At 43.5% G+C, this 72089-nt stretch overlaps 1 protein-coding gene across 4 annotated transcripts; it reads right to left on the bottom strand.

Moving 5' to 3' along the window:
* Window positions 1–23475: 23475 nt before the first annotated feature.
* On the bottom strand, window positions 23476–54117 carry LOC307133022 (fibroblast growth factor receptor 1-A-like). Of its 4 annotated transcripts, XR_013817354.1 has the most exons (8): window positions 53924–54105; window positions 50570–50686; window positions 47677–47849; window positions 46048–46171; window positions 41752–41942; window positions 41345–41489; window positions 24000–24644; window positions 23476–23833 (listed from the first exon to the last, which is right to left on the bottom strand). XR_013817354.1 is itself a non-coding variant. In XM_079827751.1 (7 exons), the coding sequence occupies exons 2-7, from the start codon at window positions 50673–50675 to the stop codon at window positions 24529–24531; spliced, it is 855 nt and encodes a 284-aa protein (XP_079683877.1). In that variant the 5' UTR covers window positions 50676–50686; window positions 53924–54108; the 3' UTR covers window positions 23477–24528. The 4 variants fall into 4 exon arrangements, 2 of the variants coding, with proteins under 2 accessions (XP_079683877.1, XP_079683878.1); XR_013817353.1 differs by lacking the exon at window positions 50570–50686 and having other exon boundaries at window positions 53924–54117; XM_079827751.1 differs by having other exon boundaries at window positions 23477–24644; window positions 53924–54108.
* Between the last annotated feature and the right edge of the window lie 17972 nt (window positions 54118–72089).

Raw genomic sequence — 72089 nt, forward strand, 5'->3', positions numbered from 1 at the left:
GTCAGCATGGGCACCCTGACTGGTCTGCAGCTATGCAGCCCCATATGCACCAAACTGCGATGCATTGTGTATTCTGACACCTTTCTATCAGAACCAGCATTAACTTCTTGAGCAATCTGAGCTACAGTAGCTCGTCTGTTTGATCAGACCACTCGGTCCAGCCTTCGCTTCCCAAAACAAAAACTAATTTTATCCACTGTTTGACCAAGCAGTTTAAATAATCTATGGAAAGAACAGGATATTTGCAGGGCAAATATACCAAAGCTTGGGTCATTCATTCATGAGTTTGAGAGAATGATTTTTTTTCTTTGCAGTGTATATTCTGAGTGGCAACAGAACTGAGGAAGTGGATTTTCGGGAACTTTCATTACTTTTCCAAATAAATCTCACTCAACCCAAACGAATCCAGATTTCCCCTTTGTGGTGTCTTTCTATATTTGCTTCTGGCTTCCTGAAGAAAAAAAAGAAGATAAAAACGGAAGGAATATGGTTTAGCTTTAACCAATGCTGTTATGTAATATACAGATGTCTCTTCATGTTGCTATACATTTAACATATTGCCAAAAGTATTGGGACACCCCTCCAAATCATTGAATTTAGGTGTTCCAAACGCTTCCATGGCCAAAATCAAGCACCTAGGCATGCAGACGCTTCTACAAACATTTGTGAAAGAATGGGTGGCTCTCAGGAGCTCAGTGAATTCAATCGTGGTACCATAATAGGTTGCCTCCTGTGCAATAAGTCCATTTGTGAAATTTCCTCACTACTAAATGTTCCACGTCAACTATTAGGGGTATTATAACAAAGTGGAAGCAATTGGGAACAACAATACACTATGTATAAATCACACAGCGGGGTCAGCGCATGCTGAGGCGCACAGTGTCAATAGCAAACTTCATGTAGCCTTCAGATTAGCTCAAGAACAGTGCATATAGAGTTTCATGAAATGGGTTTTCATGGCCGAGCAGCTGCATCCAAGCCTTACATCACCAAGTGCAATGTAAAGCGCCAGATGCAGTGGTGTAAAGCACGCCACCACTGGACTCTAGAGCAGTTCCAGTGAAAGGTATTCTTAATGCTTCAGCATACCAAGACATTTTGGACAATTTCATGCTCCCAATTTTGTTGCTCCAAACATGACTGCACACCAGTGCACAAAGCAAGGTCCATAAAGATATGGATGAGCGAGTTTGGTGTGGAGGAACTTGACTGGCCTGCACAGAGTCCTGACCTCAACCCGACAGAACACTTTTGGGATGAATTAGAGCGGAGACTGCGAGCCAGGCCTTCTCGTCCAACATCAGTGCCTGACCTCACAAATGCGCTTCTAGAAGAATGGTCAAAAACTCCCATAAACACACTCCTAAACCTTGTGGAAAACCTTCCCAAAAGAGTTGAAGCTGTTATAGCTGCAAAGGATGGGCCAACTCCATTTTAAACCCTAAGGATTAAGGGGGATGTCATTAAAGTTCATGTGCATGTAAAGACATCCCAAAACTTTTGGCAATATAGTGTATCTAGGTAATGTTTCTCTCTGAAATCGTCATAATACATTTTGATTAAGCTTGACATGTAATTATCCATCACAGTGTTTCCCAACCTTTTTTACTCCAAAGTACCCTCCCCCCTTTTTATTTAACATATTAATAATACAATTAATGGTTACACTTTATTTTGATAGTCCACTTTAAACATTCTACTAACTATAAGTAACTTCATGTCAACTAACTGTCATTAGAGTATTAGTTGACTGTCAGTAGACTGGTAGGTTATGGTTAGGTGTTAGGGTTCGGGTTAGTAGAATAAGTTGAATTGTAGTTGCCATGTTACTTATAGTCAGTAGAATGTCTGTTGGGGGACCAACAAAATAAAGGTTTGGTAAATATTAATCAGACAGTCTACAAATACTCTAATGACAGTTAGTTGACATGTAGTTGCAAAGTTACTTATAGTTAGTAGAATGTCTAAAGTGGACTATCAAAATAAAGTGTTACCCAATTAATTAATTAATTATATTAGTATATTTAAATTCATTTTATGATATCTCGCGGCCCCCCTGGAGGATCACTGAGGCTCCTATCTATCTGCCGTTCTATCTATCTGTTGTTAGATTTCAAGCTATCTTGCGGCCCCCCTGGAGGATCACTGAGGCCCCTAGTGGATCTATCTATCTATCTATCTATCTATCTATCTATCTATCTATCTATCTATCTATCTATCTATCTATCTATCTATCTATCTATCTATCTATCTATCTATCTATCTATCTATCTATCTATCTATCTATCTATCTATCTATCTATCTATCTATCTATCTATCTATCTATCTATCTATCTATCTATCTATCTATCTATCTATCTATCTATCTATCTATCTATCTATCTATCTATCTATCTATCTATCTATCTATCTATCTATCTATCTATCTATCTATCTATCTATCTATCTATCTATCTATCTATCTATCTATCTATCTATCTATCTATCTATCTATCTATCTATCTATCTATCTATCCATCCATCCATCCATCCATCCATCCATCCATCCATCCATCCATCCATCCATCCATCCATCCATCCATCCATCCATCCATCCATCCATCCATCCATCCATCCATCCATCCATCCATCCATCCATCCATCCATCCATCCATCCATCCATCCATCCATCCATCCATCCATCCATGCATCCGTTGTTCTATCTTTCCATACTTCCATCCATCCATCCATCGAGTACAAAGATGAAATTACAAATAAAATATGCTTTAAACAAAATCAATGAAAAACCCCTCCAGGGACTCCTAGACTTCATATGGATGATATCAGTTCCAGGCTTTGCTAGAGACTATCAACCACATCAAAGTATGAGATATTCCTTTATTCGTACACCACACACACACCACTTCACACATCAAAACATTGTGCAAAACTTCTAGTTCTTGTCTTATTGCACCTAAAGGTCATGCTTTCACTCACTCTCTTTCTCTCTCTCTTATTTTACGAGAAGCCTTTGGCAAACGCAGGCCAGTGGAAAGCTTCTTAGAGTGATTGTTTAAATTCTCCCAGAATCATGCATTGACTTGAATCCGGCATTTGGCCGCACTTCTGCTCAAGTGCTGCCCTTGCCATCTGCAATGAATCAGTCAAACTGCTGTAGTGCATTAGGCTGCATTTTCCATGGCAGTGTTTGCAGCCATATGCATAGGCACAGAGGTTTTTTTTTTCTAATGAATGAGGTCTGGATTCTGTCTTTTCCCATGACCCAGCTGGAATGGCATTAGTTAAAGGTGCGTTCGTTGGAGATGTATTATCAGCCGGTTAAGGGTGTTTTAATCACAGTTGTTAGGAGAAGAGGTAGCTAACTTACCTTGGTGAACGGTTAGGCTGCAATACACACATGCACAGTGAACACACAAAATAATATTCACATCGATAAATGCACTTTCCTGCTGTGAACTGTGGCGTCTGCTGCAATAAGCTCCAGATGGAAGCTGGCCCTTCTCCAGACAAGACTTTGAATGTGGTGAAGAAACAAACACACACACACACACACACACACACACACACACACACACACACACACACACACGAGAATGAGATATAAAGCAATGAAGTCAAATTATTAAAATGAATAAAACCTATAGCCTATAATCAATACGCCAGGCAGAAAACTATGCGAGAGAAGGGGGAATGTACTCTTCAGTCCAATGATTTCCAAAGAGATTCCTGCTGCTGTGTCAATATACGGGTCCAGTGTTCAAATATCATTAATCTAACTCAACAAATGAAGTAGAAGGAGGAAATGTGCTGGAAAACAGCAGTGAATTTGTGCCTTCATCCTCTTCTTTCTCATTGGACAAGAATAGAAGAATAAAAAAGAATGGGAAATTGCATTTGTCAATCAATCGCATGAGGTCCTTAAAGATATAAACCTCATATGACCTAAAATTATTATATGTACACCTCAGCCAACGCGCTAAGAAAATTCTAGGTCTTCATTTTGACTCAACACACAACATTTAATTTTAAAGTGCAATTTATGGCCAGTGTAGTGGGTTGTCTTGGAATTTTTAGAATTTATGTGTTAAAATAAACATTGTCTTGGGTGGAACCGTTTAGATGAGATGTAGCAATACATTCTTATTTTGCAAAGCCAGTGCAGTAATTGACCAATAACAAACCTAATATGTGTAGTGATGACGTCTGCTTTGGGTTTGTGGTACAACCACTTCTGAATGTTGTAAGTGTGGTCTGCACTGAAATGCTTTGCTCTTTTAACTATATGCTATTTTAAAACATTTTTATTTGGCCTTTATGAGCCCATATATATGTGATTCATATGGTTTCACCAATAACATGTCTGAACCTGACAAAGAGCATCCATAAGACAGAAATTCAAACACACATAGCAAAAGACAATGAAAACCATAACATTTTAAGTTAAATAAATAACACTAAGTGAATAATCATCTATAAAAGTAATCACATAACATGTTAAAAGATATATTGGTGTATTGCACCTTAAAAAATATTGCATGTTAAGAATAAAATAGACAATATTAATTTTTGTCCTCGTTCAGAGTCCTTATGGCCCATGGATAGTAACTGTGTTTTAGTCTATTTGTCCTACTTTTTAGACTCCTGTATCTCCTCCCAGAAGGCAGGAGGCTAAACAGTCCATGTCCAGGGTGGGTGTCATCCTTTATTATATTGCGGGCTCCGTGGAGACACCTGCTATTTGCAATTTCCTCCAAAGAAGGCAAGGGGCAACCAATGACTTTTTCTGCAGTCCTAATAACTCTTTGCAGTGCCTTCCTATTTGCGGCTGAACAGCCAGAGTACCACACTGTGAGGCAGTATGCAAGGACACTCTCAATGGTGGAGCGATAAAAAGTCACCAGCAGATTTCTCCGCAGATTGGTTTTCCGGAGTAGCCTGAGGAAGTGCAACCTCTGCTGGGACTTCTTCACAATGGCCGTTGTATTATCGATCCAGGAGAGGTCGTCGGAGATGGTTGTCCCTAGGAATTTAGCTCTAGCTATAGCTCTAGCTATGTTTTACACTTTGATATGGCTTGTCAAAAGTGAAATAGAAGATTGTGAAATAGAAGATTAGTGCAATTTGAAGGATACACACATCAGTTTACAGACTAAGATGTTTGTATTTATATTAACCTGTTACCTGTTGCTTATTACAAAATGTGTTTGCCAGAATCTTTGCTTTCCAACTTCTGCAAAAACGATCAGGAGATCAGCCAACAGCATGTTCATTCAGCCGGGAGGCGGGAGCTATGGAATTACCAGACTAAAGGCCCTCTGGAGTCTGACATTTACTTTTAAATGGGGACATTTCATAGAAATCTATTGATTATACACCGTTAGCTAGATACACTATATTGCCAAAAGTATTGGGACCCCCATCCAAATCATTGAATTCAGGTGTTCCAATCACTTCCATACAAACATTTGTGAAAGAATGGGTCACTCTCAGGAGCTCAATGAATTCAAGTGTGGTACCGTGATAGGTTGCCACCTGTGCAATAAGTCCATTTGTGAAATTTCCTCACTTTTTATTGAAAGTAAATGCCTTTCCGATGTGATTTATGATGAGAAAAGGGATAAGAGCGAGCTCTGCAAAAGGTGGATTCGAACCTGGGTTGATCGTGTCAAAACCAAAATACTTAAGTCTTACGCTTTACTGATTGCACCACAGAAGACATTGACATATGAGAGTTTTATTTTAATCTTGTTTGGCTCAACCAGGCATTGTTAGGCGGAGCTAGTGCGAATAGCACTTGCCAACAAGGCCCGCTATTTGCACTTGGTGTGAATAGACACTCCGTTTCTGGCAAAGGTAATTGCGACTTTTTATCTCACAATTCAGATTTTTTTTCACAGAAAGTGTTTTTAGGCAGGGCAGTGGATTAAAAAAAAACACTTGGGGTTACTTGACTGTAACCCTGTTCCCTGATAAAGCGGAACGAGATGCTGCATAAGCTTATGCAAATGGGAATGTCTTTGACATAACCAGCTGTGAAAATAGTGTGAAAACACGTCAATGAAATTGACCCGGAGGTATTTATAGCCTCGGCCGGTGACGTCATAGGCGCACCTGCTGCACGAGGCTATAAATAGATGAGCTTCCGCTGGAGCAAACCAGATCTTCTTTGTTTGAAGACCAGTCCTGAAGCATCATCAGCACGGCCTAGCAATGCAGCATCTCGTTCCGCTTTATCAGGGAACAGGGTTACAGTCAAGTAACCCCAAGTGTTCCCTTTCAAAAGCTACACTCAATGCTGCATAAGCTTATGCAAATGGGAACGAGAATACCCACGCCGCCGTGCTTGATGGTGCCTGGACCCCTTACGGTTGTGTAGGTGTGCACAAGAACGCAAGAAGCCTCAGGCATTAGCCTGTGATGTCGACTCAAGGACATGAGAGCCCAGAGTGGCATGAGCATCCAAGCTATAAAGTCTTAAGAATGTGTGCGGAGAGGACCAACCTGCCGCATCACAAACACTTTGTAAGGGAGCACCCCTTGCTAACGCAGTAGAAGAAGCGACTCCCCTGGTGGAGTGAGCCCTTAATCCTATAGGCGAAGCTTGACCGCGCACCTCATAGGCAAGAGCAGTAGCATCCCTGACCCAATGTGACATTGTTTGATGGTGGCAGAACCTCTGTTACGGCCCCCATGGCAAACAAACAGTTGCTCTGACTTACGCCACTGGCTAGTGCGGTGGACGTAGGCCTGAAGAGCATGGACTGGACACAGTCTATGAAGTTTCTCCTGATCCGGCGTTGTGAACGGCAGAGGGCAGAAGGTTTCAAGAGTGACAGGATGTACAGTCGACAAAGGAACCTTAGGCAGGTAGTCAGGGCGGGGATGCAAAATCACTTTCACCAAACCTGGGGCAAAGTCTAAGCAGGATGGCGATATTGACAGAGCCTGCATGTCCCCAATTCTTCAGAGAAGTTATAGCCATAAGAAAAACCATCTTTAGAGTCAGAAGTTCGTCATACGCTGATTCTAGAGGTTCAAAGGGGGTCTCAACCAGACCCTCGAGGGCTAAAACTAAGTCCCATGAAGGGATCTTGGCTCTTAATGGAGGCCACAACTGCCTGGCACAACAAAGTGAGCAGGCAGAAGATGCCTCCCAAGCGGCACCCCATCCACCAGGGCGTGGCAAGCCAAAAGAGCGGCCACATAAACCCTGAGAGTGGAGGGGCAAGCTAATGTTTCAAAGGGGGTCTCAACCAGACCCTCGATGACTAAAGCTAAGTCCCATGAAGGGATCTTGGTTCTAACAGGTGGCCTCAACCGCCTACCCCACGAATGAAGCGAGCGAGTAGAGGACACCCGAGCGGCACCCCATCCACCAAGGCGTGGCAAACCGAAAGAGCGGCCACATGAACCCTGAGAGTGGAGGGGCAGGTGCCTGATGACAACTTTTCTTGCAGAAAATCCAGAACTGAAGTTACCTGGCAGTTGACTGAATCTACATTGTGTCGTACACCACCTTTCAAAGACACCCCATTTATTAGCATAAACTTCCGAGTGGAGGAAGCTCTAGCACTTAGAATGGTCTCAATAACTGCAGGCGAAAGCCCCGTGTCCCTCAGTTGGTGCCCTTCAGGGGCCAAACATGAAGGTTCCACAGGTCGGGCCTGGAATGGAATATCGTGCCCTCTGCCTGAGACAGAAGGTCCCTCCTCGCCGGAATCGCCCAAGGCGAGCCGTTGAGGAGAGACACTATCTCCGAGAACCAAACCCTGTTCGACCAACGCAGCGCTATTGATAAGAAGCAAGACCCTTGTTGGCGAACCCCGGCTAAAACTCCCAGGAGCAGAGCGACTGGAAGGAGGGCATACAGACACATTTTGGGCCATGTATGAACCATCACATCCAGACCCAGCGGGGCTGGGTGACAGAGAGAAGCAGGGACATTGCGCTGTCTGAGAAGAGGCGAAGAGGTCCACTCCCTGTGGTCAGCTCTGTACTGGTGATTATATACAAGATATTTAGCTGTACTGTCCACCCGCACTAGGACATGACAGCCCCTCAATTGGGGGAGAAAGTATTTCAGGGCCAGAAATACAGCCGTCAACTCGAGGCAGTTGATGTGCCAACTGAGTTGATGACCCTCCCATTCCCGTTGGGCTGGACGACCACTTAAGGCCGCACCCCAGCCCGTCAGGGAAGCGTCCGTCGTTAGCAACTTGCGACGACAAGGTACGCCTAGAGTGGGACCCAAGGCAAAAACCGGGGTCTGAACCACATAGTTAGTGTACGAAGCCACATGGCGCGCCACTTTATTTGCCTGAGGATTGGCCCTAAGTCCTCTGGCTTTGAGCCACAACTGAAACGGTCTTATGTGCAACAACCCCAAAGGGAAACCCGTGGATGCTGATGCCATTAGACCTAACACTCTGGTGCTGATGATCAGTAAGATCTTGGTCTAGCCTGACTTTGCTCAGGGAATACTGAATGGTCTTGATTCAAGCGGGAAACCATTGTGCCCACCTTGTGACCAAAAACCGAACAAACCCTAGATAAGTCGTTCTCTGGGCAGGAGAAAGAACACTTTTCTTGGTGTTGAGTCTCAACCCTAGAGAAACTAGATGAGCCAACACACTGTGTTGAAGCACCATCTCATGTGATTGTGCTAATTTTAGCAATCGCCTTTGTAATTCAAAATTTGAATGCCCCGGAATCCCAATGGAGCCGGTAATACATCCATACATTTTGTTTATGTGCGGTTACAAGGCTAGCCAAATGGAAGACCCGAAATTGGTAAGCTTTTGCCCCCAAGAGCGAACCTCAGGAACTTCCTGTGTTGTGGCAGACGGTTTAAGACTCGAAGATCTGAGATTAGACACCCCCCCCCCCCACCCTACTGGGGACCAGGAAGTAACTGCTGTCACTTGTGACAGTACAAACGCCAACTCCGCCTTCACGGAAGTGGAGACCACGCCGTTCAAACAAGGAGGATGACAAATAAATTAGTTTACTAATTTTTACTGTGCTTAACACCCATGCAGAAACGCCTGGCAGAAGTTCACACGCTGCCTGAGACTCTGAGAGTGACAATTTTAACACTTCCTGTTGAGGGGATGTTAGACGTTCTATGTCCTGGATGATAGCAGGATTTAAACACTGAACGTCTAACATTTCACTGGAAACCACTGCCCCCCCGAATCACCAGAGGCGGCGGGGATGGAGTAGTTTTGAGGATAACGGGGTGGGGCGAGCAAATGTTTGACACGCCCTGTCCCGTGGGGGCAGACTGGGCACCAGACCACCGGACTTCTTATATTGACGAAGTCTGCCCTGGGAGGTTGTTGAGGATGACGAGCCGGTCTCCAGTCTTTACGAGGGAGAGCGCGACTCGCCACAATCTGCTTATTACCCCCTTAAATCTTGAAGGACTGAAGAGAGGTTTTGTGGCTGATAGCCCCTCCCCTTGAGTGCATTGAGGAAGAAACTGAGTGAACACTTCATGTTTTTTCCACTCCTTTAAATCTGGCCACTACAGAGTTAACTGAGTCACCAAATGAACCACTCAAATCCTTCAGAAGGTCAGCCTGATATGCTTGCAAGACAGCCATAGTGTGCAGCGCAGCACCAGCCTGTCCCTTTATATTTATTATTCTTATATAAATCATATACAATATATATTCCATATAAAATAATATATTATATATATATATATTCCATATAAAATAATATACAATATATAATTCATATATATAAGCTTTGCCCATGACAGCCGACGTTTATTTTCTACATGGCTTTATGGGGAGGTTTGTCTCTTTAATGAAAATGCAGACCCAGGCGAGAGATAGCTCGTGAGCGTTTCCCACCTGGGGTATTCTCACATATCCACGCGATTTCGCACCCATGATAGTCGAAAATGTCGACGTCAAGGGTACAAAAACACGTGAAGTAAATGTTTTTTTTTTTTTTTCTAGACAGAAACCTCAAGCTCACTGCGTTCGGGGATCTCTCATTCACGGTACCAGACTGCCCTGGCCACCGCGCGAACAACCACCTCGATAAATTCCTCGTATGGATTCACTATCATGTGAGGAACGATCGCAGGCGGCTGCTCGAGGTCCGCGGACCCAGAGATTCATCATCATTCCCCGCGCGAGCCGAAGAAACGCCGGAGCGCGCTTCGGGATCACGCGGGGAAACATGCATTTGTTGAGCGAGCAAGCGAAAGGGACGGACCCGTCTCTTGCTCGTCAACAAACCCATTCGAGAGCTCCGAAAACTGGTGCGGACTGAAAGTAGCCCAGACGAGCATAAAGCATTCTAACTGTAAAGGCTTGCAATGCTCGCACTCGTCTGACTCAATGCAGCGACCGCATACTCTTCCCCAAACACACACAGCAATAAACGTGTGCATCCAGTACTGTTATTTGAAAGAGAACATGGATATACAGCGTTTTACTCTGCTGACTCGTTTCCAACTGATTAGATTTAACTAGAACTCTTTCCACATATGTTTCTTTGTAACAGAGATGAGAAAGAGAGAGAAATCTGCACACTGCCATGTTGAAAACTAACTCCTAACAAAGATCTCGAGTTGAGTCTTGAAAGAGAGAGAGAATTTTTTTTTTTTTTTCAGAGACTTTGTAACACACCATAACACAGAGTTGGTCTGAAAACAAAAAGACCTGGTTTGCTCCAGCGGAAGCTCATCTATTTATAGCCTCGTGCAGCAGGTGCGCCTATGACGTCACCGGCCGAGGCTATAAATACCTCCGGGTCAATTTCATTGACGTGTTTTCACACTATTTTCACAGCTGGTTATGTCAAAGACATTCCCATTTGCATAAGCTTATGCAGCATTGAGTGTAGCTTTTGAAAGGGAACAAGAAATTCTTCACGAAGGACTGTTGGGACAATATGAAATAAACAAGAAATGTAATCTGTTCCTGTCCCCAGGCGTTAATAGTGCCTTCTAAACACTTTATAGTAGCTTAAATGGTGTATACTAGTTGTGGTACATTATTTGCTATGTATTACGAACAAACACACATTAAGGGCCTGTGAGGTCCCGGGGCACCAGCCTCTTTGGATAGTGTCCAAAGCTCTATCACAAATAAGAGAAATATCAACACATGTATAAGACACTGGACTCATCTGCTAGCCTGGATGCCAGCCGAACTTAGCCCCGCCCACAACATTTGAGGTCGGAAAGTTCGGTCTGGACTTGATCCGTTGTGGAGCAACTATGCTCGAACCAGAGCTGTTTGGACCAATCAAATTGTCAGGGTGGGCTTTATACGATGATGGACAGATGATCAACAGTAACGTAATCATTCACGTCACCGAAGAGCCCTTGGGTTGAATTTGCTCTTGTTCGTATCACCTTTACTATTTCTCTCAAAAATGATGATCGTGTTGGTAAGTACTCCATGTATCCTTAAATTATTTTTTACAACACCGGCAAAGATCGTTTACACTCATCTTCTTCTTCTACTTCTTCCAGCGTGCGTGCAGTTGAGTTCTGTTGACAACTATGCGTTGCTCCGTTGCTCTGATTGGTTGTAGGTCTATCCAATTGAGTGCAGACGCATTTTCTTTCCTGGTCCGGTTGAAACACGCCTCATAATCACAGCCCAACGGAGCAGAATCAGACTCATTTACTGACTAGAATTGAGTATGACAATGTCAGGCTACTCATTCGTACTGAAGTGCCTTGAAATACGCAGCATTATTCAATGCGTTAACGTAATTTCTACTGAAACAGGAAGACAGGGAATGCGAATTTTGTCAGTTTTGGAGCACACTAGCTTATAGATAACAGTAATGCTAACAAATTCACACTTAAAGCCAAAAAAAAAATTACATTTTGATTTCATGGGGGCTTTACAACAAGAGCTGCCTCTAGAGGCAAAAACACACGTGCAAAGTCCAACCCAAATGTTTAATGTTACAATTGTTACCATCTATTTGGATTAGTTTATATTCAGATGGTCATTTTTATGAATAGTTTTGCAAGCAAAGTTGCATATTTAAAGCAAGTGACGTGAGAGCAAATTGATATGTTCATACAGCCGAGATAAACAAATCAGAAATGCATCTGATTTCAGTTCTTTTTTTATCATCACTGTAATACATATTTTGTTATTTTGATTAGATGGGTAATCATTAAGTTTTCTAAAATAAAATAAAATAACGTGATGTACGTGTTTGCGTGCCTCAAAATAAATCCCATTGAATATTGTGTATTCACTAGCTGAAATTTTAAGTGAATATTCAGTGATAAAGTGATGATTTAAATTTCTTAGAGGACATTGCAAGGCAGCGAACATTAGCAGCAGAAGCTGGTGAACCAGGTGGTAATGGGAGATAATGACATCATTACTGGCACTTACATTTTGCACGTCACATAGTCAATGTCAAGTCATCGGGATATTTAAAACATTAATCTTAAAATTCCCAGTGTTTTACTCCATGACTGTCAGCCCATCTGGGAACATTAACAGCTGAACAGCTGGAGGGAGAGACGGGATACCGATAAAGACTCATATAAAGAAAAAGTCATGCTATGAGTACAACAACACATGAAAATACGTTCTCACAGGGAAGCCCGCTCTCTAAGAATTATTTATTTAACATTTAAAAATTATATAAAATTTGTTCAAATTAAAATACACAATATAAGAAGTCTATATGCAAACCATATCAATGCATGCTGTATTCTTTCATTGTTAAAATATAGTCCAGCCAAAAATGTAAACTGTTATTATCTACTCACTTGTCGTTCCAAACCTGTATGAACTTCTTTCTTCTGCAGAAAACTAAAGATATTTTGAAGAATGTTGAACAAAATAAATAAATAAAAATACATACCATTCTAAAATTTGATGTCAGTAAAAAAAAATTTTTTATGAAATGAATACTTTTATTCAGCAAGGAAACAATTGAGGAATTGAGCGGTTTAGTCCAAATTTTCTGAAGAGACACGACCGCTTTATATGATGAAACGATTTAATTTAGGCTTCACATATTATTCGCATACAAACATCCATCAACTCACACATCAGTTGTGGTAGACAGAAGCTTAAACAATGTTCGCGAGAAACAGTGAGGTTCATTCTCATGTTACACAACACGTTTGAGCTTCAGCAAGAACCAATGAGGTTCATTCTCATGTTACACAACACGTTTGAGCTTCAGCAAGAACCAATGAGGTTCATTCTCGAGTTACGCAGCACGTTTGAGCTTCAGCAAGAACCAATGAGGTTCATTCTCGTGTTACGCAGCACGTTTGATCTTCAGCAAGAACCAATGAGGTTCATTCTCGTGTTACGCAGCACGTTTGAGCTTCTGCAAAAACCAATGAGGTTCATTCTCGTGTTACGCAGCACGTTTGACCTTCAGCAAGAACCAATGAGGTTCATTCTCGTGTTACGCAGCACGTTTGAGCTTCTGCAAGGACCAATGAGGTTCATTCTCGTGTTACGCAGCATGTTTGAGCTTCTGCAAGAACCAATGAGGTTCATTCTCGTGTTGCGCAGCACGTTTGAGCTTCAGCAAGAACCAATGAGGTTCATTCTTGTGTTACGCAGCACGTTTGAGCTTCTGCAAGAACCAATGAGGTTCATTCTCGTGTTACGCAGCACGTTTGAGCTTCAGCAAGAACCAATGAGGTTCATGCTCGTGTTACGCAGCACGTTTGAGCTTCTGCAAGAACCAATGAGGTTCATTCTCGTGTTACGTAGCACGTTTGATCTTCAGCAAGAACCAATGAGGTTCATGCTCGTGTTACGCAGCACGTTTGAGCTTCTGCAAGAACCAATGAGGTTCATTCTCGTGTTACACAGCACGTTTGAGCTTCTGCAAGAACCAATGAGGTTCTTTCTGGTGTTACGCAGCACGTTTGAGCTTCTGCAAGAACCAATGAGGTTCATGCTCGTGTTACGCAGCACGTTTGAGCTTCTGCAAGAACCAATGAGGTTCATTCTCGTGTTACGCAGCACGTTTGAGCTTCTGCAAGAACCAATGAGGTTCATTCTTGTGTTACGCAGCACGTTTGAGCTTCTGCAAGAACCAATGAGGTTCATTCTTGTGTTACGCAGCACGTTTGAGCTTCTGCAAGAACCAATGAGATTCATTCTCGTGTTACGCAGCACGTTTGAGCTTCTGCAAGAACCAATGAGGTTCATTCTTGTGTTACGCAGCACGTTTGAGCTTCTGCAAGAACCAATGAGGTTCATTCTTGTGTTACGCAGCACGTTTGAGCTTCTGCAAGAACCAATGAGATTCATTCTCGTGTTACGCAGCACGTTTGAGCTTCTGCAAGAACCAATGAGGTTCATTCTTGTGTTACGCAGCACGTTTGAGCTTCTGCAAGAACCAATGAGATTCATTCTCGTGTTACGCAGCACGTTTGAGCTTCAGCAAGAACCAATGAGATTCATTCTCATGTTACGCAGCACGTTTGAGCTTCTGCAAGAACCAATGAGGTTCATTCTCGTGTTACGTAGCACGTTTGATCTTCAGCAAGAACCAATGAGGTTCATTCTCGTGTTACGCAGCACGTTTGAGCTTCTGCAAGAACCAATGAGGTTCATTCTTGTGTTACGCAGCACGTTTGAGCTTCTGCAAGAACCAATTAGGTTAATTCTCGTGTTACACAACACGTTTGAGCTTCAGCAAGAACCAATGAGGTTCATTCATGTGTTACGCAGCACGTTTGGGCTTCTGCAAGAACCAATGAGGTTCATTCTCGTGTTACGCAGCACGTTTGATCTTCAGCAAGAACCAATGAGGTTCATTCTTGTGTTACGCAGAATGATTGAGCTTCTGCAAGAACCAATGAGGTTCATTCTCGTGTTACGCAGCACGTTTGATCTTCAGCAAGAACCAATGAGGTTCATTCTGGTGTTACACAGAATGATTGAGCTTCTGCAAGAACCAATGGGGTTCATTCTGGTGTTATGCAGCACGTTTGAGCTTTTGCAAGAACCAATGAGGTTCATTCTCGTGTTACGCAGCACATTTGAGCTTCAGCAAGAACCAATGAGGTTCATTCTCATGTTACGCAGCACGTTTGAGCTTCTGCAAGAACCAATGAGGTTCATTCTCGTGTTACGTAGCACGTTTGATCTTCAGCAAGAACCAATGAGGTTCATGCTCGTGTTACGCAGCACGTTTGAGCTTCTGCAAGAACCAATGAGGTTCATTCTCGTGTTACACAGCACGTTTGAGCTTCTGCAAGAACCAATGAGGGTCATTCTTGTGTTACGCAGCACGTTTGAGCTTCTGCAAGAACCAATGAGGTTCATGCTCGTGTTACGCAGCACGTTTGAGCTTCTGCAAGAACCAATGAGGTTCATTCTGGTGTTACGCAGCACGTTTGAGCTTCTGCAAGAACCAATGAGGTTCATTCTTGTGTTACGCAGCACGTTTGAGCTTCTGCAAGAACCAATGAGATTCATTCTCGTGTTACGCAGCACGTTTGAGCTTCAGCAAGAACCAATGAGATTCATTCTCATGTTACGCAGCACGTTTGAGCTTCTGCAAGAACCAATGAGGTTCATTCTCGTGTTACGTAGCACGTTTGATCTACAGCAAGAACCAATGAGGTTCATTCTCGTGTTACGCAGCACATTTGAGCTTCTGCAAGAACCAATGAGGTTCATTCTTGTGTTACGCAGCACGTTTGAGCTTCTGCAAGAACCAATTAGGTTAATTCTCGTGTTACACAACACGTTTGAGCTTCAGCAAGAACCAATGAGGTTCATTCTTGTGTTACGCAGCACGTTTGGGCTTCTGCAAGAACCAATGAGGTTCATTCTCGTGTTACGCAGCACGTTTGATCTTCAGCAAGAACCAATGAGGTTCATTCTTGTGTTACGCAGAATGATTGAGCTTCTGCAAGAACCAATGAGGTTCATTCTCGTGTTACGCAGCACGTTTGATCTTCAGCAAGAACCAATGAGGTTCATTCTGGTGTTACACAGAATGATTGAGCTTCTGCAAGAACCAATGGGGTTCATTCTGGTGTTATGCAGCACGTTTGAGCTTTCTGTGGAACACAGTTACATCAGATCAGAAGAGAAGTCCAAACAGTTGTTTGAGTTGGTTTCAGGAAGTACTGTAATTTTCCAGATGTGTTGGCTACAATGTGTATCACTAGAGAACATCCTGAGTATACAGTAGTGCAAAATGTGCTGGTCAAGTACAAGCCACAATCACAAACCTCAGCCCAAACCACCACCATAGCACTGACTGAAGCAAAACACTGTACATTCTGTCTGTACAATCATTGGAACACAACATAATTCTTAACCATATTTTAAGACCCATGTTGTCAGTTGATGCAACAGAACCACATAAAACATGCACTAGATAGCCCCTTTGCTATGCAACGATATATCATCTCTAATCTGTACTGTAACTGTGTGCAAAGAAAACATTTTAAAGCAGTTTATCGTCTCCATATAGAATTTCTGGTGCTGGAAACAGCTCTTCAGAAGCATCAATCCTGGATTTCCTTATTCAGTGAACATTAACAGGACTCTATCACCATCTACTGGAGGAAACATAAAGCACAGGCTCACTGTGGAGAAGACTATTGCTGTATTCTGAACCACACACTAGCATTCTACTCTTACTAATTTTACAATATCTTTCTATGGCAGAAGTAGTAAGAATAATATGCTAGTATGCAGTTTACAAATTATGCAGTGCTATCATCTTCACCAAGTATGAAGGGCATGTTCTCAGTATCATTGAAGGAATCAATGTTTCAAATCTGGGCAAAAATGTTTAGCTTAATCAAGTCAGGTCACCTTCATTTATATAGCACTTTTTACAATATTGTTTCAAAGCAGCTTTACAGTGATGATAGGACATTATTGGAAGAGAGATTGTTTTGGCTGTACAACAGCTCTAAAAAAAGTTATTTGTTCAGCTAAACTAAGTTTGTTATTGATTAATTTCTGTTGTAGGAAATCATTAGTTATTTGCCTTGGGGCAACTCACACAACACCATTTTAAACAGAATCTCAACTGAACCTGCTCAAATGTGCTGCGTAACACCAGAATGAACATCATTGGTTCTGGTTAAAGCTCAAATGTGCTGCCTAACATGAGAATGAACCTCAATGGTTCGTGCAGAAGCTTAAAAAAAATGAGGTTCAACATCTGATCTGCATACGGCCTGGATCCGGCAGACTCGGGATAAACAGAGAGACTAATTCTTCTTTTGATGTAAGCGAGTACATTAGGTGCTATAGGAAGTGTTCCCGGTTCCGTAATCCGTTCCAAATAAAACTTGATAATGTTCTATGTGTATGCTAGGTTAAAGAGAGGTGTTTTTAGTCTAGATTTAAACTGAAAAATAACGCCATGCTTCCTAATGATATCTCCCAAGGGTAGCATGTACAGGGTGAAAAGCAACGGTCCTAGCACTGAGCCTTGCGGTACTCCATACTGAACTTGTGATCGGTGTGACATCTCTTCATTTACTGCTACAAACTAATAACTGTCAGATAAGTATGATTTAAACCATGACAAAGCAATTCCAATAATGCCAACATAATTTTCGAGTCTATTCAAAAGAATGTTGTGGTCGATAGTATCAAATGCAGCGCTAAGATCGAGTAACACTAATAGAGAGATACAGCCACAATCGGATGATAAGAGTAAATCATTTGTAACTCTAATGAGAGCAGTCTCAGTACTATGATATGGTCTAAATCCTGACGGGAAATCCTCACAGATACCATTTCTTTCTAAAGAGGAACATAGTTGTGAGGATACTGCCTTTTCTAGTATTTTTGCCAGAAAGGGTATATTTGAGATTGGCCTGTAATTGACTAATTCTGTAGGATCAAGTTGCGTTTTTTTAATAAGAGGTTTAATAATAGCCATCATAAAGGTTTTTGGTACATATCCCAATGACAAAGATGAATTAATGATATTAAAAAGAGGATCTATGACCTCTGGAAGTATCTCTTTCAGTAGCTTAGTCAGTTCATAAAGTTCATAAAGTCCTTACTTCTGTGCTGTTTGGAAACATCAGGGGCTTTATTCACAAAACATCTTAAGGCTAAAAGTAGCTCCTAACTTGCCGATTTAGGAGAAACTCATGAAATAATGGGCGTGTCAGTCTTAATTTTAGGACTCCTACATTTTTGCTCTAAGAGTATTTCACAAAGCATTTTAGCACTAAAACTAGCTCCTAAATCTGTGAAATGTATGAGTAGTCAAGAGGACTCCTAAATCACTAAGACCAAATCGACACTGTACACCATTGAGAAGATTATGGTGCTGAACCTTTTCTTCATAAATGCAATACATATTTAGATTGATAGATTTTAATCTATGATAAAATGCCAAAAATAAATCTTTAATAAAAAAAAAAACAATGTCTGATTACCTGTGGCAGTTGTTTACACAAGTTCACACTTACAAATGATTTACTAGAGTAGAAGAATATAATAAACGTATTTATCATGCTGTCCTAGGGGATTAAGGGCTCCGAGCTCGGAATTTAGCCCAAACCCAGAGTTCTCTCCCGTATCGGCGACCGAGAGTGAGGTGTCGGGGTGGCGGAGGGATGCAGAAAACTCGAGGTAACTAGGTGAATCAGCTCTCAGCTGTGTATACCTCCTCTCGCGCTGATTAGATAGACAGTTTGAATGTGCTCCTCACAAACTTTGTTTATAAAACATAATTTTCATTTGAATTCTACAATCTCTCGAGATGCAGACATGTAAGAGGTTGACAATTAGCTAAACATACTAGTTTAATTAGTGACACTAGGCCTACTTTTTAAAATCTTTATTTGAATATGGCAACATTATCATTTTAAAAACTTTATTTGAATATGGCAACATTCTTATTTTAAAAAGCTTGGCAACATGAAACCTCATTCTACAATATTTCTACAATTAAATTACTAAATTACCCCTATCAGCCAATCACTGTGTGTATAGTTAGTAAGTGTGATGACCTCATCCATAGCAATGAAGTCAACCCGCCCTTACTCTTAGCTTAAGACTTCTCTCTAGTCCTTAGTAAAAGTTGGTCTCAGCAGCTTTTTGTATAGGTTTTAAGAGAAAACTCTTAGCTAAGAACTTTTACTGCTATTTAGGAGAACTCTTAGTGGTAAGATAAAATGTTTTGTGAATACGGCCCCAGAAGCTTTATTTCTTGTTAATTTAGCCACTGTATCAAATAAATACCTAGGGTTGTTTTTGTTTTCTTCTAAGAGAGTAAAAAAATAAGCAGATCTAGCCGTTTTAAGGCCTTTATGCAATCATGCTCTCTTTTTGTTTTCTTCCAGTGCTCCATTTATTTGGCTGCTCTCTTAAGGGCCTGAGTGTGCTCTTTGTACCCCGGCGTTGGACTGTTTTCTTGAATCTTCTTTAAGCGCAGAGCGGCAACTGTGTCTAAAGAGAGAGTCAATATAGTTTCTGTTGCAACATCGAGTTCTTCCAAGCTATCTGGGATGCTGAGGAGATTGATCAGGAAGATTATTTACAATAGTTCTACCATATTTGTAACAAGGAGTCTGCTTTGCAGCCTTGGCTAAATGGAGTGTACATGGGACTAGATAATGATCTGAGATGTAATCTCTCTGTTTCAGAATTTCAATGGCATCAACATTGATTTCATGTGACAATATTAGATCTAAAGTATGATTACGACAATGAGTGGGCCCTGACACGTGTTGCCTAACTCCAGTAGAGTTTAGAATGTTTCTAAACGCCAATCCCAATGCGTCTTTTTCATTATCTACATGGATATTAAAATCACCAACAATTAGGACTTTATCTGCAGCCAGTACTAACTCTGATAGAAAATCAGCAAATTCTTTGATAAAGTGTGTATGGTGCCCTGGTGGCCTGTATACTACAGTAGCCAGCACAAAAATCATACAGCATTTATTATTAACACTAGATAATGTTACATTAAGCACCAGCACTTCAAAGGAATTATATTTTAAACTAGTCTTCTGTGTAATACTGAAGATATTACTATAACTTACAACAAAACCTCCCCCTTTTCCTTTCAGACGTGGCTTGTGTTTATAACAATAATCTTGGGGGGTGGATTAATTTAAAGTAATTTAATTGTCTGGTTTTAGTCACATTTCTGTCAAACACAGCACATCTAAGTTATGATCCGTAATCATATTGTTAACAATATGTGTTTTTGAGGAAAGTGATTGAATATTCAGCAACCCAAGCTTTATCATTTGTTCATTTGTATTATACGTGTTTTTTTAACTTGTTGAACATCAATTAAATTTTTACCCTTAAATGGGTTTGAGAGTTTTTTGTATTTACTAATTAAGGGAACAGACACAGTCTCTATATGATAATATATAGGTGAAAGAGTCTCTATGTTTTGGGATTAATCTGACTTCTGAGATGTGAGACAGCTACCAGCTACCATGACCTGGGCCCCAGTTAGTCAAAATTCAGCTCTAAGACCATGTTACATATAACTAGAGAGAAGAGCGGCACTATCCCAGGAGGGATGAATTGAATACCATCTCTTTTTAACAGGTCAGGCCTGCCCCAAAAGCTTTTCCAATTGTCCATGAACCCTATGTTATTCTGCGGACACCACTTAGACAACCAGTCATTGAGTGATTATAGTCTTGCAAGCATCTCATCACTCTGGCGAACTGGAAGGGGGCCAGAGCAAAATATAGCAGCTGACATTGTACTTGCGAGTTCAACCACACCTCTTTAATGTTAATTTTTGTGATCTCTGACTGGCGAAGTCAAACATCATTAGTGCCGACGTGAATAATAATCTTAGAGAATTTACGATGTAGCAATAATGCTCTGATTCAATCAGCCATCTGGCCGGATGGATTAAAGCTTGAACTCATCACAGCTCTCGTGACTTTCCTAATCAGATCATACATAAACAAAGGGCTTTGTGTGTTGATATGGCTATCTAAGTTAATTAACAATCCAAGGCGCCGTCGTGTCTTCGCAAGAGAATGGAGCGTTGAATTTTGTAGCCCCGAGACATTCACGTGACTTCACGTCCACACACACACATAGCAGAGCACACTGAACTGTCCAACACACACCCATTCAGCGTTATTTGAACCATGTGGACCAAAGCGGCCTCAATAACTTTTAAATATATATATTTGGTTGATTTAATGTCTTTATACGATGTATTAGAATAACTAGGGTGTTTACTGTATGTAAATCAAACTCTGTACGCCAGTAACTGTGGAAATCCTGTAACTCTGTATCCTCAAATCGCAGAATGACAGTGTGTGGTATCTCTGTTATCGCAGAGACCCGACTGTACCGAATCTCGTTCACAAATTACAACAAGATGCATTATTACAGAAGTACCAGCTTTCTAAGAATAGAGGCTTAAAATGATGACCCAATTGATTAAACAAGAGGAGGGGTATCCAAAAACAATGGAACACTCTCGCCTTCTGTCTCCCCAGACGTGATTGGATCCCTCCAACTCTCTGGGCGTCGGCCATCCCCTCTATAAGAACGGAACCGACCGTTACCCTCTGCATTCTGCCACTGAGAGAAGGGCCCCTGGCATTCCGCCACAACGAGGAAGACCACCCCGGCCTTCGCCACCCTGAGAGAAGGACCCCTTTGGCATCCCCGCCACAGAGAGAGAAACCGGCAGACTTCTTGAGCGACTTTCCTAAACTTCAAAGAAATTCTCCAGGGACCCACAAATCCTTGGCGAACTTCCCCGACGATTCAAACTCAGACACTTACACGAGAAGCCATAGTAATGCAAGCATTCTATTTCACAATCAAACTGCTTGTAAAAGGTTGTCTGAATTATTCCTGTTCACGACACAATTAATTTATTGAGGTCTCCGAAAGGGCTGTGGAGCTGTTTTTTCTCTCTCTCTCTCTCTCTCTCTCTCTCTCTCTCTCTCTCTCTCTCTCTCTCTCTCTCTCTCTCTCTCTCTCTCTCTCTCTCCCTCGTTAATTCTCTCTTTCCATCATTCTTTTTCCTTTTATATTATTCGTTAAGTTTGACTTTTCCTTGTTTGTACCATATTGTTTGTTTTCTCCTACATATATATACATATTTACCCCGTGTGACTCGTAGCTTTGTATTCTGTAGTTGTTTTATTAAAACCCAATAATTACTACTTCAGTAATACAAATTGTACAAAAATAAGAGATATTATTTGTCCTGATCAAGCAGATTAATGTTTCTTAAGGTTTGTAAGATTGATAATTGATGAAGAAATCAATTTGGATAAAGGTTACTTTTAAATGATTAAAGGTTCCGTTATAAGTTAATATTGTCAGTACAACAAGCAAATCATATTCATAGACTCATGAATATTTATACCATTTGAATTAATTATTCCCCGAAACTCATTGTTGTTACAACGATTAGCATCAGCCAGCACTTTTAAATTTGCTTTTATGTCAGGTGCTCGCCAAAATGAATTTTGGCGTGCATAAGGTACGCTGTTTTTCGCGTGCATATGATATGCACTTTATGGCGTATTATACGTACGTATCATATGCACGCGAAAAACTGCGTAGCATATGCACGCCAAAACTCATTTTGGCGTATACATTCCACGAGTTTGCACACTCATTGCATTGTCATGAAATCGTGTTGGGCTCCCGGTAAACATGTGACTATGGTGGCTGGCATCTCTATTTTCATGCTCCATGTAATAGAATCGCCCCTTTCGCTGACAGAGAAGTATATACTAAACATGTGACTGGCTGTGCAAGTGACAATAACAGGAGAAGATGACATGACTCGCCGTGTTTATTGAATTATCCAACTCACCACAATTGTTTGATGGGCTCGTAGAAGATGAACCTCGTAAGATGCGAAAAAACATTGTGATAAAACCATTGTGATTACATTGTGATATTTAGTACAGATGAGTAGAAAGTGTTTCTCATCCTCTATTTGCTGTAGACTCACTCACACACTGACTCACTCACTCACTCACTGAACTAGATTTGAACTAAATCCAGAACTTTAAAGCCCTTTTTTTAAACATACAATTTTACATTTAATTTAAAATCAAATTTTAATCACACTCACTGACTCACTCACTTACTAACTCACTCACTGACTCACACACACACACACAATCTCTCTCACCCATGCACTCACTGACTGACTCATGCATTCATTCATTGGCTGAATCCGAAATCGCCCCCTAAACCCTCATTCCCTACTTTAGTCCACTAATACAGTTCACTTGAAGGAGTGATTGAAAACAAGTGAGCGAATTCGGACAGCCACTGTGCGTACATCGGCTGTACACCTGTTATTGCGCTGCAATGTGAGATTGAATGAGTGCACTTAATAACGTCCACTATGGGTTCGGACACCACTACAAATCGCTGTCCCCTCAAATAATACCCTATTTGAGGGTATAGGGGGCGATTTCGGATTCAGCCACTGACTCACTCACGCACTGACTGAATCACTCACTCACGACTCACTCACCTCCAATTCAATTCAAATTACTTTATTGGCATGACATACTTAGGTACATATTGCCAAATAATTATACAAAGCAAAAACAAACACTCACTCACTGAAACAAAGTGACTTCTCAAACAGAAAAACACAAACACACACATTTACACTCTGAAGAATGTATGTAAAAGTAACCTGTTAAATGAGCTAAATGTTTCTATTCATTTGAATTACCATAGTTAAACTCCTCTAGGCAAATAATTCCCCATCATTAACTTCTTGCCCATAAGTCCCATTCACACCAAGAACAATAACTAAAGATAGCTATAACGTTAACTAAATCAGCGTCCACATCAGTGAAGGATAACCTTCTATTTATTATGAGCACTGCAGTTACAAGCATGGGCGTGGTAGTTGGGGGAAAAGTGGACCTGACTACCCAGGGCCCCGTCTAGGGAGAGGGCCCTTTGAAAAGTCTGGAATATATTTTAACATGGAACATGGGGGCCCATCAGGACTGCCTATGCATAGGGCCCAGGATTTTGTGCTACACCCCTGGTTACAAGTACAAGTCATCTGCCGCTTTAAATGCTCAAGTGCTGAAAGTGACTGCAACAATATATAGTTTCTCTGTGCCGTTATTTGTTATAGTTGTGGTGAGGACTGCAATTTTGTTATATTTAGAATGATTTTTAGAACTAGCCTATATCTTTACCATTATCGTTATAGTTATTGTCCTTGGCGTAAACGGGACTTTACTTATAATACAGATTTGTTCCATTTCCTTGGCTGTTCATTGGACTGCTTATGTTTAACATATGCCTTTAAAATCACAAAGTAGTAATAAAAATAATACAAATAAATATTTCCATCTTCCTCAAATGAACATTAACGACAGGCTTACAAAAAAAAAAAACATTAAACACTATATTAAAATAATTTCCATCACATCCTACATTAATGTTTTGAAAATAAAAAAATAACAGCATATTGTATTATAAACTTCATGTTTTCAGGAAGGAGAGAACACAAATAATGAGAAGAAGAGAAGAAAGCAGAGAAAACGGTGGGTTTTATTTGACTCAATATAAAAACCAACAAACAAAAACCACCACAAGGGGGAACAACACACAGTCCAGGGCAGGTGGCAGTACAGAAGACAGGCATAGGACCGCTCGGGCTGGACTGGAGGATGATGCTGATGTAATGGGTAATACACAGTAGCAGACATTAATAGTGGGTTATTACAGTCATAGTTATTTCATATTATTTTAATAAATAACTTTAGTTTAACATTGTTTATGGTCAAAGTAGATGGAAATGGGAAATAATTAATTAATGTGTTTCCTTGTTTTTATTTGGTCATGTTTATAGTAAGGGTTAAAATGTTATAGTGTAGTAGATCCGTTAGACTTGGCTCCATTATTCATGTCTCGCTGTATCGCGAGAATTGCGCTATACGGGTGAATGTTCTCAGGTGAGATCGCGTCATCGCGAGAGGCGCCTCAAACGAGTAAATGCCATCACTGAGAAAACATCACTCAATCAAACTTTTTGAGGGAAACAGGGCTTTTTCACAGGATATAGTAATTTGGGTAGGTAATAATGAAGTTTTTGTGGTGTTTTTTTTTTTTTTTTTTTTTTTTGTGGAAGTTGGAACTGGAATCTGATTCACACTCCGGAGTAGAAGGTGGCGGTAATGCACCTAAAGCTGGATGCCAACCGCCGTTAAAAAAGAAGAAGAAGAAGAAGAAGAAGAAGAAGAAGAAGAAGAAGAAGAAGAAGAAGAAGAAGAAGAAGAAGAAGAAGAAGAAGAAGAAGAAAAAGAAAAAGAAAAAGAAAAAGAAAAAGAAAAAGAAAAAGAAAAAGAAAAAGAAGAAGAAGAAGAAGAAGAAGAAGAATCTCTTGTGATTATTCTCCCTGTTTTTTCTCAGGTAACGGATCACTAAAGTGATCATAGTGCATTTAGAAAATGAGTTTAAATGTTGAAGACATGTATAGATATTAGTTGATAGAGAGTGAAAGTTTTATTTTATGATGTAGTTAGTACATATATACGTGGAGCACATGGCAGCCAGGGCTAACGACGAGTAATGTTAATATGGGTTTTACCACCTGGAAAAGTTCAAGGGCATTTATACATTTTGTAGTATGTTTCATACTGTTTCATACATATCTTGGTAACTGTTACCAGCTTTTGTAAGAAGATACACAACTGTATTCATGTGTTAGTCACTAATGGTGACAAATGAGATGTTGTTTGAGAACTCTTTGCGTATGGTAATACGTTTATATTCACAACAAAAAGGAGACGTATATATGTATCTATATATTACTGTCTGTGACCAACCTGTTTGTGAATATGAGATGTGTGTGTTCAATATGAAATATATACGAGTAAATGCCATCACTGAGAAAACATCACTCAATCTCTTGAGATTATTCTCCCTGTTTATTCTCAGACGTAACACTGACATGTCAACTGGACACAGGCAAAACCCTGGAACCTTAAACTTGGGCTCTTCTAAAAAGATAAAGACAATACCAGAAAACGCTTCAGTTACTAACGTAACCTCGGTTCCCTAAGATGAGGGAACGAGTATTGCGTTTTGCTAAAACGCTTGTGGGGGAATTCCTTTCCTCGAGATATTGAAGCAAATTTTTGTCCAAAAATACCTTTTACACGCAGTGCAGCTGCACAACTCTCAGCAGGAAGCAGCTGCGTGCTGATTGGCTGTGCCGCTGCAACTGCAGCAACCTATAGCGAGACCGCGGGGCGGGACGGACCAATCAGGTCCTTCTAAATTCCCGCCACAAAGGGCAACAGAATTTGCATAGCCAAGGGTATATAAGACCCCGTCTCGCAAGGTTAGTCAGGTTAATCGACTGAAGCGACTCCTGAGCAAGTAAGCAAGCACGGCAAGCAAAATGCAATACTCGTTCCCTCATCTTAGGGAACCGAGGTTACGTTAGTAACCGAAGCGTTCCCTTACGAGAGTACTCTCGTATTGCGTTTTGCTAAAACGCTTATGGGGGACCAATGCAAAACGCTGTGCTTGCTTAACGGCTCTAAAGCCGACGACACCAAACCCAGGCCAACCTAGGTGGGCCCGTAATATGATATCAATAAGTCCCAAATGAGCCAGACCTGAGTCGGGCCCTAAATGAGAATGAACACGATATACATGTAATAATATAAAGTATAGACCAGACATAGTTGGGCCAGGAATAATGAGTGGCCAGATAATTCGAGCCGTATAAGGAATGTGCTTATGACTTATACAATATTTAACCCAGACCGGACTTTGAGCCATAAGGGGTTAAATCTGTTTACACAGCAAGAAGCCCAGCTTGTAAGGCCGGAACATCTAAATTATAGAATCTGATAAAAGTGGACGGGGAGGCCCAGCCTGCCGCCGCATAGATATCATTCAGAGAAATGCCAGTAGACCAAGCCCACGAAGAGGCCATGCCTCTTGTAGAATGGGCTTTAATGCCTAAAGGGCAGCTGAGATCTTTAGACTCATAGGCCAGTGAGATAGCATCCACTATCCAACGTGACAAGGTCTGCTTTGTAACCGCGCACCCTCGGGTGCGGCCACCAAAGCATACAAAGAGCTGTTCAGTTTGCCTGTAAGCAGCGAAACGCTCTATGTATATCCTCAGCGCTCTGACAGGACAGAGCAAATTAGCATCTTCTTCATCTAACGGTGATGAAAGTGCTGAGAGTGAAATGACCTGTGCTCTGAACGGAGTTGAAAGCACTTTAGGTACATATCCATGTCTTGGTTTGAGGACGACTTGGAGTCGTTTGGCCCAAATTCCAGACACGAGGCGCTCACAGAGAGCGCGTGCAGATCACCCACTCGCTTAACTGACGCGATCGCCAACAGAAAAGCGGTCTTTAGTGACAGGAGCTTTAAGCTCACCGAATGCAGAGGCTCAAATGCAGAGCTCTTCATGGCATCCAGGACCGTGGACAGGTCCCATATAGGGACTGAAGGGGGGCGAGGTGGGTGAAGCCTTCTAGCCCCTTTAAGGAAGCGAACAATAAGATCGTTCTTTCCCAGTTACAGTTAGTGCTGGGCGGTATGACCAAAAATGTATATCACGGTATTTTTCTAAATTATATCGGTTTCACGGTATATGACGGTATTTTTTCCCCTATGCATGACCGGATGTTAATCACATTTTCTACTGATTAAGAGAGGAAATACTGCAGGAGATTGACTAGAATGGCCTGTTTTACTGTCTTGATGAGTGAATATTATAGAAAAATTCCTCACTTAATAGGCCTACAGGTTTACAAAGCCCCACAAAATGATGCTGTGGAGAGACAACAACAATAAAACACAGACCTGCAACATGCTCAGAGTCATACTTACAGACACCTGAATATTAAAAGTTGAGTTGAGGGCACCTTAAAATTTTTAAAAATCTAACCCTTTATAACAACAAACTGCCAAAAGGAGGAGAAACGCAGATATTTGCAATACATTTAAGAGCACTCTCTGAACGAATGACACACATCAGTTTTAAACAGAAAGAATAAAGCAGTTACTCTTTGCCCATATTTCTTTGAATTGTCAGTTTATTTATTCATTAATTTACATCATTGTCTTTTGTGTAGCAGAATAACCCATCGTGTCAGCGTGTTCGTGATCAGACGGTTGTATCATACATTTAATTTTAATAAGACGTGATGAAATATGCACGCATACACGTGTCTGGTTCATGTCTAGAGCACTAGAGTTTATGAAATATGTCCATAAAAAACTCAAATGCGCTCGCTCCGGTCTATATCAGTGCTATATGATCCATGTGGTGAGCGTTGTTAAACCCATCGCGGCATTCCGCGCAGAAACCGCTCTCTCTCTCTCGCGCGCCGCATGTAGTTTGAATTCATCACTGTAATCAAGGGCTGAATCCGAAATCGCCCCCATAACCTCAAATAGGGCATTATTTGGAGGGGACAGCACTTTGTAGTGGTGTCCTAAACCCTAGTGGACGTTATTGAGTGCACTCATTCTATCCCATTGCACCGCAATAACGAGTGTACAGCCGATGTACACACATTGCCTGTCCGACTTCACGCACGTTTTCATTCACTCCTTCAAATAAAGTGATAACGTAGGGAATAGTGAATAAGAGAATAGAATTCAGGCATAGGCTGTGCTGTAATGCGATCTCAACTGTGCTCTGACTGCTCTTACTACAGCGCATCAATGAAATGGGTCCCCTCTCAAACAATGACGCGCTGCGCCACGTTCCGTTGTTTAAGCGACATATACCGGTATTCCGGTATCATCAAAATTCATAGCATAACAAAAATAAATACCGGTATTCGGTATGAACCGGTATACCGCCCAGCACTAGTTACAGTCTGTTCACTTGAATGTGATACGCTGCTATAGCAGCCACATAAACTCAAAAAAGGATAGACTTCGCGCTTTACACCAGTCCGAAAAGACTGACCATTTGCCTGAATAGAGCCGCCTGGTCGCGGGGGCTCTAGCTTCAGTAATAGTATTCAATACATTTTCAGAGAGGTTCTCATGTACCCGTTGATGGGCCAGACATGAAGCGCCCATAGATCGGGACGGGGATGCCAGATCTGCCGTTCCGCCTGCATGAGGAGGTCTCTCCTCAGCGGGAACGGCCATGGAGCTGCATCTGTCATCTGACTCAGTGGTGAGAACCAAGGTTGATTTCTCCAAAGCGGGGCTATTAAAAGCACAGCGCATTTGCTCTCCCTGATCCTCTCTATGACCTGAGGTAACATTGAGATTGGGGGAAAAGCATAAAGAGGAAGGTTGGGCCATTCGTGGGCCAACGCATCCTTGTGCTTGGAGAAATATATTCGGCATTGAGCATTGTCTTGTGAGGCGAAAATATCCACTTTTGCCTCTCCAAACCTGCCCCAAATTGTCTGAATTGTATGTGGGTGAAGAGACCACTCTGCAGGGGACACTTTGCCCCTGGACAGCATGTCCTGACCCAAATTCAGAATGCTTGGCACGTGAGTCGCTCTCAGCGAGCTCAGATTGTGCTCTGCCCATATAAGGACTTCTTCCGCCATTGTGTGCAGATCGATAGATTTCAGACCGCCTTGGAGATTTATATAGGCTACCACCGACCTGCTGTCCATTTGGACCAGGACATGGTGGTGCTTTATGTACGGAAGGAAAGCTCTTAGCGATAGCGCGACCGCTTTCATCTCTAGACAGTTTATGTGAAGGCTCTTCTCCGAGTCTGACCAGAGACCGGAGACTGGCCTGCCCTCGTGAAGGGCTCCCCAACCTAGGTTGGATGCATCTGTCGAGATAACTTTCCACTTCGTAACAGTGCCCAAACTCACGCCCGTCTTGTACCAGACGGGATTTTTCCAAGGAGCCAGAGCCAACACACAGCTGTGGTCTACCTTGATTTGCAATCGGCCCGAGAGCCATGCGTGAGCTGGAACGCGGCAACTCAGCCAGTGCTGTAGGGGGCGCATGTGTAACAGACCTAGTCTGAGAACTGGCGCCGCCGAGGCCATGAGACCCAGCATCCTCTGAAAGTGTTTGAGAGGAATGCGTGCACCGGACCTGAGGGAAACCGCTCGGTTCTGAACAGAGAGCACGCGCTGTGACGTCAGCCGCGCGCTCATCTGCAGTGAGTCCAATACTGTTCCCAGAAACGAAACTTTCTGTGTGGGAGACAATGAACTCTTTGCCACGTTGATTCTGAGTCCCAAGCATTGTAAATGGTTGAGAAGCCAAGATCTGTGGTTTAATAACTGTATCTCTGACTGAGCTATTATGAGCCAGTCGTCGAGATAGTTGAGAATTCTCATTCCTCGAAGACTCAGCGGGGTTAGCGAAAGCGCGGTGGTCTGCGAGCAAACTGTAGCGAGTAACCTTGTTCTATTATGTTCAACACCCATCTCGAAATGCCGGGAATGGCCTGCCAGGCCTCGGCCTTCGAAGCCAGGGGCTGAATTAATCTGTGGGGCGAGTCGCTGAGTAACAGGGATTTTGCGCCAAGTTGGCGCTTATGAGGGGCATGTTTCCCGCCGCCTGAGTGCAGGGGGCTGGGGAACATGGGGGAGTGCTTGAGCCTACTGTGCTTGGCACTGCCTACAGAGAAAAAGCTCTTTTTGTGACTCATATGGGTCGCCGTGAAAACGGCGTTTGTGCACAGGCGAGCGCGCTTGCTTGCGGGCTCGTTGGCTGTAAATGTGGTGTTCCCAGCCACCTTGAAGGGAGCTGGGGAACGTTTTAGAAGAGAGCGATGTGGTACACCGGCCGAAGCGGGCGCTATCCACCTTCTCTTTACACCTCTGGCTAGGACGGCTTCGGAGGCTCAGGTTTCGGCACATTGCTGGGTCGGGGACCTCGATGCTCCGGCGGTCTGCTGCGGCTCGTAGAGCGGGAACGCTGTCCGGGCTTAGAAGCCGCGCGAGGCTGGTGAGCTGATGGCGCCGCCATGGTGGGCTGGGCTGGTCCAGCTTTAGCGTGACGGCTAGCGGAGGAGCTGGAACGCTTAGGCAGGAAATGTCCCATTGCCTGCGAAGCCTTCTGTGCCTCAGTGAAGCGCTCTGTGAACCCAACCACGGCGGGACCAAATAATCCTGAAGGCGACATGGGCGTGTCCAGGAAAGCGGTCTTGTCCGCGTCCTTCATTTCGGTCAGGTTGAACCACAAATGGCGTTCCAACACCGTCAAGCTGGCAATACATCTGCCGATCGCCTGAGCGTTGGCCTTGGTGGCGCGCAGGGCCAAGTCAGTGGCGTCGCGCAGATCCTTCAGAGCCTCGTTGTCAGGAACAGACTCATCCAGGGAACGGAGGAGTTTGGCCTGGAAGACCTGAAGCACCGCCATCAAGTGTAGCGCTGACGCCGCCTGGCCGGCGGAGGCGAATGCTCGACCGGCGAGGCTGGACGTAGTGCGGCAGGCCTTGGAAGGGTGCACAGCCTTTGACTGCCATCCTCTGGCGGAGGGCGGGCAAAGGTGTGCAGCGACGGCTTCCTCGAGGGGAGGAAGGGCTTGGTATCCTTTTTTCTGAGCGCCATCGACCACCGAGAGTGCTGAAGAAAAAGAGGATTTGGCGCGAGAAGAAAATGGTGCCTTCCACGACTTTGTTAGTTCCTCGTGGACTTCTGGGAAGAAGGGAGCGGGTCTTTGAGCGGTCGGTTGACGGCGGTTCTCGAAAAACCACTCATCCAGTCAGCTTCTCGTGAGCTCCTCGGGTTGAGACCAGTCAATGCCGAGGTCGTCCACGGCCTTCGTGAGCAGACGCATAAGCTCAGCGTCGACTGAGGTTATGGCGCCGCTGGCCGTCCGCGTCAAAGTGGCGTGCTCCGAGGCGGTCTCCGACCACCCGCTTTCGGATGCAGCAAGGGAAAGGCTGTCATCCTCTTCCTCCTCCGGTCCGCCGAAGGAAACCGTAGCAGCCGCCATGCGAGGGTAGCTGTGCTGTTCCTCGACGAACAATACGGGCGATGGCGAGGCACGCAGGGACATGCCCGGCGTGTGCTCGTCAGAGCGCTCCAGGGGGCCTCAGGTCGCGACGTTTCTTCTTCCGTGGCTCGAGAGGCTGAGAGCAAGGGACGGGATTCGAGTTGAAACTGGCGAGCCAAGCCCGAAGGGTCTGCAGCATCAGTTCGTCGCACTCCGGGCAGCCGCCCTGGTTGAGTACAGCCTGCGTGTGGTCTCGTCCGTGACATGACACGCAGATGATGTGCCGATCCTCGTCCGCGATAAAATCTCTGCACGAGGCGCAGGAACGAGACATTTGGAACAACATCTCGGCTCTTTTTGAATGTGTAAAACACAGAAGGTATATATAAAAGGATATGTGCCGGATGGCGCAGCTGGAAGGCAGGCTGAAGGCGGAGAATCCGACGTCCTCAGGCTGCAGAGTTCCGCTGGGTGCGTGTCGACGGCAGGCTTCGATCCGGAGCTCAGCGATAGCAGTCGCTGAAGAAGAATTAATCTGACTAACCTTGCGAGACGGGGTCTTATATACCCTTGGCTATGCAAATTCTGTTGCCCCTTGTGGCGGGAATTTGGAAGGACCTGATTGGTCCGTCCCGCCCCGAGGTCTCGCTATAGGTTGCTGCAGTTGCAGCGGCACAGCCAATCAGCACGCAGCTGCTTCCTGCTGAGAGTTGTGCAGCTGCACTGCGTGTAAAAGGTATTTTTGGATAAAAATTTGCTTCAATATCTCGAGGAAAGGAATTCCCCCATAAGCGTTTTAGCAAAACGCAATACGAGAGGGAAGGGACCCAAGGGAACATGAGTGGCATGATCCTGTCACAAAAAAAAAAAAAAGTGGATTTGTGCTACTCGCCTGTTCAGAAATAATTTATGACTGAGATGGTTAGTTTTCGTTTTGATTTAAACATGGAGAAAATAATGCAGGTTTACAGAGGTTAAAGAATAGTATTGTTTATGCATTTTTTTTTCATAAACACCCCCCCCCCCCCCGCCCCGCCATTATTCCTTGTAAGCTAATATTTGAGGTAACACTTTATTGTAATAGGCCCTGTTAGACATTTATTTTACTACGTAATGTTCAGAAATCATTTATGACTGAGATGGTTAGTTTTCGTTTTGATTTAAACATGGAGAAAATAATCCAGGTTAACTGATATCATAATGCAGGTTTACAGAGGTTAAAGAGGTGATTTTGTTTCATAAACACCCCCCCTCCCACTGTATTCCATTTATAAAAGCTAATATTTAAGGTAACACTTCATTTTGATAGGCCCTGTTAGTAGTTATTAGTAGACTGTCTGCTTAATATCTGCTAACACTTTATTTTTATGCCCCCCAAAAGACGTTCTATTGACTACAAGTAACTTTGCTAGTAGGGCTGATCGGGGCATAACCTAATGCGGGGTTAGTTGTAACACACATGGTTTAAAACTTTTCACACATGCCAGCATGACGAAACTTAGTAAATTTACTAGTTGCCATATCAACACTAGTCTGCCCTTTCATCGTTGCTTGCAGCTTTAATTTTAATCTTAAATCTGTTATTTAAAGCTGCTGTCTAACGTTTTTTGAGTTCAAGATTTACAAAAATGATATAATGAGAATGTACAACATGAATCCATTTTCCAAACCGTGTTTTTGTCTTACCCTGAATCATTATGGTACACTTATAATAAGTGTTTATTTTGGGACTATTTCAGACCGGTCTGGTAGGAACCGCTTCGGAGGAGCACAGTCCCTGCGTGACTCGCCATAGATATAAACAGAGAGAAGTAGCTCCGGCTGCAATGTTCTTCCGCAAGACGCATGCAGTTCTGTTTATTAACCGCTAGAGAGCAAAAAGTTACGGACTGCAGCTTTAACAGTTGATATAGTTCTTTAATGAACCCCAGTTGCGCAGGTGGGGCATGTTGTCAACTCTATTATATTATTTTATGAATTATATAGACCCTTTTCACAGACTGTGATGACGCGTTCTAACGGTCATTAATATCGTAATTCCTGAAAAGATTTTTGTATTTACTTTTTTTATTTTTTATTTATGTACAGTACATTTATAACACTAATACTTTGTATTATATTACTTTTTCAACAAATTACAAAAAACAAGTTACCGCTGGTGTTTCTAATACAGCTTCTATAAGAGTGATGGAAAAAAATTACATCTTTCTCTCTTTTTACTGCCATTATCAATCTCACTCTTTTTTCCCCTCTTTTTAAAAGTTGTGAAATCACTATTGTGGAGTTTTTCTTGTGCCATTTGAGCAAATGGGAACACAAAAAATATATTTAATGTATACTCTCATTCACAGCTATAAATGTTAACCCAACTATGACGACTTCCGCTCTGAGAAACCCGGAAATGTGAAAAGGGTCTATTGAGAAACCCTGAGAAAGAGGTGAATAAAGACAATGTTTAATGTTCAGAAGTTATTATTATTATGTTTTGAACTATGTGTTTTGCGATGTGTCAAACTCAAAAATTTGTTTATTTTTAATTATTAAAAAATGACATTATTTGATATGAAAAGGTTAATAATTGTATTTTATTGACAAAATATTTCAGTTTCAGGGTAAGACAAAAACACGGTTTGGAAAATGGATTCATGTTGTACATTCTCATTATATCATTTTTGTAAATCTTGAACTCAAAAAAAGTTAGTCACATAGCACTTCCATTCTTTCTGGGTAAATCAAGAAAAAAGTATACACTGTATTAATGAAACAAAACCACATAACTGTACTATACATGTGAAATCAATGTGGAACGCCAGTCTCTCGTGAACACGTGTACGACAGTTAGCAGAAGTTAGAGATTACAGTTTGTAAAATTTTATATATGGATATTTTTCTTACACAAATGCATCGCTTCACTTCAGAAGGCCTTTATTAAACCCCAAAGCCGTGTGGAGTACTTTTATAATGGATGGATGCACTTTTATGGACTACAAAACAGTAACGTCTCGGTTACGTATGTAACCCTCGTTCCCTGAGGAGGGAACGGAGACGTACGTCAGTGACTGACGAATGGGGGTTTCGCTTAGAAGCCAATCATCTTCGAGAATTTAACAGCGCCCAATGGCGTGCCAATGCCATGGGCATGCGAAATTTGCATGCGTAACTCCGCCCCACCGTGTGGGTATATAAGGAAGTACGCTGGCAACATCGCATTATGTATCTGCTGACCTGAAGACCTTAAGACCTGAACTCCGCGTTCCAGCAGCACAGCTGATGTGGCTAAGGAACGTACGTCTCCGTTCCCTCCTCAGGGAACGAGGGTTACATACGTAACCGAGACGTTCCCTTTCGTTCAGTCACTCCGACGTACGTCAGTGACTGACGAATGGGGGTTCCAGTATAACCGCGCCACTCAGCTGTCATCCAGTGCCCTGCGTAAGTGTGAGATCCCGCCACTTAAGGCCGTAGGACTCCCACTTATCACAGGATTACCAAGGTACACTGGGAAGCATATCCCAGTGAGGGAATGCCAATGATGCCTACCCGTGGGGAGGACTTAGAGAGTACACATATGACCCGCTGTGGGCTGCATATGGGAAACTCTAGGGTACCAGCCGAAGGTGGATTTTTAACCCTAGGGGTGGCAGGGGCTTGCCAAGGGAAAGACACCTGCTCACTTAGGAGGCTTACGGTGGAAATACTCGTGTGGGGGTCGCCGGAGGGGAACCATGCACACGGAGCACCTGGCCGGACATGAGGGTCTGGGCTCGAAAGGGCAGACTGAACTGATGTCGCCGTCGACAGTGCTGGAGGAGCTCAGGGCTCTCGGGGAGCTCACCTGAGGAGAATATCGCACGTATCCAGTCCGTGGAGTGGAGTGGCGAGCAAGCGAAGACACCAGAGCCTGGTCCATTACCGGCCCCTCGGGGGGGGGGGGGGGGGTACATAGTCGGACACTGGCTCCACTCGGAGATTGTAGAATCTGGCGAATGTGTTGGGTGTCGCCCAGCCTGCAGCTCTGCAGATGTCTGTTAGCGCCATGCGCTCGAGCCCAAGAGGAGGCCACACTCCGGGTGGAGTGTGCCCTCACACCAAGGGGACATGGTCGACCTTGCTGCTGGTAAGCCAAAACAATGGTGTCCACTATCCAGTGAGACAACCTCTGCTTTGAGAGAGCTCTTCCCTTCCGCTCTCCACCATAACAGACAAAGAGCTGGTCTGAGGTCCTGAAACACTGCGTCATGTCTACGTAAGCGCGGAGAGCGCGTACTGGACAGAGCAATGCCAAGGTTGGGTCTGCCTCCTCCAAAGGCAGCGCTTGCAGGTTCACTACCTGATCTCTGAAGGGAGTGGTAGGAACCTTGGGCACATATCCAGGTCGGGGTCTCAAGGTCACGTGAGAGTTAGCCGGCCCGAATTCCAGGCACGCTTCGTCAACCGAAAATGCCTGCAGGTCCCCGACCCTCTTAAGAGAGGCCAATGCGGTCAGCAGAGCCGTCTTCATCGACAGAAACTTAATATCGACCGACCGCAAAGGCTCAAAGGGAGGCCTCTGCAGAGCACTCAAGACTACTGAGAGGTCCCAAGAGGGAACGAGAGGAGAGCGAGGAGGATTCTGTCTCCTCGCACCCCTCAGGAACCTGATGATCAGGTCGTGCTGACTTACCTTTTTGTCTCCCAATAGGTCGTGATGGGCAGATATTGCAGCCACATACACTTTCAGGGTGGAGGGAGACAGCCTTCGCTCCAGCCCCTCTTGGAGAAACTCAAGCACGGACCCGATCGGGCATTTCCAGGGGTCTTCTTGGCGGGAAGAGCACCAGGTGACGAAGAGGTTCCACTTCAACGCATAGAGGTGTCATGTAGACTCTGCCCTAGCGGAAGTGATGGTGGCGGCCACCGTAGGTGGCAGGCCACTCAAACTTGCCGCGTCCCGTCCAGAAGCCACACGTGGAGCTTCCAGAGCGCTGGACGCGGGTGCCATAGGGTGCCCCGTCTCTGAGAGAGGAGGTCCGGTCTCAGAGGGATAGGCCAGGGAGGGGCTGTCGCAAGGAGTAGCAGTTCTGAGAACCAGGTCTGGCCGTGCCAATACGGGGCGACCAACATGACCTGCTCCTTGTCCTCCCTGATCTTGCACAGAACTCGTGCGAGAAGGCTCACTGGGGGAAACGCATATAAGCGTAGGCCCTGGGGCCAGCTGTGCGCCAGTGCATCCGTGCCGAGCGTGCCCTCGGTCAGGGAATAGTACAGGCTGCAGTGGGAAGAGTCGTGGGAGGCAAACAGATCTACCTGTGCGTCGCCGAACTGTTCCCAAATCAGCTGGACCGTCTGGGGATGGAGTCTCCATTCTCCAGGAAGTGGCTGAATCCGTGAGAGCTCGTCGGCTGCATGGTTCAGTTCTCCCGGGATGTGGATAGCACGAAGGGACCTCAGGTGCTTCTGACTCCATAAAACGAGATGGCGGCGAGTTGAGACATACGGCGGGAGCGTAGACCGCCCTGGTGGTTGATGTACGCTACAGTGGCCGTGTTGTCTGTCCGGACAAGTACGTGTTGACCCCTCAGCAACGCTCGGAAGCGGTGCAGGGCGAACCGTACTGCCAGCAACTCGAGGCAATTGACATGCAGAAGGCGCTGGGGTCCTGTCCAGGAGCCCGCGGCTGCTTGTCCATTGCACATGGCACCCCAGCCCGTGGAGGAGGCATCTGTTGATACAACAACATGCCTGGAAACTCGTTCTAAGGACACGCCGGTCCGTAGAAAACTGAGGTTCGACCACGGAGTGAGTGTCTGTAAGCAGGCCCAGGTTACTTGGACCCGGAGCGTGCCAGACCGCCATGCCCATCTCGGGACTCGATCGCGAAGCCAGTGCTGAAGCGGTCTCATATGTAGCAATCCGAGCGGCGTCACCGCGGCTGCAGATGCCATTTGCCCCAGGAGCCTCTGAAAGTGTTTCAGTGGAACCGCAATCTTGCTCTCGATTTGACAGAGGCAAGTCAGCAGAGACTGCGCGCACTCGCTCGTAAGCTGCGCGCACATGGCGACCGAGTCGATCTCCATACCGAGAAAAGAGATCCTCTGCACGGGGCAGAGTTTGCTCTTCTCCCAGTTGACCCGAAGGCCCAGGCGGGCTAAGTGGTGGAGAACCAGATCTGTGTCCGCAAACCTGCTCTCGAGAGTGACTCATTATGAGCCAGTCGTCGAGGAAATCAGGATGCGAACCCCGTGCTGCCGGAGGGGTGCAAGGGCTGCAGAGATGGACAGAGATAGCCCGAATGGGTGGACCGCGTACTGACATACCCGCCCCTCGAAAGCAAACCGTAGGAACGGTCTGAGTCGAGGTAGGAGACATGGAAGTAGGCGTCCTTCAGGTCGATCGCTGCAAACCAATCGACCAGACAAACGCATTCGAAAAGGAAAGCTTGAACGGAAAGCATCTTGAACGGAAGCTTGTGTAGGTAACGGTTCAAGATGCGCAGGTCCAGGATTGGTCTTAACCCACCGGTCTTTTTGGGTACAATGAAGTAGGGGCTGTAGAACCCGGACTTCATCTCGGCTGGAGGGACAGGCTCGATCGCACCCTTCGCCAGTAGGGTGGCAACCTCCGCTCGCATGACAGGGGCATTAGCCCCGACCATAGTAAGCGGACTCCCCGGAAGCAGGGAGGAGCCTGCGCGAACTGAATCGCGTAGCCGCGCCTGATTGTCTTCGCGATCCAACGGGACAGCCCTGGAATCTGAAGCCAGGCTCCCAGGAACTGCACCAGCGGGGTCATTCGGACTACAGACGTACCCGGTGTGGGGCAGCGATGCAGCGTTACCGACCCGGACTAGGGAGGCTGTTGGGCGTCCCGGTGTGGGGGTGCGGTTAACGGCTGCGTCTTGACAGAGGAGACCAGGGAAGGACGCGCGTTCCACTGGGGTCTGCTCTGCCAGGAGGCTGGCGACAGAGAGGGATGCGAGTGGCGTGACCCGTGGGTGGCGCACACCGTCATCACCGGTCTCTGGGTCCTCAGAGACAGGAACATGAGTTCTTCCCAAGCGCTGCTAGCCCGGGGGCCAGCAGCGGAAGGATTTTCCCCCGGCCCTCCACCGGGGGAAGGAGAGGCCCTGCTACCATCCCCTGGGAAGAACTGGAACCCATCTCTGAGTTGTCCACCTCCAGCCTGGCGTTTAACCAGGCTGTAGAGCGGACTGGGCGTCATCCTGCAACCACCTCCACGGCGCGGCCCAGGTGAAGGCTGCTGCTGGGCCGGGCGGGAGGGGGGAGGGCGCCCTCGGCGGTAAGCGGGCTGAGGCGACTGAGCCGGCGGCTGGTGCAGCAGCTGGCCGCCGGGGCAGTACATGTTACAGCCTCAGTCTGCTTTCGGGCGGCCGAGAACCGTTGGGCGCGGTTCCCAGCCGTACCGCCGAAGAGGCCAGCCTGGGATATGGGCGAGTTGAGGAGGCGGGCCCGCTCAACGTCCTCCATATCACCAGGTAAGGCCAGGTGTTCTCCCGGACCACAGCTGTGGACATCGCCCGACCCAGGGAGCGTGTGGCCACCTTCACCGCCCGGGGGGCGGGATCAGTTGCGGCACGCAGCTCATTGAAGAGCCCTGGGTCGGCTCCACCCTTGTGCATGTGCAAAGGGGCGGCGGCCTGCCCGTAGCTCTGCAGGACCACGCCACCGAAGTAGACGAGCCCACAGGCTTTGGGAGGGTGCTTAGGACAGCCACACCACGCCACGTCAAAGCCCTCTGTGGACACCATAGTGCGCAACAGAGAGTTCAACAGGGTGGAAGAGGCGGCCCCAGTGTTCCCTTAGACCGCGGCCCCATCAAGGGCAGAGAAGGCGGAGGAGGCCACCAAACGATCGCGGGAAGCACGGGGACTTCCGGGACCGCGTGATCTCCTCATGCACCTCGGGAGCGAAAGGCATTGGGGGCGGGGCCCAACAGCTGTCGGGTGCCGCCCCCAAAAACCAATCGCGCAACCACGAGCACTCGCGACTGGGCGGAGTTCCACACCAGCGCGAGACTCGTGGCTGTCCGAGATAACATGACTGTCAACTTTAGGTCGGATCAGGCAGCGCTGACACACCCGGAGGCAGAGCACAACCTAATCGTCATCCCCAAAGGACTCCAGCCCACCTTGGGATGCGGCGATCGACATCTCACTGCTATCCGAAGCGTGAACTGAACGAACGAGGCGTCAGAGATGGGCCGCTGTTTCAGTCCAACACTCGGGAAGCGATGTGCGAGAGGGGGCGTGGCCCGAATGATCGTCGGGGTTCTTAATACCACGGCACCGCCCTCAGGTCACCCTGGCCACCAGCCAAAGTACCACCTCTCCCGGAGACGGTAGATAGGGGTGTGGCAGAGGGGACTCTCTCTCCTCACGGAGATCACTGAGTCTCGACCACGACATTGCGATGGTCACGTTCCCGCAGTGGGAACATGACACATCCACAAACACTGCCCGAACGTGCTGAAGCCCAAACACATCGAGCAGTGAATGTGCCCATAGCAACGGAGATCGATCGCACCCGGAAGTGCACGGGCGAACCGTCTTGAAAAAGACGTGCCACGCGCAAGCTCTTTTTGTGAGAGGAAAGCTCTGCAGAAGTGCCGAAGCGCCCAGGGAAACACACACACAGCTGTTGCAGATCACTGCACAGATCAGCAGGCAGGCAGCATGAGATCGCTGGAACGCGCTGTCACACCAACACCCTGGAGAACCGCTCGTCTCGAAGACTGAAGAGAGGACTTCAGAAATCAGGCTTGTAGGAGTGAAGAGATGCTCTTGGCTCCAAAGCAGAAACACAATGCGATGTTGCCAGCGTACTTCCTTATATACCCACACGGTGGGGCGGAGTTACGCATGCAAATTTCGCATGCCCATAGCATTGGCACGCCATTGGGCGCTGTTAAATTCTCGAAGATGATTGGCTTCTAAGCGAAACCCCCATTCGTCAGTCACTGACGTACGTCGGAGTGACTGAACGAAAGGGAACAGCCATTAACTGCCATTATAAAGCTTGGAAGAGCTAAGATTTTTTAATATAACTCGGATTGTATTCGTCTGAAAGCAAATATTTTTTTAGCAAATATTTGGCTGCAACCACTGACCAGTTTTTCGTTCGACATGATACATCAAAAATCATGCATGTAAACATATACGCATGATGTGCTCAAGTCTTTTTTTTTTAATGCAAAATTTTGTTTAATTCAAGCATTTACATGCTGAATGTTTTCCTGTTGATTGGATTATTTCAGGTCTACACCACCCCTATCAATCTGATTTTTAATTTAATTTGAATCAGGGTCAGAAAGATCGATAGAGGCTTCTACTAGCCCGATTGAGCCATCAATCTGATTACGCACAGATTATTTGAGTGCATGTAATGTAGTTTGAACTGACGCTGTTAAAACGGGATATGAAACCATCAACCAAAAAGAGCACCACAAGAGCCAAAGATACCTTTATAGACATTCAACCATGCAGAGTGATGGGAGTAGCCTTTAGAGTTCCCAGCCAAGCAGGTGTACTCTCCAGAATCCTCTAAAGACACATTCCTGATCTGCAGTATCTCCATCTCCTTATCCGTAGTGTTCACGCCTGCCGTCTAGAGAAAAGAACCACAGGATGAACCAAGAGGGATCCGGGAAAACCCACAAGAGGAGAGAGAGAATGCTTTGCATAACATTTTGAAGCATGTTTTTGGGTCCTTGTTGGGCCCCTGCCCATACTGCTCTCATGACATAACACGGTTAAAGTTTAAAAAAAACATGGACAACAGGTTTTGACAACAAGTGTAAGATTAAATATTGTAAACTGTCACTACTTGACACACTTAGGACAATCTCAGACTAGTGAAGAGGTTTTACCTTCAAGATCCAAACGTACGGCAGTCCGTCAGGGCCGTATTTGCTGCCGTTCACCTCGATGTGCTTCAGCCACTGGATGTGTGGCTGAGTATCGCTGAAGACTTTACATTCAAACTCCACGTCACTTCCCACCACTACTGTACGGTTAGCAGGTAACCCCGCCTGAAGGATCGGCCTGTGCAGTGAACGCTCTGCTCACACAAACACATTATACAGTGTAGTTAAAATGAGCCTAATTAACATAAAAGATTTTTACTCTGATTAGCTTTTTTGCCTCTTAAAGAATTCAAAGTTGGGGTCAGCATTGTGAAACATGGAATATTTATAAGATTTCCATTAAACACTAATCTCAGAACTTGGAGGGAGCGGCCCATTTAACATGCAGACTAGAAACATAATTGCTGTAATTTGGCAAAAATGAGTGGAAATGTTTTTTGAAGAAACAGCCCAACTCTCAGGCCTACTGACCAAAAGAAGGCGAATACAGACAATGAACTTGAGCAATGGAATAAGTTGGTATGCTCTGCACATCACAAAGTCCAAAAGTACGACTCAAGAGTGTTTTGTGTGTGAGTGTAGGACAGCAGTGAATTGTTGCTGGAGTGATCCGAATTACACAGCGAAAGCACACTGACATGAACACAACAAAAGTTAAGATTAATACTAGGAAACTCAGGTTGACAATGACAAGTTAATTAATGATGGTGGAAGCAAAAAGGTATTGATTATCATTTTAATTGTGAACGTTGACTGTACAATTTAGCTCAGGAATCGGCAACCTTATGGCACGTGTGTTAATTCACTTTAATAGTATTTATAGCTCCTAACTTAATAAAACAGGCTGTACACTATATTGCCAAAAGTTTTGGGACGCCTGCCTTTACATGCACATTAACTTTAATGACATCCCATTCTTAATCTGTAGGGTTTAATATTGAGTTTTCACAAGGTTTAGGAGTGTGTTTATGGGAATTTTTGACCATTCTCCTAGATCCGCATTTGTGAGGTCAGGCACTGATGTTGGACGAGAAGGCCTGGCTCGCAGTCTCCGCTCTAATTCATCCCAAAGGTGTTCTATCGGGTTGAGGTCAGGACTCTGTGCTGGCCAGTCAAGTTCCTCCACACCAAACTCGCTCATCCATGCACAGTCATGTTGGAACAGGAAGGGGCCATCCCCAAACTTTTCCCACAAAGTTGGGAGCATGAAATGATCCAAAATGTCTTGTATATTGCCAATACTTTTGGCAATTCAGTGTACGTCTGTGTGCAAGTTTGAGGGACTTTATTTGGGTTGCTGATGCCTGATTTAGCTTGTATACATTTTGGGTACTGCTGATGATAAATAGATAAAGCTTAGCATTAAATTTGAATGCAAATGTTCTGTTGTGCGACAAAACTAAACTAATCTTTTCTCAACAACTCTGTGGCTGCACAGGAATGTTGCAACCTAGGTTGATTGGAAATATGGGCTTCCATTTACATTTCTGAAGAAAACAAAATATATGTATAATGACCTTGACCAAAATCAAGCACATTGCAATTACAACCTCTGAATGTCTCAAGAGGACTTGATGGCATAAATGTATGAGTGTCTTGTGTGTGAGTGACAAAATCCAGTGGTGTGTATGGTGCAAATTATGTCACAGTGGCCTCTGTTTACATGGGTTCACTGATTGGCTGATGTGACAGATACCTTCATGAATAAATCAGTGCAATATAATAAAGGCATCAATTAAGTCCATTGAGTCAGCCAATCAGATTTTGAAATGAATGACCTTATTCCAATTACTCTAATCTCATTTTGAGCCACTAACCATGTCTCTAACATGTCTAATGTGGCGTTCACACCGGTGAATCGCGCGTGACATTCACTGCACAACAGATGCGAATTCGCGTCATGGGCGGGGCTTCCGCCAGCAGCTCGTCTCGTTGAGAAATGGCTGACATGGGTTGTGTTTACATGTCTTTTTTTTGCTAATATCTACTGTTAATGTGTGACAAAACGTAGTTTTAAGACTTTTTCAGTCGATAATGTAGTTGTTTAAAGCTCAAATCTGTGGTTTATTTATATAAACAGTGCCTATTTGAACATTTTATCTGCCGTTGTCGGAGCTGTGAGCTCCAGCGGACAGCGGCGCTCAGCGCACGTGAAAGCCGGCGAGGGCAACCTTTCCTCGGCCAGTCCTTCTGCCGTCTACCGCTGGCTCTGATGTCTCTGTGGTGTGTCTCGAGCTATAATTCGTCTTGTAACGGCCGATCTTTGGTCTCATGGATCTATAATTTGTTCCCTGGCAAATCGTTTAGGCTGAGGGCAAAGATAAGTTTCATTACTTTATATTTTTAGGCTATAACTGTAAGTTGCAGTTGTAACGTTAGCCTACTAGCACTGACTTTGAATGTTTGACTGCATTGTTTGCTTTATTTCATATATAGCTTGTTATACATTACTTATACTTTTGTATTATTGATCATACATAAACTTGCATTTAACAAAAAGAGACTGGGTTGTGTTTCATGTCATTTAATGTTATCACAGTGATAATCATATTGTCTGAACCAGATATTAATATACAGATTTTCTCCTCATTGTTGCCACTACTAGAGCAAGCTCCTGATTGGTTAACACGGCGCGAAATATCCGCCAAAGTTCAGATTTTTCAACTTGAGCGTTTCAAACTTTTTCAAATTTTGTTTTTAACATTAAAAATTCACAAAAGAGAGCTCAATTCACTTTTTTTGTTTGTTTTTAAAAACATCTATATAGTTTGTATCTAAAACAGAAAGATTTTGTATTTCTGTTTTAGTTAGTAGCCTATATCATGTTAAGCTAAAGATTCAAATAACTTTTTTTATTTTTTTTTTTTTTATTTCAGTTAACATTTATTTAATTTTAAGTAACAAAGATTTTTTTAATGGTTTTAGTGAACTATTATAACCCTGATACTTTATTGAATATGTGTTAAATACTGGTCTTTCCTACTGACTATGAATTAAATGGGAATGAAACTAAATACAGTTTATTGTGTAAGCAAAAACGAATATATAATGCGTGACTTTTAATTATAAACCAGCTGGAAATACACCGGGACTCTTATTTTGAAATGTCTGAGCCTTTATTGTAGTTGTAGGAGCTCATTCAAGTTCAGATGAGGGCGATAAAATATGCTACAACCGTCTAAAACACATTACTATATAAACATCGTAAAGTAAACATTGTCCTTATTCATCAGCATTAGTTCATAAACAATTGCCTGGCATAAATGTGTGTTATTCATTGATTGTGAGCCGCTCTGGAGCGCTGGATTGGGGATGCTTGCGTGAGCCTGTAGAACGTGCAACAGCGCCGTGTTCTCCAGCGGTTAGATCAGCACGTCCAAATCAAATGTGCGCGGACATCAGTTCTGACTGGATCTCTTCCCTAATCGTCCCTCCCTAACATTTTCGTCTCGTTTTTATTTGTTGACGAAAAGGAGAGTTGATTTTCGTTATAGTTTTAGTCATCTAACACTATTTTTTATTTAGTTATCGTCTCGTTTTCGTCAGGGAAAAAAGGTCGTTGACGAAAATTATGACGAAAATTATTCGTCAACGAAATTAACACTGGTTTCAAGAAATATCGGCGTACACACGAGAGCAATGAAAACGGCTCAAAACGATGTAGTATACATGCCAGGCCAGTATGTGGCGCTGTAATTCTGCCACAGAAATAAACTAAAAACAGAGAAGAAGAGTTGTGGCTAGAAGGGGTACAGCAATGGTAGTAAATGAGGCAAAATCTCACAATAAAATAACAATAAATAAATGTGCCACTTACCAGATTGTGTTTTATTAACACCGACACCCTAAACCTACCCTTACAATAATGCAAATACAGTAATTCAATGATGCAATATTGATGTGTGCATGCCCAGTGCCCGTAGTTGTTGTATCCCTTTCTAATCTTTCCCACACGGGACGTGGTGTGATGACATCACCATTTCACAAAATATACGGATTGGCTGTACACATGAAAACGCAAGGGTGTCGGTTTCAGATTTATCCTTTCTGGGACCCGGTTTCAAAAAATATCGGTTTCATGCTCCCAAAACGCCGGATCCGTGTGGACGAAACGCTGATACAGCTAAACGCATCTCCGTGTGGACGGGGACTTATTCCACTGCCTCATGGAAACATTTCATATTTGCAATGTATCATTTAACACGCACCATCAATAGAGTACATGTACATGTCCTTGAAGATGACATTTACATCAAATTAACTTTTAATATGCAAGAAAAGAAAATAAATATGACTGACCGACTACATCCAGCTGGTAGGTGTGATTGATGCTGCCGTATTTGTTTTCCACCAGGCAAGTGTAGTTGCCTTTGTCTGATGGTACCACCGACTCCATTATGATGGTCCACATGTGCTCTCGAACCTGTGCAGTAACACAATAAACTTACATACTACATAAAAAACACATGTTTGCCAAACAACATGGATATTTACAGTGGAGCTAAATTAGGATGTAAGTGACGCCAGCGTTTAAAAAAAAAAGTTGCCAGCCACCGCCAGGGTTTTTCATAATTTTCACAAAAATGTAATGGCCCATAGAATATTTTGTTGTATGAATATCATGCATTCCTTTTTTAATTATGGGTAAGTTTGGGTATGGGTAAAGCAACATTTTGAACAAAAAGCTGAGAAAATCTTTTTTTAAAATTTTTTAAACTACATCCAGATCAGATTCAAAGCGATGATCAAACACAGATGGACTAGATGGACTAGTCCATCAACATCCCTAATGCTTGCACAGTCCTATAGCTCGTCCTTGGACGACATTTCATTCAGTAACATTAGACAGTTTTGATTTATATGATGTTTAAAGGGGTACTTCAGCGTCGGGAAGATGAATGTGTGTCATTTATGTAGTAGAAATGTGAAATTATTTTTGAATTTGGTGCCTTGTAGACTGAGAAAAGACAGAACATTTATTTTTGTCTCATGTGGATCAAAGACAACAACTCCCAGAATGCACTTGCTTCGCTGCCCAACGAGGCCACTCCCAAAGCCACGGCCACTGGTTATCACTTGCCCACCATGACACCGCCCCCACCGTCGTTTTGTTTTTCATAGCAATACAATCATTTCGTTCAGTTAGAGAATAGACACTACACTGAACATGTATTTTCAATAAAGTGTGAGTGAGCCGAATGAAAGTCATGAGGTAAGAGCTGAGGTAAGTGCGGCAGTCATTCACGGTGCGTGTCCAGTCTGGCGCGTTTTCAGATCGCATATGGAAGCTTAACTTTCATAGGAATTCATTGAAAAGTTAAAACACTCACTTTGCTCCGCACTGCTCCGTAATGAATGCCCGAGCTGAGCGGCCGTGCGCATTTACATTCTGTGAGTGAGATCCCCCCTGTGGGCGGGTTGATAACATGCGGAACTAGCTCCTTCTACTGGCTGTAGTTTTTAACCTTCATTAATAAACCTACAAGTAATTAAAGCTTAATGCTAATCACTGAAGTAACCCTTTAATGTTGATGATCACGTTATTTTACATATGCATCTGCTTACATACGATCACTTGGTTCTATTTTTGCGTCTCCTTCGCCTTTGTTTTGATCAGGGGATTCTGTACTCATTCAGAAGATGTGTAATAGCGCCCCCTAGCGTCTCAGAGTGAAAACACGGAAAATTCTGTGTTTAGCAGGGAAACGTTTTCTCACAAATAACGGAAATTCTGTGGAAAGCGGTTCTTCAGAGGTTCTTCAGCGGTTCTTCAGAGGTTCTTCACCGGTTCTTTGACTAAGGTGCTATATAGCACCTCTGAAGAACCGCTGAAGAACCACTGAAGCACCAAAATTGGTGCTATATAGCACTAAAAAAGGTTCCCCTATGATTACGAGCCTTTTTTTTTTAGAGTGTAGTTGCCCTCACCTTGAAGCCTCCTATTCGCTGGTCTCTCTTAAACTCTTTGCCGTTCTTGAGCCACTTGAGTGTTGGTCTAGGGTTACCGTTGGCCTGGCAACGGATCTTGACAGTGTTGCTGGCGGGAACCTGGAGGAGCTTCTTCTCCATCTTATCAGGTTGAGCCCAAACAGGAGCCATTGCTGAGAAACAGATAGAAAGTACAGAAAATAAGCTAAATGTAAATCTAAATGAAGCTACAATGTGAGCAATATCAAGAGAATAAAAATCTTAGAACAGTAATCCAATCAAAAAGAGTACGTTCCAGGAGAGTGATTGTCCTAAAGCTGAGTTCAAATTGCACGATTTTGAAAGTCATAATTTCTGGATACTTAAAGGTCCCATGGCATGGCATTTTTCTATTATTTTATAGTGTTTCCTGAGGTGTACTTATATTGTTAGTATGATTTTTACATCATAAAATGTCATAATTTAGAAATAAAAGGCATTTTGTCTATACTGCGGTTTGCCCTGTGGCTAACTGCCCTGTTACAAGAGGCGTGTCTGCTGTGAGACTTCAGTAAAAACGCCCACTGTTGTGATAGGCTGACATCTTTGCATTTGAAATGAGCGGAGGGGGCGTGGTTTAACGAGGTCTACGACGCACGAGCTGCTGCCAGAGAGACGGATGGACCTGAGTTCACTTCTCATCAGTTCTCTCAGCATGTCTCAGTTCAGGGTGAACTGTTGTAGTTACTAGAATATACTTCAGGTTATTCGTTTATTTCTAGTCGGAGGGGCTGTCACTCATGTCAGAAAGTTAGTAACTTTAGTAAATTATGGATCAGCGCTGACTCGAGACGCGAACCGTTTAGAACGATTCAGTCGGATTTGGTGAACTGGTTCGGTTCACTAAAAAGAACCGATTCAAAAGAATGATTCGGTCGCGAACCGGACATCACGGAGACGGAGCGATTGCTAACAAAGTTATTTATAGTAACTACGGAGTTGTGACTTGTGAAAGCTCTGTCTATCAGCGCGAGTTTATTGTGTTTGTATCTGAGAGTTCTGAATAAACACGAGTCCCAGTCACGCCGAGTCCGTCTTCATGATTATTCTACCAACTTTGGAACACATGCAATGTACCATTACAGCGAGATGAACGAGTTAGTAAGTTTGATTAAAGCATTATTTCTAGATATGTTCCAATCATATGAAAAGCGTCAGTGACGCGCATTGAGTAACTTACACAGCGCAAACAAAGACACAACAGCAGTAATCGAATGTAATCCAGTTTATTGTGGGGAAAGCTGGCTAGCCTAGCCGGATACCCTCACGCTTACCCCCCTTCTGCTTAATCTCACGCCGCGTTTGGTGCCTCCGCTGTGGGCCAGATGCATTACTGGGGGTCGGGGATGTTGAAGGCCGAGCTTCGGCGTGCGTGAGGTTTATCTCTAAAGAGATGTGGCTTTGCCTATGTTGAGCAGAAACTCCCGACTGTATGCACATTTAAGAACAGATAGACGCGACGAGGACGTACAAAAACACTGACTCACAAGATAGAAAACACCGTTCTGTCGGGAGAGAGAGAAGCCGCAGTGTGTGCACGAATAATAAATAATTAGCTACACATAAGAAACCACTGATCACAGATCAGAAGGAACTGAAAAAAGACTTCTGTTTTCATTTGTACATCCAAACACTGAGAAACTGCCAGCGTTCACTCGTTCACAAGCCGAGGACAATAATATAGCGCTTGCATGGGCGTGCCAGATTCTCTGGGCGGAGGAAAGGGAGGTAACCGTTCCTGCTTGGACGTCAAACCAGGAGACTTCAGGATTGGCTCGTCTGGCCTGTCATTTTCTCAAAGGCAGAGAAAGACAGCCAGAACTCGGGTTTACACCGATCAACATTTCTATCCACTTGGGGACAATATTCAGGCTAGGGGAACTCATATTAATGTTGAAATACCTCATAAAATGAAAATTTCATGCCATGGGACCTTTAATTGCTAGTAAATGGGCTTGACCAGAGCTAACATTAAAAACAGGATATTAAAATGCAGTTATAATTAGGGATGTTAAAACAAGGGGGGTTGTTTTGAAGGATATTTTATCTGTTTTCTCATTTCCTGTTTTCTTGTTCTCAGAGGCTGTGTCCAAAAAATCAGGTACTTTCTTGAGTAGGAACTTACTTTGAATAAGTAGGCCTAATTACTTGCTAAAAAAGTATGTTTTATATAGTATGACTGTAGTATAAATGTAATCTGGACGTACTACATTTGGCATGTTGTCATTAGCACATGACCTTCAGCGTCACTGTCATTCATAAATCCTCTCCCGTGGCCTCATGGGATAGTAAGTGTAATTTTTGCCTGCTCTTTTATGAGTACTGTGAATTCAGACATACTTTTATCACATACTGTTTTCACCTACTTTATAGTAGGGAAATATGCAATTTTGGATGCAGCCTGAGTGTGTTCTAATTGGTTGCCATAGTTACTCATTACAGTCACCTGTTTTTTGTTTAGTTACTTGTTTTGTAGCCCTGTGTAAGAGTCCTTTGATGGTTGTCTTTGTCTTATTGTCTGTTTTCCCAAAGCTGTTTTGGTGCTGTGGGATTATCAATGTCTTACTCTTGGATGATTTCCATGTTTTTGTTTAATAAATTGCTGCATAAAGAATTACATCTCAACTAATCCTTACCTGCAAATACACAATTTAACTTACTGAACCTAGGCTTAAATTAGGTCATTGAGAAATCTTAATGGTGTTTTTATGATTGTGATGAGGTTAGCAAATCACAACAGAAGTCATATATAAAGAAATCTTGCTACTGCAAAAAAAAAAAAAAAAAAGCCTAATTTAATTTCAGGTTAGACAAATGAAAACGATCACACCTGATTTTGTTGGAAGAAACGTACCCACATCTCGTGTCGCTGATATGCCATAGGACTGAAGTGTTAGGAGTACTGAGATCAGCAGCAACATGGTCTTCATCATCATCATCATCAAGGATTCTCTCTGCATCCAGCTCAGCTCTTCATTAAAAAAAGAAGCTTTAGGCCGTGTCTAGCTGTGGGCACTTGAGAGCATTATGGCAGCGCAGCATTTTTTTCAGTTGAGAGGCTTCGCTTGCTATGATACGGAATATGATACGGTTGCTTGCGGAATAGTTCCTAGTATTTCATTTCACAGATAGTTTGTTTTTGTATTGTTCATATATAAAAATGCAGATGTAAAGTATTTGCTCTGGCTCGTTTTAAATTATTGTGTTCCGTTATTATGCTTGTCGTTGTCATCTGTTGACATTGCACAAGCAGAATGTGGCGGTTGGTCGTTGTTGTATTTGTCCCACCCCTCCTCCACTGTGATTGGACGGCTGGGTAAAAAGTGACAGTGATGAGTGCTGCGTTTTACCCAGAACATTCTTCAACTCTTGGCGACTGGTAAAAAATGCAGAGCGATCAGCGTTTGAGCGTGAAATAGGTGCTCAGTGCCTCATGCTTACGGCGTTCTAAAAATGTGTCACTCCCATTGAAAACAATTGGAAAAATACGCCAGCCGCATGATAAAATGCTTTGGTGGACACACAGCCTTATGCTTGAATGTTAAAAAAACATGATTTTTCTCATGTTCTCCATTGTTGCAGCACCTCTCTTCCCAGTCTATCAGTAACGCTCTGTTTAGTTTCCTGTCTTTATGAAGCCCCTCCTTCTGAAAAGCGTAATGTGTTCTGATTGGTTGGCTGGACCAGAGTGTTGTGGTTGATCAAGCACTTTGAGCGTGTTTGGGAAATGTCCAGCCCCTTACCATAATCGTGAGTTTCAACACGGCTGAATCCGAAATCGCCCCCATACCCTTAAATAGGGCACTTTTTAAGGGGACAGTCATTTGTAGTGGTGTCCGAAACCATAGTGGATGTTATTGAGTGCACTCATTCTATCCCACATTGTACACACAGCAGCTGTTCCGAATTCACTCACTTGTTTTCATTTACTCCTTCAAGTGAACTGTATTAGTGGACTAAAGTAGGAGGTAGTGATTGAGGGTTTAGGGGGCGATTTTGGATTCAGCCTACCACTAACTCAATAGGACTCCGCCCCTTTATTCTGCGTATGCCTTGGGGCGGGAATTATTTAAATGAGGAATATTGTGATGTGTTTGTTCCTGGAAGAAAACTCAAGACTATAATGGAGGCGTTTCAGAGAGTTCAAAAACAGTGACACTGATATAGCCTAGAGTAGGGATGGAACGGTTACCGGTTTCACAATAAACCACTATAAAATGTACTGACGGTTAGTAATATCGTTTAAAATTGAATTATCATTAAAACCGCGTGTGATTATCACGATTTTGAAAACTCGCGGTAAATCCTGTCCAGTCAGCATCCATCTGGTGCAGGAGCAGCGTGCAACGTTGTTTTTTGAATGAGAAGAAATGGTGACAGGGACAGGAGATTCATTCATCATACAGTGGTTGACTGTTTTTGTTCTATTTCAGCAGTGAAAAAAGTTTCAAACAAACACAGCAGAACCACAGCGCATCTGATATAACTGGCATAAAGTTTGCTTTACGTTCGATATTCACAAATTTAGGGACCGTCTCTAAAGTTACAACATTGATACACGTTTCTAACTTCAATAGCATTTGAAGAGAATGACTTACAGTCATAAAACTGACTGTAAAGTGTTCATCTCGGTGTCAGGTTTTTTGATATTTAATAAAATAAACTGTCAAATCATATAAAAATATGGATACGTATTATGTTACTAGGATACTGTTTGGGCTCAAACACAAAATATGCTAGATTTAAATGCGTCATAACTGATAGAACACTGATTGCTTGATAATATATTTACAGAGATAATATTTGAGATTATATTTACACCATTTTGTTTGTTTTTTTCAGACAATCAACTGTTAGTGTTTCTCTGTCTAGATTAAGGAGCTTTATACATAACCTTATCAGAGCTAAACAGGATGACCTGTCATGGTATACATTTCATGTGGACTTGATTTGGGTGTGTACTACAATGCTCATTTACATATAACCAACAACAAAAAAATGTCAGTGTGTGCATCTGTTCTTTTAGAACACTTTCATCTCATTTGAACAAAACCGTGATTAATATTGATAATTTGGGTAACTATAATCGTGATGTGAAATTCCCATACTGTTTCATCCCTAATATAGAGAATAACTCCTGCTGGAGGGACTTTTTCATGCTCAAACAAAAACATTACACACTAAAGAATGTTTAAAATGTAAATAATATGCATAATATGATCATCTTCTCTTTAGAGTAACATGCACTTAATATACTTTTGGAAATAGAAACTGTATGGTTACTGGAAGGAAATAAAATCAAGAAGGCTTTCCTTTTTTATGACCAAATTACTTGGCTGATGTAAATGTTAGATTTATTTAATTAGTTTTTATTTCCTTTGTTTACACAAACTATTTATAAGTAAACCTGGCCCACCAAGAGTTGCAAGACTGCCAATCCATTAGAGCCAGGCTGGTTTCCTGCTCATTCTGGGAAAAGTGTAGCCTGGTTAAAACCAGACCATTTTCAGTAGTAACTTTTTGCAGAGCAAATCTAAATTTGCCGGAAGTTGTCTCATGTTGAAAAGTGACTCATGTTGAAAAAACTGAAATACCCCTTTTGAGTGTCAGGGCAGAATTTTACCAAAACAGTAAGTAAGAACAATCAAAGAACATTGCTGAATAAATAAAAATTATTTAAACTGGAGGAAGTTTGTCAGCTGACCAATCTGATGGATTTGTGATATATTGGATATTTAATTAGAGTAACAATAAATAAAGCAACAGTTTAAACACACTGCAAACAGTGTTTTTTCATGCTGTATATCATCGCTAGTATGGAGTACAGTATTATTATACACAGACTTCAAACCTTCCTCAAATGTGTTGTCAAGTTGTTGGAAATGCACAAAATATGTCATAGATGCTTTCTGTGTTAAAAAATATACAAACAGTTTTTATGACATATTAATATCTACTTTGAATGTACTTTCAAAAAACAATTGTCAAGCTGAAAGGTGCATTATAATAGTAAAACAATTAATGGTGATCAATCACCTTATATTTACAAAATGTATCTTTATACATAACATAACATACTCCATCTCTTCCCAAAAGGCAAGTGTTGTATATAAAAACATTAGGACACTAATATGATTCAAATTCAATTAAACAGAAAAGCATGTGTATTTTATTACAAACCAACATAAGAGTCCATTTGCATACTCACTTTTTTCTTTCTGGAAAAAAGACAATCCCAGCTCAGGTTCAGATGTTCATAAAATAACTGGCTCCCAAATAGACTTGCTCGTCCTGAAGATTATGTGAAGTTTATGACTTCTTATATCACACTTATGACTAACACCCAATTTCCCATCGAGTGCGTCACTGTGGTAACGTTTACTGAAAATCTCTGTTCAGTTTATGTTTGCGCTCAGAGGGAGAGAGAGAGGGAGGGAGGGAGAGAGAGAGGGAGAGTGTGTGTATCACGTCACCATTTATGGGGTTTTCTTTTTTTTCCCTTCCCCTTTTTAACACAAAACTCTCCACTAAGGTCTTACATCATCACCTACTTTTAAAACAGACAACAAGTGTCTTTTTGTTGAGAATGAACACACACATATTATACAAATCTTTCCCCCCACACAAAAAAAAAAATCAACAGATGAAAACTTTTTTTTGTTGAAAGAAACAACCTGAATACTCTTCAAACTTTGGTTGAATTATCAAACAAGGAAAAGGATCTTCGTGATCAGGGACATTTCCCCCCCCCAAAAAAGTCCTCTAACATAATTTTTTCTACATCCGTAAAAACTTCTTTCAACTTAGTCAGATAACCAGTCACTGAACGAACAGATCTGATTCCCAGTTTTTCCTTAACAGCTTCTACATTATTAAAATGAGGCCCAGCTATGCACAGTAACTGATTTAAAAAAAAAAAAACTCCTGATTTTTTTAATAACTTATTGAATCCTGGTATAAAAAAAATTGACTCGGTAAGAACCAGTCTTGCCTTAAAAATCAAAGGTTCATTAAGCAACCAAAAAATGGAATGCAAATTTTCAGTAAAAAAAAAACTCAAAATCTTGAAAGGATGCTGATAAAAAGATGAAAATTTTGAAAGATCCAGGCCCATTAAAAATAGAGGTTTATCCATTCCAAGGTTTCCAACAGTCCTAAATAAAACACAACTGATCGCCTTCCAACTTACATTCATTGGTCCATCAAGTAGTCTTTGTAAAAAAAAGCAGCCGAAAAGCTGCAATTCTGCTCTGGATATGAACCAATCCTTGGCCGCCTTCCTCCTTGGGTAAAAATAAAATACTCTGAGGAATCCAATGGAGCTTGTCGCAAAAAAAGTCAACAAACAAAGCTTGAATCTTGGCTATCACCTTCACAGGAGGATCGATACAAACCAATTTGTGCCATAAAAGTGAAGCGACCAAATTATTTACAATAAGTGTCCTCCCCCTATCAGACAAGTTTGGTAGAATCCATCTCCATTTGTCTAAACGACCTTTAACTTTTTGTAATACACCATCCCATTTTTTTTGTACAACATTATCATCTCCCAAAAAAACTCCAAGATATTTCAAACCCCACTTATTCCAACACAAACCTTCAGGAAGAATTGGGATCCCTTCATTCCAGTCCTCTAATAAAAATGCTTCACTTTTTTTCCAATTTATTTTGGCTGAAGACCATTTTCCAAAGTCTTCTATCAGTCTACAAAACATGTATGTCACTTTGTTTATTAATCATTATTATAAGATCATCGGCATAAGCTGATAAACAAAAATTAACATCACAAGATGGTATCCTAACACCATCTAAATTCTTCCTGATTTCTTGTAGAAGTGGTTCAATAGCAATAGAATATAACATTCCTGTTAATGAACATCCTTGTCTAATACCTCTATTGACCTTGAATGGAGCGGATAAGCCACCATTAATCTTAACAGAACTAATGTCACTATAAAGAATTTTAATCATGTTTGAAAACTTCTCCTTTAAACCAAAAGCTTTTAAAACATTGTATAAATAAGCATGCTCCACCCAATCAAAAGCTTTCTCTTGGTCTAGAGACAACAAACCACAATTGATATTAAATAATTTGGAAACCTGCATAATATATCTAATTAAATTAAATATTGACAAAGATTGACCTGCTAGGTATGCAATAAGATTGATCTAGATGGATCACCTGCCCCATTAACTTAGTCAATCTGTTAGCCAAAGTTTTAGAAACTAATTTATAATCGCTGCACAGAAGGGATACCGGCCTCCAGTTCTTAATCTTAGTGAGATCTCCTTTTTTCAGAAGAAGAGCAACCACTGCCCTTTGACAGCTCAATGGCAACCCACCATTTAGCAAGCTGTCATTGACCTCCAGCAGGTCACACCCTATCTCCGAAACGCTTTCAGAAAATCGACTGGAAGCCCGTCCACACCAGGAGCCTTTCCAGACTCCATGTCTTGGAGTGCTTTATGGAGCTCTCCTAGAGTTAGGCCACAACCCAGTTCTACATTGGACTCTCCTTAAGTTATTTTTTTCCCCTAAAAAGGTTTCCCTAAAATTATTATCACTTGAGGTTTGAGACAACTTTTGTAAATCCATCAATTGTTTCTCAAGCATTTCTAAAGAACGGTTAAATTCTTTTGTGACATTTTGAGTGTATTTCTGCACAAATTGTTTTATCTGCACCTTGCCATAATCCCACCATTGTTGTATAGATTTAAAAGAAGATTTCTTCTCCTTAAAAATGTTAAAGATTCAATAAATAATTTATCATTTAAAAGACTCGTATTAAAATGCCAATATGCACTTTTAGATTTCACTGAACTTAAAAAACACATTCAAATGATGTTTAAAAACATAAATCTGTCTAACCTAGCCAATGAAATATAATTATCACGTACATAGCCCATGTATATTGTTTTTCATTACCATTCATAACTCTCCAAATGTCACATAAATCATATTTCTCAATAAGATGAATTAAGCGTTTACGTGAAGCTATATGGGGTTAAACATGATTCCTCTTGTTGAAAAATCTTCAGTACAACAATTTTTTAACATTGAAAAAAAGAGTATCTAAAAACAGTAACCTTTCTATAGGTGCAGTTGGAGTATACACACAGATAAAAACAAACACAATTTTCATACACAGCTCTGACTTTTAACATTCTACCTCTCACAATTTCCTCCACATCATACAAAATTGTTTTAAAATTCTTACTAAATAAAACAGCAACTCCACCACTCACATTTGAATAATGACTTAATACAGATACTCCACTAAATTCCTTCATCCAATCAACCACATTATCTTCACTACTATGAGTTTCTTGTAGAACAGCTGTTAATCTTTTTCTGTTCCATTTCTTCAAAGATCTGTGCTCTTTTTTTTTTAGAATTCTTTGCACCAATAACATTCATAGACGCAATATGCACCTCACTCATGGTGAATAAAAAGAAAAAGAAAACCCACAATTTACCAAATAATTTTTTTCCCTTCATCTTATACACCATCATTATTAAGGGTGCTGTTTATATTCCTCACAGTTTTCTTCAATCTGTACACTTCTTTGTTGGTAAAGGAGTCACTAGCCATCTAACTTTTTGCTTTATCAACAAATAGTTTCAAGTCAGGAAAATATTCTTGCACTTTTACACCCCTTTTAAATTTTTGTTGACCTGAGGAACAATTTAATGTCCTCAAGATCTTAACTGCGCTCCTTAATATCACTTTGTGAAAAACTTTCAGACGAGTCGCTGTCACTTTCCGTTTCTTGCATTTCCTCATTTTGTAAATCCACCGTCTTGCTTAGTTTAGCATCTAGCAACTTATTTTTCATCTTCCTTTTTTGAGGAGTCTTGAAAAAAAGTTGCTCCTGTTCTGATGTTAATTGTGCTTCTTCACTCACTACACTAAATTGATTCTTTTCACCATCTGCACTTTCCTTTCTACCTTCTGAAGAAGCAGCCACCGTATCAGAAACAATCAAATCAACAGTTGTAGATGGAACATTAGAATCTGAACACTGAATCTGAGATGATACTGCTTCAGCCTCAACTTCTACTGAATGATCCACAACATTCTGTACCAAAACCAAACCTGTTTCCTGAGCTTCCACCTCAGACTTCTTTCCATCTTTTTCTTCACCACCTTGTTCTGCTGTTTCGTTTTCTTTTCCTTCCTCGCCCTCATTATTTGTATTACCACATCCAAAGCATTTGACTTTTCCAGTAGTGACATAAATACCATAGCTAAAATCATCAATTCAAAAATTCAGCGCAACATCTAGATCAGCATCATCCGGAATAATCATGTACACAAAATGTTTCAATAAAAGTGACTCGCTACTGATTGGAATTTTTTTTTATTGGGGACACCAACTTTCCATAGCCTGTCAAAGCTTGCATTAGGAAACCATCACTAACAAAAGGTGGCACATTAGATAGAATCACCTGTTTTGCTGGTAAGGAGAGTGGGATAACTGGAATAAATTCCCCATCAATAACAATTCCCCGTTCTACCAACTCATTCGCCTTGTCTACACTATCCAGAAAAAACACTGTTGCATTGTTCATTCTAGAAGCGGACAAAACACTAGCATGTCCCACCACCTCCCTGATGGCCAAACAACATTGTTCAGCGGACGCCACCTTAATCGCATGGGGTCTCGTGTGTAAACTCAACCCCTGCGCTTGTTGGGCCGACATGCCTCCAACAGAAAGCACACAGCCCTCAAACTAAACTAACAAACTTAAATAACAAATCAGACAAAAATAAATAAACAGAAAAGAAGAAGAAACTTCACTCACACCACTCTGCACCACGCTCACTCCGCTCCGCACACACTCGCTCAACAAACACACCGGAAATGAGAGAGAGAGAGAGAGAGAGAGAGAGAACTTTTACCAGAATAGCAATTTCAGTTGGCAGGCCGAAGTCAAAACTAACCCAAGGGGATCACTTCTTGGGATCACTTCTGGGAGCCTTATCAGCTTTGAGTGTATACAGAACGAGCCAATTGGCGTGCGAGATTTGCATCTTGCGCTCTGCCCCGCAGCACGGGTATAAATACGCAAGCAGATGCAGCGCACATTTGTCATTCACTTCGGAGTTTAATGAGTTTGCTGCTGAAAAGTGTTCTGGTTATAAACAGAGAGAACGAGAGGAGAAGACGCTTGAGTGCTGGTGTGAAGGCACATTCAGTAAAGACCGCATCTCACTGCAGAGAAAGTCAAAACAACTGCTGTTTTCACAGCAATCTTTGTTGGTTCGGTGGAGCGATCCTTTTTCAGTAAGTGCAAAACACAGGCTGCAGTGCACTATTTCCTGTGTTTTTGACAGTACTTCAGCACGCTTTAAGAGCTATTTCCCTTTGTGTCTTTTTCAAGATGGCATTCCATCCATGCGTTTCTGGATGCAGTCGCTCCCTGTCACCAGCTGCCGTTCACAATCGTTGTCTTACGTGTCTAGGCATTCAGCACGCTGAGGCAGCGTTTGTGGATAGTTCGTGTACCCACTGTGGGAACATGACTATCTCGGCATTGAGGTCGAGACTCACCTACCTTTGGGAAGGCGGAATCCCCTTACCTATGCCCTGATCTAATGCTATTCCTGCTGGCCAGCAGAATAGGGCTACATTGGCGAATAGCCAGGGTGACCTGAGGATCACGGTTAGGACTATCCCGCCGAGGCAAACTCCGTGGGCAGACCTCTGGAAACTCCATGTCTGCTCCCTGGATGGGACGCAGAGTTTCTAGGTGATCTGTCACAAGCAATGTTAGACACCATCACAGCAGCTAGAGCCCCCTCTACGAGGCGCCTCTATACTTTGAAGTGGAACCTATTCATTGAGTGGTGCTCTTCTTGACGAGAAGATCCCTGAAGATGTTCGGTCAGGTCTGTGCTTTCCTTCCTGCAAGATGGGTTGGAGCGAAGGCTGTCTACCTCCACCCTCAAAGTGTATGTCACATCACGATGCAGTTGAAGTCCTTGGGGAAGCATGATCAGGTTCCTGAGGGGAGCAAGGAGATTAAATCCGCCTCGCTCTCACTCCATACTCTCTTGGGACTTGTCTCTGGTGCTGATGGCACTGCAGAGAGCGCCCTTTGAACCTTTGCAGTCAGCAGAGTTGAAAATCTTGTTTTGGAAGACAGTGTTCCTGACTGCATTGGCTTCTGTTAAGAAGGTAGGGGACCCGCAGGCATTTTCGGTTGACAAATTGTGCCTAGAATTCGGGCCGGCTAACTCTCACGTGGTCCAGAGACCCCGGGCCGGATATGTGTCCAAGGTTCCCACCACTCCCTTCAGGGACCAGGAGGTGAACCTGAAAGCCAGCCCTGGCTTTTCTCTGTCCCATCCACGCTCTGCAGTTATACATGGACAGATCACAAAGCTTCAGGACCTCAGAACAGCTCTTCATCTGTTATAGAGGCCAGCAGAAGGGAAAGGCTGTCTCCAAGAAGAGGATGGCCCACTGGATAGTGGATGCCATCGCCTTGGCATACCAAACCCTGGGTGTGCCTTCCCCGCTTGGGTTGAGAGCACACTCCACGAGATGTGTTGACACTTTCTGGGCACTGGGGCATGGCGCCTCGCTGACAGATATATTTAGAGCTGCGGGCTGGGCGACACCTAACACGTTCGCTAGATTCTATAGCCTCCGTGTAGAGCTGGTTTCTTCCCGTATGATCACTTTAACCAGCCAGTAACACCGAAGTGCCCATTCTAAGTGTCGGCTTGCTGTGCCATTCCCCTCCCGATTGACCGAATAAGTGCACTTTATTGCTCCAGTAAGTTCCCCGGTTAGGCGAACCCTGTTGAGCTCCTCCAACACCATATGGCCGTCAGATGTGGTGGAGCATCTGACACCAGGCCCAGTAGCGTAAGTGTACCCCAGAGCTGTGTCCCCTGCTGAGCTAGGTGCCATATGTTGTGACCCCTATGACGGTCCCATATGTGTATTCTTCCACAGTACGGCTCCCTATGGCGAGCCCGTGTCTTTCCCTTGGCAGAGTCTGCTATGTGTATGTCCATATGTGTATTTTCCCACCGTTATCCAATAGTCTGCTGAGTGGGTCATGCGAACAGCAGCGGTGACTCTCTTTGTGTAAGTTTCCGCCCCAACAGAAGGGGGTCTGAGAAGCTTACGCAAAGTACTGGAAGTGGCAACAGCCGTGGCGTTTTCCATAGGGATCCCAATATGTTGGTGACATCGACGTAACATCGAATGTTACCGACTGCAAGGGAACGTTGTGGTTACGTATGTAACCATCGTTCACTGAAGGAGGGAAAGGAGGCATTATGTCCCGTTGCCACGGTTGCTGTACCATTGCTGCAGGGTTTTTCCTACATTGAAAAATTTTTGGCGGCCGCCAAAAAATGTTTAGTCCCGCCAAAGCCTTATTTGATCAGTTATTGTGATTTATGATTGATGTAGTAGATGACTGCTGCGCTTGCGTTAACTGAGTGACAGAGAGAACGATCAGAGAGCTCCTCCCCTGCTCGTACTCTCTCTGTCTTCAAAATAAGCATTCTTAGCTTTCTAATATTTCACATATTACGTTAATCAAAATCAAAAGGTCGAAAGACCGAATCCATCTTGCACGTGCCGCTATCAGACGATGTTTTCGATGTTTTGGGTGTGAATTGCGTTCAAAACACATTGACTCTTCTCTGACCAGCTGACATAAACCATACTTTCAATAAATGGGAAACAAATCCTATCCAGGTATGAAGTGTTTTCTGTGTGTTAACAAATCTTTCGCGATGTTCTAACAGACGGGATTCGTACACAACGCGTCTGCTAATGTCCGATTTGCAACCTAAGGACTCCTTTGAACCAACTCCTTTGAATCATTTTAACGACTAGTTAGAACATCAGTATCTGTCCAATACTGAACTCACGAATCAGTTTAATCATTTACTCAGAACACATTTGAAATGAGAACACAAGTGTGCTCACCCGATTTAGCAAGAGTGGGTGTAAGAGTTTTAATTATCCACAGTCAACTTTCAGCTTATTTATGTTCACAATGTGTAGTAAAATAAATATAGCCTATAAATCATTTAGTTTAGACTGGAGTGAGGTGAACGTCTCCGGTTACGTATGTAACCTAGGTTCCCTGAGAACAGGGAACGAGACGCTGCGTCAGCTTGACGCTATGCTACGGGGAACGCCTCCAGCGTGACAGGTGTCTGAGCTACAATCGAATCACATCAGTCCTACTGACCGGCGACAGCCGATGATGTCATCAGGGTGCGACCAGGAAGTATATAAGGGCGCCTCTGCCAACATGACACCGCCCTTCGTCTTCAGGGACTGTCCGGCAGGCAAACCCTGAGGCATGGCAAAGCGACGCAGCGTCTCGTTCCCTGTTCTCAGGGAACCTAGGTTACATACGTAACCGGAGACGTTCCCTTTCGAAAGGGAACTCGCGCTGCGTCAGCTTGACGCTACGGGGAACGAAATACCAACGCCGCCATGCCGAGGGGAGTGCATGCCTACTGGCAGTGACAACTGTCAGAACAAACAAATTCAACTGAAATGCCTGAACCACTCCCCCTCTGGTCACATAAGGCTGTCAGTGACAGCATTCCCTACGGTCATAGCCCAAGCTATAAGCCTGAGTAGGAAGCTTCAAACACTTAGAGAAGTTCTACCCAGGCCGCTCAAAGGCCCGGATCCAACCCATTCGAAAGAAGGGGGCTCCTTTAAGGGAATGTGGCTAGGGGTCCCTAGGGCGCCCCAGCCAGCCACTACCGCCACCAAGGAGGCCTAGCTTGGTGCCTTTTTCAACGGGCACTTCAGCCGGGCCATCCCTGTCTGTTCGATAACAGAGCCTCTGGACACTCGCCTCCTGAGGAGGCATCCAGTCCCAGGGACTGCAGAATGGCAGTGGCCTCCTCGGACCGGATCTCAGAGACGGGAATCCTGGAGAGCAGCACTCAGCTTAGCGCTTTCTACCCTTGCCATCGAGGGGAGTAATCTGCTCAATCCTAGGATCTACTGAGCTATTGTCAGATAGAAACACTCAGGAGGCCAGACTGGCCTAAAAACTGATCTAATTGGGAGGCCACCCTAGGGGCCTACGACCACCCGATCAGGCCCAGGCAGCCTTGGCTCACATATGACCCTTCCGAAAGGAGGGGAGCTTAAAGGGGGCTGCCCGGTAGGTAAACCAGGTTGCAGGCTGAAATCCCCTCCTTGGGGATCAAGTAGCAGAAGCGACACTAGGGTGACCACTAGCTGTCAGCATCATGCCAGTTAATAGTCTTTGTACTGAGAACCAAAGACCCATTAGGGAGACCTAGTGAGGCCTAGTGTATGCCAGAGAAGCCTGAGATGATCAGGAACTCACTTAGAGGGAGGCCTGGCGAGGCCTGCTACCTGATAGCAGTTGAAGCCGACTGTCAAAGTAGCTGGAAAACGGAGACTCGTTTTCTCAGGGAGGCCTAGTGAAGGCCTACTACCTGAAGGTCAAGCTACACCAGCTAGCCGAGTAACCTGACTCGGGAACTCGCCCTCAGGGAGGCCTAGTGAGGCCTACTACCTGATAGCAAGCCTTAGGGAGGCCTGGAGGGGCCTACTACCCGATAGCAAGCTATGCTGGCTACCCGAGCATCCTAACCCAGGAACTCGCCCTCAGGGAGGCCTAGTGAGGCCTACTACCTGATAGTAAGCCTTAGGGAGGCCTAGTGAGGCCTACTACCTGATAGCGACTCGTGCTAGCTGTTTCTCAGGTGACTGGAGCCCAGGAACATGCCCTTAGGTAGGCCCGGTGAGGCCTACTACCTTACGACCAGTCTAAGGGAGGCCTGGTGCGGCCTACCACCCATCAACAGCTTAGCAGCCCATGCTAGCTGACACAGCGACTGGCGAATGGGAGCCTGCTTCCAGGGAGGCCTAATGGGGCCTACCACCTCACAGCAGGCCTGCAGGGACAGCTTCCTGGTGACAGGAGTGAAAAACTGCAATGTTATAACCTTGGGCTGACAGTAGCTTCTCTGCTGGCTGACAAAAATAAACATCCAACTGCTGACAAGGGTTATAGTTGGGAAAACTGCTACTTGAAAACCGACATCGTTGGGGAGTAATATATACCGCAATACACAAGGGGCCGAACTTTGCAGAGGCCTACCAAGGCTGACTACCTATGTTCAAGGTTGCAGCTAGTAATTTGCCAACCTCCCCAAACGTCGGTACTCACTCGCAAGGAGGCCTAACTCTGAGGCCTACCACCTGACCTGGAGTCTACTGCCAAGACTGCCCCAGCTGGCTACCCAAAGCCAGCTGGCCTAAAAAATCATCCCAGCCTAGCTGGGTGACCCATCCCGGAGGCCTCCAATTCCTTCTGGAGCCAACTGTACAATGGTGCAGTCTTATCGGCAGCGCCTACAAACACTGGAACCTAATCACATTGTCCATAGCAGGGTACTCGGCAAACCAAACGCCTTTTACCCCCTAAGCGGGGGGAGTACCACATACGCCACCCACCTCATGAAGGTCCTAGCTTTAATAGCGCATATCATACCGTGTGAGGGCGTCAGCCATGGCAATGCTCTGGCTACAAGGGAGCTCACGACCAAACCTACATAAACAAAAAGGTTGTGAAGAGCTGCTCAACCCGAGCCATGGGTGAGGCAGAATGAAACAGAGCTGGATGTGGAGGTACTCAAATCTACCCTGCCTTGTCAGGGGAGTACGACCAACTGGCCAGGGCATATACAAGAAAAGCCAGCGCCTGCCAAAAAACTGGCGGCCTGTAAAACTAGCTCTGGAGGGCCGGGTTGAGCTATGCATACGGAATTTTCGTACTTGCATGAAAAACACCTTAACCCTGCCCCACGACTACTGGCTAAGTCACTATCAATTCTGCACAGCACCAACCTGCATTACTAGCAAAGGCCCCAGAACGCAGGCAAGGGGGCGGGCCTTGGCCGGACTACTCTGCATAAGAGGAGGCTACATTAGGGACAAATAATAACGCTAAGTTCAAAAAAGGAACAGCTACCCGGAGCGCTAGCGCTTCTTGGCGCGCGACTCCGTAATCCCTAGAAAGCCTAGGCCAATCTAGATCTATACCCGAGATCCCAAACAGGGCCACTACTATTGCTCATAGCAAAAGGGGCACTCGGGTAGAAGTGCCAGTCATTACATAGATCTGGTCCTAGATCTAACTGTAGTTCTAGCATAGTCTGATCCTGCACTCTCCAGAAATTTACACTGAGAGAACAAACAGACCGCCTTACCCTGAGGCGGCTACCAGTTAGCAGTTTAATACTAGGAGAAAAAATGCCTAGCCTTTCCTCAGAAAACGAGCCCCTGTTGTTTTTTTTTGTTTTTTTTTATCTCGCTACAAACCCTCAGGAATGAGCAGAATTCCCAGCGCTAATTCTAACGCATTTTCTTAGTTCTTTTAGAACTGGGAATAAAAAGGGCTATACAGCACACACAGCGTGTAGTATATATAACATTTGCTGGCCTCCACTAGCAATATTAGCTCAATTATACCGAGCTTTAAGCAACTGGTAATCGTTCTAGCCAACCTAACAGGGGAACTATATAACTAGAATATTCAAGTTGGCAGTCATAAAACCTCTCATTAAGAAGCCACAATTAGATCATAATAACCTAGCAAATTACAGACCAATTTCAAATCTTCCATTCATGTCTAAAATATTAGAAAAAGTTGTGTCCGCTCAATTGTGCTCTTTCTTGCAAGAAAATGATATCTATGAAAAATTTCAATCAGGATTCAGGCCGCATCACAGCACAGAAACCGCGCTCGTTAAAATCACAAATGATTTACTTCTAGCTTCTGACCAAGGCTGTATCTCAATACTAGTTCTACTCGATCTTAGTGCTGCGTTCGATACTATAGATCATAAAATACTATTAGATCGACTTCAAAATTACACTGGTGTTCAGGGACAGGCATTCAACTGGTTTAGATCGTATTTATCAGACCGCTACCATTTTGTCTGTCTAAATGGGGAAAAATCAAAGATAACATCAGTAGACTATGGGGTGCCGCAAGGATCCGTGCTAGGCACTCTGCTATTCTCTATATATATGCTGCCACTTGGTAATATTATAAGAAAACATGGAATTAATTTCCACTGTTATGCTGATGACACTCAATTATATATTTCATCACGACCAGATGAAAACGCTAAATTATCTAAACTGACAGCGTGTGTTGATGATATTAAATACTGGATGACGTGTAATTTTCTGCTATTGAATTCAGATAAAATGGAGGTATTACTTATTGGTCCAAAAAACTGCCCACAAAACCACTCACAATACAACTTTAACTTGGAAGGATGTCCTGTCGCTTTATCCACTACAGTAAAAGACCTGGGTGTTATATTAGACCGCAACTTGTCTTTCGAAAATCATATTTCATATGTTACAAGAACGTAATTTTTCCACCTTAGAAACATTGCCAAGCTACGTAACATGCTATCTATCTCTGATGCAGAAAAGTTAGTTCATGCATTCATGACCTCGAGACTAGATTACTGTAATGCTTTATTAGCTGGTTGTCCTGCATCATCAATAAACAAGCTACAGTTAGTCCAAAACGCAGCTGCTAGAGTTCTTACTAGGTCAAGAAAATATGATCATATAACACCAATTTTATCATCTCTACACTGGTTACCTATTAAGTTCCGTATCAATTACAAAGTATTGCTACTGACCTATAAAGCCCTAAATGGTTTAGCTCCAGTGTATTTAACGGATCTTTTATCGCCCTACAATCCATCGCGCTCTTTAAGATCACTAAACTCGAGGCTTCTGGTCATTCCTAGGATATCTAAGTCCACTAAAGGAGGGAGGGCATTTTCACATTTAGCTCCTAAACTCTGGAATAGTCTTCCTGATATTGTTCGAGGTTCAGACTCGCTGTCCCAGTTTAAAACTAGATTAAAGACGCATCTCTTTAGCCAAGCATTCACATTATAAATACATTTTATACTACAGTTAAATCGCACCAACAGCATTAATATTCTGAACAGCAGCTATGCTAATTATTTCCCATCTGCTTTTCTGTTGTTATCTCGGGACACTAGTCCCGAGGTAACTAGTTCGTCAGCTCCAGTTTGTATCCAGCCTCTCATGGAGACTTCAGATGCCCCTGTGATGAGACGACTCGACGCCTGTGAAGAGACGACTCAACGCCTGTGAAGAGACGACTCAGCGCCAGCGTTGTTATGGCCTAAAATAATACATGATTGATTAACTTATCCTAACATTTTTCTTTAACATTCTCTTTCTAACATTTTTCAATGTACATTTATGAAATGCACTTTCTGTCAAGCTGCTTTGAAACAATGTGTATTGTGAAAAGCACTATACACATAAATTTGAATTGAATTGAATTGAACTACAGGCCCTTTTAGAACATATCCAGCGATCTCCGAAGCCCTCAGCAGGGAGCATAAGTCAGAAAATATGAAATAATTTCCCATGTATAGGGGACTTACCCGCTCTCCTGCGGCACACCATGATATCGACCCACAAGCTTTATTCCCATATGAATGCTTAGGTGTAATACTACCACGGGGCTGAGGGAGGCGCACTCACAAGCCAAGCCAGGCAGGCCGTCAGAGTCTGACAGATTCTCCGCTCATCATGGGCCCGCCCGGCCTGGTGTAAAAGCGCCTGGGGAGAAAGAACTAGGAGAAGGACGCCTCCCTAGTCTCAGCGCGCCCTAGGGGGAGGAGACCTGTCCCAGCGTGGTCTTCTTCGCTGGAACCGACCTTGCTCTCCGGCGTCCTTCCGACTCCTAGTGCGGGAGTCCCGCCTCTTTTGCCCCCTACTCCGCCACTGAGGGGGCGCACGAGAGGCGACACTGGCTCGCTGGTCCTGTCGCTGGTCCTCAGGCCATGACGGACCAGGGCCTCCCGCCTGCCTGGGTGCGGCCCCGGATCTCCGCGGAATGCATGATTTAAATGCAGCTGAGCGCGCCTTCGCCTCTCTGAATCTTTCCACCACCGCCTCGACGGAGGTGCCAAAGAGTTCAGAGGGCGAAACCGGGGCATCGAGGAGAAAGGCCTTCTCTTTCGCCCCGATGTCCGCAAGGTTCAGCCACAGATGCCTCTCCGTAGCTACCATAGCTACCATAGCATTGCACGCCCAATGGCGACTGCTGTTTGTTTGGAAGCACGGAGAGTCAGATCTGTGGTGGGGCGGAGCTCAGCCATCGCGTCAGGGGGTAGGCCCTCCCCCTGATCGAGATCCTTCAGCAAGTCCGCCTGGTACGCCTGCAGCACCGCGGTGGTGTGCAGTGCTGCAGCGGCCTGACCTGCTGACGTGTACGCCGTGCCATTCAAGCGCGAGGTGTTTCTCATCGCTTTAGACGGCAGGGTGGGAGCTCTAAGTGTCGATGGCCTCCCCGATGCGAGATAGTTCGCAAACGTCTCATCGATAGGAGGCATTGACACGTACCCAGACTCGGCCAATCCTTCAACATCAGCGAAGTTTCCACGCTGATGCCAAATTAACCTGGCCGAGTAAAAACCTACTCTTTACTAGTAAATATTACAGTATACAAACATCACAGACAATGGCAGACAGCGACCAGGGCAGCTCTGGCATAATGTCAAACATCCCAAAAGTACCGAAAAAAGGTACCGGTATAGAATTTCAGGTACCAGTACCGATACTGGTTCAAATGTGAACGGTACCCAGCCCTAATCAAGGGTTACTCTTTCGCCGTAAATCAATGCGTACGGCTGTCTGTCGGAAGCTAGTTATTTTAGTTTATAAAGTTTTAAACATGGATTTTTTTCTTACACAAACGCATCACTTCACTTCAGGAGGCCTTTATTAACTCATCACCCCCCCCCCCCCCTTTGAAAGTTACAAAAGTTATTTAGTCAAGAGCAGAGGTGGGTAGTAACGAATTACATTTACTTCGTTACATTTACTTGAGTACATTTTTGGGGTAACTTGTACTTTTAGAGTAGATTTAAAGATGGGTACTTTTACTCTTACTCAAGTAAATTTCTTGTGAAAAAACTGTACTTTTACTTAGTTACATTCGGTGGCGTTCCTCCGTTACTGTCAAATGGTAATAATTATATTATATATTTTAAAATAAGTAAATATGACTTTCGCAAGTCTCGCGAAACGTTGGAGAGGCTGCTTCGCGAGAGGTTGCTACGCATCACCCGCTATAATTAGCGCGCGTTTAGTCGGAAGATGATGGCCGAAGCAGAGGAAGATGTGTGTGAGCTACGGGAGGCAGATTGCCCGTGGCCTCAAGTTCAGTCTATGTTTTCACTCCAAGATGACAAAAAGAATAGTTTCATAATGCGATGCATGTTGTGTGCACCAAAACGAACGGACATCTCTCAGAGTCAGCATACAAGAATTCCACCCTGAAAAGAACATGTGTAAGCGGTAAGTGTCACAATGATGCCTATATTTGAACACTATTAACGGTAATTTGGTAACTATGGGAAATTTCCCTTATTATAATACTATTTCACACACTGTCCGAGTGTTTTCCTAGCGCGCTCGTGTAAGCAATGACAAATCGTGTGAATCCTCCAAACAACACACGTCCACGAACAAACGTTCACATCTTCACATTTACATATCCTTTTCTTCACAAAACGAAACAAATTGAATAGCCTAATGTGACGTCTTGCATTTATACACAAATCCGGACAGACACCTGTCTGAAGTGCAGAAAATACATACAAATAAAAACGGTATTGTATTTTATTCCTACCTAAAGAATAGCCTATATACTTATAAAAATATAAGAACAAAGTATGTTTTAAGAAGAGCTCTAGTTAGCCCAGCCAGCACACCATTAATTTACACTGTTTAACCATTAATCACACACACACACACACACACACACACACACACACACACACACACACACACACACACACACACACACACACACACACACACACACACACACACACACACACACACACACACACACACACACACACACACACACACACACACACACACACACACACACACACACATATATATGGTTCATTAGCTTACATTAGTTAACATTAAAGGGGTGGTAAACCACGATTTCACTATTCTAACTTTAGCTAACGTGTAATGTTGCTGCTTGAGCATAAACAACATCTGCAAAGTTACAACGTTCAAAGTTTAAAGCAAAGGGAGATATTTGCTTTTAAAGAAATCAGTTTCTAAGAACTACAGCAAACGGCCGCTAGGGACTACTACACATTCACCCAGGTTTTGCTGACATCACCAGGCCCAATATTTACATAAACCCCTCCTCCGGGGAATATGAAATAAGGGGGGCGAGGCAATTTTGTATCGCCGCGGGGAAGCGTTAGTAGGCTGTGTTTTTGCCGCAATGCCGAAGAAACGCTGTTATTTTCATCCGGATTGCAGGTCTGGGGTACTTGCTCTGTTCAGCCTTCATAGGGACGGGGGTGCGTTGCAGAGCGTTTAACATACAGCATGTTATATGCACATGTGTTTGAGTCAGCGGGGAATCAGGCGCGCGCAGGGCTCCCTGCATCCACCGTCTTCGCGATTTCAATACCAGATTTACACAACGTCAGCTGCGTGAAAAAAACACTGCCGGTGCGTGGATGCACGACGCGCGCGCTGCACATTTCACGGAGGACAACACAATCTTCCACAAACTTCGCGAGTTCAATACAGGATATGCACAACGGCTTGTCCTGAAAGCTGGATTTACAAACAGAAGCTGTTTACGGGCCACAACCTGTAAGTCTGATTTATTTTTCATCGATGTGTTTTCCTGTAATAGGTTGTAGGAAGTAAACAGATGACAACGCTGTTCTGCAAACCAGTCTGTTAAATGCTCATTCATACTTAACGTTATCCGACGAACACCTAACGTTAAAATCTCAACAACGAACCTGGCATTAGTGTAAATGATTCTTTGATTAGAGCTTTTATGTATTGTTTATCTACAGGCTTGCTAAACATGGTTCTGTGTGTGATTTGGCTAACTTACTAGTTAAAGCCAGTGCTTAGTGTTCGTTTTGGGTTAGTTCTTGCGACAGATATTTGGCTATAATCGTTCTAAAAATACAAAAGTTAAAGTGCCATTCAGTAGCGATCATTATAGATCCGCAGTCTTTACTCTCGAGGACTGAACAGGTTCTGCTCGATCATCTTCACTCAAATGTTCTGGGTCTGATTCGAGCTCATATGGTTTTATTGACGCCGTTGTTTCTAACACTGAACAGCCTCCGGTAAGGTAAGGGGCGTGACGTTTCCGACGTGCACTGCGGTTAGCGAATCACAACACACTGGGCCAGCTAACCAATCTGAGCCCACTGCGTATTTTTGAGGGACTGGCTTCATACAACCCGGAAAGCATCAGACCGTTTTACAAGGAGGGACAGAGCAGTGTAGAATAAAGGTCAAATATATGAAAAATAAGGCAATTTTTTTTTAAACGAAGCATGAACACATGTTACAGTGCACCCCACAAACACCATCAAGCCTTCAAAATAATGTGTTTTACCACCCCTTTAACTAATAATGAACTGCACTTATAAAGCACTTATTTATCTTTATGTTAATTTAAACATTTACTAATGCAATATTCAAATATTGTTAACATTAGTCAATGCACTGTGAACTAACATGAATAAACCATGAACAGCTGGATTTATATTAACTAACGTTGACAAAGATTAACTAATGCTGAACAGAGGTGTTGTTCATGGTTAGTTCATGTTAACTAATACATTAACTAATGTTAACTAATACAACCTTATTGTAAAGTGTTACCGAGAGGTGTGAAAGCTCTCCAAGTAGCCTGAAATTCAGGGTTTTCGCTTCTTATCAATCAGATCGAAAGTAACTAGTAACTAACTACTTGAGTAGTTTTCTCATCGAATACTTTTTTACTCTTACTCAAGTAAATATTACGATTGTTACTTTTACTTTTACTTGAGTAAATATTTCCGTAAGTACTTGTACTTTTACTTGAGTACAGATTTTGGCTACTCTACCCACCTCTGGTCAAGAGTAGTGAGCTTTTTGTTGATGTCTTTGATTAATCTAGGATTATGCAACAGACATTATACAGCTCAGTGCCTTCATGCAGTTAATTGAAGGTCCTGTTCTACGTGATCCCATTTTTCAAACTTTAGTTAGAGTGTAATGTTGCTGTTAGAGCATAAATAATACCTGTAAAATTATAAAGCTCAAAGTTCAATGCCAAGTTAAATAAATTTTATTTAACAGAAGTTCCCTTTCAAAGCCTACAGCGAACGGCCGGTTTGGACTACATCTCTGTACATCCTGCTTTAATTACGTCAGTAGAACAGTTTGTTGACTAACCTCCGCCCACAAGAATACGCAAAAAGGGGGCGTGG

This window comes from Gobio gobio, assembly GCF_949357685.1.
Source record: "Gobio gobio genome assembly, chromosome: 10".
Taxonomy (NCBI): Eukaryota; Metazoa; Chordata; class Actinopteri; order Cypriniformes; family Gobionidae; genus Gobio; species Gobio gobio.

Coding starts and splice junctions, on each gene's coding strand:
- LOC307133022 (XM_079827751.1), bottom strand. CDS start 50,675: ATGCAGAGAGAATCCTTGATGATGATGATGATGAAGACCATGTTGCTG. Junction 47,850..50,569: donor ATCAGCGACACGAGATGTGG/GTACGTTTCTTC, acceptor TCTGTTTCTCAG/CAATGGCTCCTGTTTGGGCT. Junction 46,172..47,676: donor AGCGAATAGGAGGCTTCAAG/GTGAGGGCAACT, acceptor GTTACTGCACAG/GTTCGAGAGCACATGTGGAC.